At 42.6% G+C, this 72,089-nt stretch overlaps 1 protein-coding gene across 1 annotated transcript; it reads left to right on the forward strand.

Moving 5' to 3' along the window:
• Positions 1–11,652: 11,652 nt before the first annotated feature.
• LOC129250816 (piggyBac transposable element-derived protein 2-like) lies at positions 11,653–16,298 on the forward strand. The gene is made up of 4 exons (XM_054890401.1): positions 11,653–11,717; positions 13,542–13,951; positions 14,010–14,360; positions 16,288–16,298. The coding sequence occupies exons 1-4, from the start codon at positions 11,653–11,655 to the stop codon at positions 16,296–16,298; spliced, it is 837 nt and encodes a 278-aa protein (XP_054746376.1).
• Positions 16,299–72,089: the final 55,791 nt, after the last annotated feature.

The raw sequence follows: 72,089 nt of genomic DNA on the forward strand, positions 1-72,089 counted from the left end.
TGTTTTCTTTCAATGGTTGTAATCTTATTCATCCGATAGACGATGTGTGGTAATGATTGAGGGTAAATGTTCGGAACCTTTCATTGCATCTTCAGGGGTGCCACAAGGCAATGTTTTAGGGACTCTATTTTTCGTTCTTGTATTAATAATATTACTACCTGCTTTTCATTTGCCAACTTTCTTCTGGTCGTTAAAATTCTCAAATCCTATCCCTTCCTATAATTCCCGTTTGATTTTAACTACAGTAGAAGCCCGATAAGTACAATAGGAAAATTTCAGCAATGATTGCACTTAGCGAAAAATTGCACTTTTGCGAATTTCTCCTGTGGATCGAGGAATACCTTCTTCTTCTTCTTAATTGGCGCGATAACCGCTTACGCGATTTTGGCCGAGTTTAACAAAGCACGCCAGTCGTTTCTTTCTCGTGCTAACCGGCGCCAGTTGGACACACCAAGTGAAGCCAAGTCCTTCTCCACCTGATCTTTCCAACGCAAAGGAGGCCGCCCTCTTCCTCTGCTACCACCAGCTGGTACCGCATCGAATACTTTCAAAGCCGGAGCGTTTGTATCCATTCGGACGACATGACCCAGCCAACGTAGCCGCTGGATCTTTATTCGCTGCGCTATGTCTATGTCGTCGTAAAGCTCATACAGCTCATCGTTCCATCGTCTGCGATATTCGCCGTTGCCAACGTGCAAAGGTCCAAAAATCTTACGCAGAATCTTTCTCTCGAACACTCCAAGCGTCGCTTCATCGGATGTTGTCATCGTCCAAGCTTCTGCGCCATACGTTAGGACGGGCATGATGAGAGCCTTGTAGAGTGTTAGTTTTGTTCGTCGAGAGAGGACTTTACTACTCAATTGCCTACTTAGTCCAAAGTAGCACTTGTTGGCAAGAGAGATTCTACGTTGGATTTCAAGGCTGACATTGTTATCGGTGTTAATGCTGGTTCCTAAATAGACGAAGTCCTTTACAACCTCGAAATTATAACTGTCTACAGTGACGTGGGTTCCGATACGCGAGTGCGCCGACTGTTTGTTTGAAGACAGGAGGTACTTCGTTTTGTCCTCGTTCACCACCAGACCCATTCGCTTTGCCTCTTTATCCAGTTTGGAGAAGGCAGAACTAACAGCGCGGTCGTTAAGGCCAATGATGTCAATATCATCGGCATACGCCAACAATTGTACGCTCTTATAAAATATTGTGCCTGAGCGATTAAGTTCTGCGGCTCGTACGATGCTCTCCAACATCAGGTTAAAGAAGTCACACGACAGCGAGTCACCCTGTCTGAAACCTCGTTTGGTATCAAACGGCTCGGAGAGGTCCTTCCCAATTCTGACGGCGCTGCTGGTGTTGAGCAACGTCATCTTACATAGCCGTATTAGCTTTGCGGGGATACCAAATTCAGACATCGCGGCATACAGGTAACTTCTTTCCGTACTGTCGAATGCAGCTTTGAAGTCGACGAAAAGATGATGTGTGTCGATTCTCCTTTCATGGGTCTTTTCCAAGATTTGGCGTATTGAGAATATTTGGTCGATGGTGGACTTTCCAGGTCTGAAGCCACACTGATAAGGTCCAATCAGTTGGTTGATGGTGGGCTTCAGCCTTTCACACAATACGCTCGCTAGAACCTTATAGGCGATATTTAGAAGACTAATCCTGCGGTAATTGGCACAAATTGCAGGATCACCCTTCTTATGGATTGGGCAGAGCACACTTAAATTCCAATCGGCAGGCATGCTTTCATCCGACCATATTATGCATAGGAGCTGATGCATGCACCTTACCAGCTCCTCGCCGCCATGTTTGAATAGCTCAGCCGGCAGTCCGTCGGCGCCCGCGGCTTTGTTGTTCTTTAGCCGCGTTATCGCTATTCTCACCTCGTCATAATCGGGTAGCGGAACGACAATTCCGTCGTCAACGATTGGGGTATCGGGATCTTCACTTTCTCTGTGACATGCGCAGCTGTCACCGTTTAACAGGTTCGAGAAGTGTTCCCTCCATAATTTAAGATTGCTCTGTACGTCAGTCACCAGTTCGCCGTCTTTGTTCTTACAGGAAAACGCCCCGGTCTTGAAACCTTCTGTAAGCCGCCGAACTTTCTGGTAGAATTTTCGGGCGTTGTTCCTGTTGGCCAGCATCTCAAGCTCCTCGCACTCACGTATTTCGGCCTCTCGTTTCTTCTTTCGGATAATACGTCTCTCTTCCTTTTTCAGCTCTCTGTAGCGATCCCACATGGCTCGCGTTGGGCCCGATCGCAGCGTGGCTCTATAAGCGGCATCTTTTCTTTCTGCGGCAGCATGACATTCCTCGTCGTACCAATTGTTTTTTCGGGCTCGCCGGAATCCGATTTCTTCTTCGGCGGCGGTACGTAGGGAACGAGAAATGTTGCTCCATTGCTCGCGCATGCCGGTGTGTTGGGCAGTGCTCTCTGAGAGCAGGAGTGAGAGTCGAGTGGCGAATCTTCTGGCTGTCTGTTGTGATTGCAGCTTTTCGATGTCGAACATTCTTTGCGTAGGTAGATGCACCTTTTTTGCTGCACAGAGGCGTGTGCGCAGTTTGGCTGCAACAAGGTAGTGATCCGAGTCGATGTTGGGTCCTCGGATCGTACGTACATCTAATACACTAGAAGCGTGTCTTCCATCTATCACAACATGATCGATCTGGTTTCGCGTTTTTCGATCAGGAGACAGCCAGGTAGCTTGGTGTATCTTTTTATGCTGGAATCTGGTGCTGCAGACTACCATGTTTCGGGCCCCGGCGAAGTCGATCAGCCTCTGTCCGTTACCGGATGTTTCGTTGTGCAGGCTGAATTTTCCGACTGTGGGACCAAAAATTCCCTCCTTGCCCACCCTGGCGTTGAAGTCGCCAAGCACGACTTTTATGTCATGGCGGGGGCAGCGCTCATAGGAACGTTCCAGGCGCTCATAGAAGGAATCTTTGGTCGCATCGTCCTTCTCTTCCGTCGGGGCGTGGGCGCAAATTAGCGATATGTTGAAAAAACGGGCTTTGATGCGGATTGTTGCGAGACGCTCGTCCACCGGAGTGAACGACAGTACTTGGCGACGAAGTCTCTCTCCCACAACAAATCCGACACCGAATTTGCACTCCTTTACATGGCAGCTGTAGTAGACGTCGCAAGGTCCTATGGTTTTCTTACCTTGCCCCGTCCATCGCATCTCTTGGATGGCAGTGATGTCAGCCTTTACTCTCACGAGGACATCAACCAGCCGGGCAGAGGCACCTTCCCCATTAAGGGACCGGACATTCCAGGTGCATGCCCTCAAATCATAATCCTTAGATCGTTTGCAGGGGTCGTCATCAGTATAGGGAGGTCTCATCCGAGGCTTTTTTACACTTTTCATTGGGGGGGATTTTTAAGTGGCGGGTCCCAAGCCCAACGCACAACCAGCTATCCTGGAATATTTCGCCTTCTCACGTTAGCTCACTCCCAAACGGATGTTCGGAAGCTACCCAGAGGATACGTGGGCTAATCCCGGCCGTTGTGAGCTGCTTGAACCATATGCAGAAGAATCGTCCTGGCCATTCCCAAGTGAATGGCGATCAGTAACTTTCCCCACTTGCGTGGACTTCTACACATGGAACCATCCAGGAATACCTAAGGAAAAATATTTTAACTCTATTCAATGCAATTAATGAGCTCAAAAGGTCGATATTCAAGAAAAATGAACACATATTTTATTTATTGAAATTAATACAAAGAGATCAATGCGTAAGGACATATGAGTGTGTGCTCCAAAATTCAATTATTTTTTTGGAAAAACTTTGTTATTTTCGATTGCGTTTTCTCGTAACACTTTTCAAGTGCTTTTGATCGGATATCATGCAAACAAGCGATCTGATTGAATGACAGTACGTCGTTCTGTTCACCCCATTTCAAAATTGTATTGACACAGCCAAAAATCGATTCATGCTGGACTTTTTCGGTTGTTTCTTCTTGAGTAGTATCTTCGGGTTCATTGGCTTCACTATCACTTTCATCTATTCCTAATTCCAAAACCCAATTGCGGATTTCATCTGTGTCTGCTTCACCCACATAGTTTTCGACCATCTCATTTAACCGTTGTAATCCTCCAACAAGAAGGGGGTCGTCAATTTCGATATCCAATAGCATATCGTCTGGATTAGATTCAATAATCGCGTCAACTGTTGGGCTTGTACCCAATACGCTTTTCCAGCATTTAGCGATCGTTTCAGGGAGCAATTTTCCCCATGCTTGGCTCAACATGATCACGGCGGTTTTCAAATCAATTTTCTTCAATAGTTCATGTAATGAAGAATCTTTTTCACTAATTATGGTTTCCATTAGCAATGTTTTGTATTGAATTTTTGTCAAGTTAATAACACCTTGATCCATTGGCTGTAAAATCGCTGTGCAATTGGCCGGAAAATACATCACTTCGATCTCACCACAAACTAATTCTTCTTCGGGCGGATGAGATGGGGCTTGATCCAGCAAGAGTAATGCTTTGGGTGGAACATCATTTTCTTTGGCGAATTTTTTCACTTCTTCGACAAAATTATCAAAGAACCACTTTTTGAAAATATCCCGCGTCATCCAAGCAGTCTTGTTGGTATCCGGTATCCGAAAATTTTTAAAACAACGCGGATTCATAGATTTGCCGATCGTTAATGGTTTTATTTTGTGGCTGCCATCACCATTTGCACACAAAAGCACACTGATTCGATCTTTTGAAACTTTGTTGCCTGGGGCACTCTTTTCATCTTTCGAAACGTAGGTTTTATTTGGCAAAAGTTTCCAAAAGAGCCCCGTTTCATCAGCATTATATATTTGTGATGTTACATATCCTTTTTCAGCGATTTTCGCCGTCAATTTTTCCTTAAATGGCTCCATGGCTTCTGGATCACAAGATAATGATTCACCAGTCACAGTCAAATAGCGAAGTCCGAAGCGTTTCTTGAATCGCGAAAACCATCCATCACTTGCATTGAATTGTTCTCCATCCTTTTTTATTTCATCAAATATTTGATGCTTTGCTTTTCAATATCAAGCTAGAAACAGGAGCATTTCGTCGCCGCTGATTCATGAAAAACTGGTACAAACGCTTCTCGAGCTCTGGATGATTGCCAAACCGCAAAGTTTTCCGTTTATTTCCAAGTGAAAATGAATCGTATGCATTTTCTTTTAATGAACGGGATTTTTTTTTTATTCGGCAAATCGTTGCGCAATCAACTTTGTATTCGAATGCAAGATCTCGTTGTTTAACGCCTTTTTCAATTTTTTGGAGAATCTCATCTCTTTCTTTCAACGTAAGAAAATGTAGATTCTTTTTCACTTTTCCCATGATTTTATTTGATGAAAGCAAAAAGAAATGATTCAAATTCCGAACGATTGTTTTACTCTCAAGAACCGGCTTGAAACTAACGCGTGTTGAATGTCACAAACGATTCGATGCCATATTTTATGATATCAGCGCTACAATTTTACAGTTATTTGAAAAAATCAAAAATCACAAAGCGTGAGAACACTGTTTTTGGTCGCAATAATTCCGAGAACCATAACTGAGCATAGCTATAAAGCTGTGTCTTCGCGCGTGATGAACGCAAATACATTGCCGTATTAAGTAAAAAATTTCTTCGAACAAGAATTCTTTTGCGCCCGAAAATTGCAATTTGTTATTGCTCTTTTCGAGTTTTCTATGGACTCAAAATCGAATTGTACTTTCCGCGAAATTGCAGTTATCGGTATTGCACTTATCGGGCTTCTACTGTAACTTCAAGTCTCTAGAGAGCAGAAGGTCCATACTCTCACTGTCTTTTGTTTTCAGTGTAGTTAAAGAAAAATTGATTGTTCATCCCTATTATGTATCATTCACTCTCATATTCCTACCAAATCTCTCGCATCACTTACCCATTTCGTCTTAAATTTCTTAACACGAATTACACGCGTAATTCTCCTATTCTCCGCGCTTTCTTAAATGAGATCTCAAGTTCTATTCCGCTTAACTTTTCGGTTTCTAAGAATGAATTTTATAAATTTCTAAACTCTTTTTTTTAATATATTTAATAATTATCTGCAATAATTTAAACTCATATTAAATCTACAGTCTGTGTCAGAAGAGAATAACCGGTTTTTTTCTTGTAACTTCAAGATATATTTCGCTCTGCTTTTTGCTGCATTATAGTCCCACTCAAGGCCTACAACGCCAGGTTATTGTCTGAGTAGTATTAGAGTGAGAAGTACACGAAGCGTGTTGAGGCGGTATTTTTATGCACGCATTGGAAAGGGCCAAAATTGTCTTACGCCGCGGCTGCAAAAGTAATTAATAAATCAAAAAAGTTTGTTGTGATGTGGAATCAACGGTATATATATACATATATAATTAGCGCGTACACCCTTTTTGGGTGTTTGGCCAAGCTGCTCCTCCTACTTGTTGCGTGCGTCTTGATGTTGTTCCACAAATGGAGGGGCCTACTGTTTTAAGCCGACTCCGAACGACAGTATTTATATGAGGAGCTTTTTCAAGGCAGAAATACACTCGAAGGTTTGCCATTGCCTGCCGAGGGGCGACCGCTATCAGAAAAATGTTTTTCTTAATTTTGGTGTTTCACCGAGGCTCGAACCTACGTTCACTCTGTGAATTCCGATTGGTAGTCACGACCCAACCCATTCGGCTACGGCGACCGCGGAATCAGCGGTATAAGGTGTACAAAAATATTGATGACTTTTCCGAGCGCGGCTTGAAGCGAGTGACGACAAAAAAGCAAGATAAAGCAAGAAAATGGGGTCACAGTATGGGACTGGCCTTCCCAGTCCCCAGATGCCAACCCCATTGAAAATGTGTAGGGAACTATGAGAACGCATCTTGCCGGAAGCCCAGTCCATGATTTAAAGCAACTCGTGCGTCAAGTTCGCAAAATCTAGTCCTGTTTTTCGACGAACTACACACAAAAGCTGGTTCAAAGCATGAAGAAGATGCCAGGCGACTCGTAGTTTTGTACCTACTTTCATGTAAAAAAAATTTTAAATACAATATATATCTTTTATACTTCATGAATAATTACGTTTCCTTTTTCTGACACAGAGTATAAGTCGTCTGTAAACAGTAATTATGATTAAACTTGAAATAAACGAAATAAACTTATATATTATACCTACAAGTGTATTTGGACATTCCCGTGTCTTATTAGAAAGACGTACTATTCGTATTAATTTATTGTAAAATTAGATTAGGTATATACGATGCAAGCTACAAAATTCTTGATATTACATGATCGAGTGGCTCCAACGTGATGCTAGAATTTGAAACAGCTGCCAGCTGATAACGTTCTGATCTGAATATATTGGCGAATTTGTTGGTGATACAAGTTATCCCAATTCATCAATATGTTAGAAATCCAGCAACACCTGACAAAGGTAAAAAAGGTATTAAGAATGTTCAATGTTTTTCATTTGAGATAAAATATAAAACACTTTACAACACGAAACCCGATTGAACGCTTAAATAGGCAATTGAAATCTAAATTCCGTTCAATGTGGGTGGGCCATGTAAAATTTGCTTTTTGAATCGGCTATAACAAAACACTAATCAATATTTTTTCAAACTTTTTTTTTTATTTTGAAGATTGAACATTGTCATTTATGAATGAAAAATAATATTGATCAAATAACTACCACGACTGGCTTTACAGTAGGCCATTCGATCAACCCAATTTTTAAGCACATTTTCGATTGTTTGGGCTCCAATTTCATGAATGGCAACTTCGATTTCGTGTGTTAAAGCATCAATCGTCTCTGGATGGTTCGCATAGCATTTGTCCTTAACGGCTCCCCACAAAAAATAGTCAAACGGGCTTAAATCACAGCTACGAGGCGGCCAATTGATATCGGAATTTCGGCTGGTTATTCGGTTTTCAAAAACGGTAGCCAAAAGTTCGAGTGTAACTTTGGAAGTGTGACAAGTTGCACCGTCCTGTTGAAACCAAATGTCGTCCATGTCATCCTCTTCCATTTTTGGAAACAATGTCACGGTAACGCTCCCCATTTACTGTAACCGCGGAAGAAGAAGAAGACTCACCACTTTGGAAATAGGTTTTCAATATTTCCCAGTTTTGTTCAAGCGTGTAGCGTCCCATTTCGTAAATGTCAAACCTTTAATTAAATTATGCATACATTTGACATGTCATTTGTGTTACCATTCTCAAAAAAATAGGTGGTTCAAAAAGCAAACGCTATATGGCCCACCCGTTATGAGATTACGCGTTGACTTAGACACTGCTAAGCATGTTATTATAATTATCATAGTTTCATGTGGAAGGAAATTTGATGTCAAAAAGCCTTTACGTGAGCTAGGGAGTAATAAAAAGTGCATTCAAAGAGGTTTGACGGATATTTTCTTTACCGATGGGTCCAAAAATTAAAAAGGTTCTGAAGCCGAATGGTACTTAAACGAGAGTAATAAGTATGATTACGCTATGGGAGGAACGGTAACTGTTTTCGAAAAAGTTTGCCATTCTGAAAGTATGGTGGAGCGGGAAACAGATTTGCGCCTTCAGTGACAGTCAAGCTGCGCTAAAGGCTCTGGAGAACGCAAAGCAAACCTCATAGATTATTCAAGAATGTAAAAAGAAGTTTAATTCTGTTGCAATACAGAATAAGCTCATACTTAGATGGGTTCCAGGACACTGCGGGTCTCAAGAGAATGAGATTGCCGATGAATTGGCCAACTGTAGATCAGCGGTTCTCCGACAGGGGCCAGAGTGAATAATCCGCATCATTTCTGCAGGAATCAAGAAGTGGATCAGCGGCTATGTATATAATTTACATATAGAGCGATGGTCCGGTCTGGAATGCTGTAGAACTGCAAAGTATTTGGTGACAAGCCCGAACAGAAAACTGATGGACTTTCTTCTAAAACTTGGTAGAACAGACGTTCGGTTGATGGTCGGTATTATTACAGTATTATTCGCCATTCCATTTATAGATGATCTCTGTCCAGCGTCTTTTGCTTCCATGATCTTTCGCAGGTCAGCATCATTCAATTGTTTTCTTCTTATCGCACTTGGCTTCCATCCTCGGGTTGCAGCTGCTTAAGTCTGATATTAATCATCCCTTCAGGCCTTTTGGCTTTGGAACAGTGCTTACATTCTGTAACACAAGTTCGCCGAGATAGTGCATCAGCATTTCCATCTTGTTCTCCTTTTCAATGCTCCGATGTCGATTTGGAGCCTTGCAATTTGTTCTTCCCGATGTTTGAACTGGAGTAATAATCTGAATGCATGTTCTGTTCTGAACTGGAATCATTGACCGTACAAGTGTTTGTAGAAATATTTTACGCGCTCAACCCCAGCTAATAACAGTTCTCGTCGGGTCTTCTCTGGATTTCCGAAGACTTTGCTAAAGTAGGCGATTACTTTTTCTTACCCACTGATGATCGGTGACAGTACTCCACCTAATCCGTATGCGCTAGCATTTGTATCCATAACGACCTTTTGTTCCGCGACCGGAGACGCTAACATAAGTGCAGTACAAAGAGCTCTCTCAACTGGAACAAAACGACGATAATACGTGCACAGCTTTAAGAAACTTCGCACTTCCTGCACGTTTCTTGGTCGTCGCTAATCTTTTATTGCTTTTATAATCTCCACGATGTCCAAGATATGTGGCTGCTGTTTTCAACAAGGCACACTTCTTCAATCGTATTACCGCGGAGGCGATGCGCTGAAGGACTTATTCCAAATTTTTCAGATGGTCGCTAAAATGTTTACGCATAATGAAGATGTCATCGTCCTTCTTCTTAATTGGCGCGATAACGCATACGCGATTTTGGACGAGTTAAATCAAGCGTGCCAGTCGTTTCTTTCTCGTGCTAACCGGTGCCAGTTGGACACACCAAGCCAAGTCCTTTTCCACCTGATCTTTTCAACGCAGAGGAGCCCTCCCTCTTCGTCTGCTACCACCAGCTGGTACCGTATCGAATACTTTCTGAGCCGAAACGTTTAGGACGGGCATGCCGAGAGAATTGTAGAGAGTGAATTTTGTTTGTCGAAAGAGGATTTTACTGCTCATTTGCCTACTTAGTCCAAAGTAGCACTTGTTACCAAGAAAGATTCTACGTTGGATTCCTAGGCTGACATTGTTATAGGTGTTAATGCTATATTAGTTGCTAAATATACGAAATCTGTTACAACCTCGAAATTATAACTGTCAACAGTGATGTGGGTGCCGATACGCAAGTGCGCCTACTGTTTGTTTGAAGACAGGAGATACTTCCTTTTGTCCTCGCTCACCGCCAGACCCATTCGCTTTGCCTCTTTATCCAGTTTTGAGAAAGCAGAACTAACAGCGCGATTGGTAAGGCCGATGATGCCAATATCATCGGCACTCACCAACAACTGTACGCTCTTATACAAAATTGTGCCTGAGCCATTTAGTTCTGCAGCTCGCATGATCCTCTCCAACATCAGGTTAAAGAAGTTACACGACAGCGAGTCACCCTGCCTGAAACCTCGTTTGGTATCAAACTGCTTGGAGAGGTCCTTCCCAATTCTGACAGCGCTGCTGGCATTGAGTAACGTCATCTTGCAAAGCCGTATTAGTTTTGGGGGGATACCAAATTCAGACATCGCGGTATACAGGTAACTCATCTTCTTGCTGTTGAATGCAGATTTGAAATCGACAAAAAGGTGGTGTGTATCGATTCTCCTTTCAAGATTAGGCGTATTATGAATATTTGGTCGATGGTAGATTTTCCAGGTCTAAAGCCATACTAATAAGGTCCAATCAGTTGGTCGATGATGGGCTTCAGCCTTTCACACAATACGCTCACTAGAACCATATATCTGTTATTTAGAAGACTAACCCCGCGGTAATTGACACAGATGTTCAGGATCGCCCTTCTTATGGATTGGGCAGAGCACATTCAAATTCCAATCGGCAAGCATGCTTTTATCGGACCATATTTTGCATAGAAGCTGATGCATACACCTTACCCCAATTTTGAATAGCTCAGCCCCGCTCCCATGTTTGAATAGCTCAGCCGGCAGTCCGTCGACTCCCGCGACTTTGTTGTTCTTTAGCCGCGTTATCGCTATTCTCACCTCGTCATGGTCGGGTAGCGGAACGTCAATTCTGTCGTTAACGATTGGGCTATCGGCATCTTCTTTAAAATTACACTTTTTGTTCTGGCCCAGATTGGGAAGGTATACAGCATTATAAAGTCAATCACTGTGGAAAGAATTTTTCTCCTGACGCCCTGTGGTCCTCCTATGTGCAGTAGGATACCCATAAGCGCGTTGTTAACCTTTGTCGCCTTCACACAGACAGCACCAAGATGTACTCGGTGGCAGGTTGGCTTTTTAATGGACTTGATGATATATATTGTGATTGGGAGATGATTGCTATGCGCGTGTATTTTGTCTGTCCATTTCCTTTTGAGATTCCCATTTTTCCTGCGAACGCGAGATCAGTCACTGACTGTCCGTTGTGGTTCTTGAAAATCTGAACTGCGTGCTCCTCCAATAGCACCAGATCCAGGGAAGCGAAGAACTTTTCGAATAACCGACCTCTCGAATTTATTTTTGTGTTTTGCTCGGGTATTTTCCCCCGAAATTTATTTCCATTGAGGATAGGATGCAAACTGTTCCTGTGACCACCGGTTTGGCACAATGCCATGCACCACGCGTCGTATATCCGCTGCATTAAGTCAACGTATCGACCATGTGCGCTTAGGGTATGTAGTGCTTTCAAAATAGTATCCGACGATGCAGCATTAGTAGTAGCCGGAATGTATCCAATCGATACCATATGTTAGCAGAAGAGGCAGCAAAGCTTTTCGAGAGCAAAATCGAACGTTCTGCAGCAAGAGAAAGCAGCATGCAAGTTTGACAACGAATATGAAACAATTCAACCAACGGCCGTTGAACATACCTCTGCATCCCGGGCCTGAAATTTTGGCTTGAGTAAGGTAGATTTGTATTTTATACAGTTCTTAACTGGGCACGGATGCTTTAAGTCCCACATGCATCAGTTCAAACACGAATCTGACCCTATAGGGAAGAGACGCTATTGAAAATCTGCAACCCGTGTTTTTCGAATGCACGCGTTTTGGCAGCACAATACGACCGCTACGGTGCAAGTTCGCAGAAAACTGCACTTTCGAGTCACTTGTTCAGAGCATACTGGAAAGTATAATAGTAAAAATAGGAGATTGCCAACGACGTAATAGCTGACACAATAAAGATTCTGAGGACATTAGAAAGGCTCAGGCATAGCAGCGGCGGCAACGCATCCAACCAATTCTAAGGTGGCCAAGTGACAGTACTCTTTTAGCATTATCTGCTGGTAAGAAAACGTAGATAGAACGCATAACACTGTATGTAGCTTGTGTGCTTTTTATGCAGCATATTTCTGGCCTTTTAATCTTTGCGTGCGTAGATCAACCGTTGCCATATTTGCTAAAACCTCTTCGATAGTCACTTGATACTTCACTGTATTGGCGTCTTTGTTACGAATGAGCTCTATCAGCAAACCACTGTTTTGCGTAGATCACATACTTCTAACATCTTCATTATATTATAGAGGCAGGATGTTCTCGATTCCTGTCGCTTATCATCGGTGATTGCTTATTTAAATTCATTTATTCGCAACTAACCTACTACTATAGGCCGTCCGGATCACCGCAGCCTGCCGACCTTTCCGGTAGCTTATAGACCATCTATGCTGTCCGACCCTGTGGGAGCGTGGACCTGCACCTTGCATATACAGCCACCCATTCTGACTCAGGCGCTGACCCAACAGCCTAGTAAGCGGAAAGAAAGTAAGAAAGCGCTGATGGGATTTCGAAACTACGTGCTCGAAATACACACGTGGTTGTAATACACCTCCAAGCAGATGTTTGTCTATTTTGGCCCGCGAGTAGTACTTGCTTGCTATAGTGGTTCACTTCATTACTTCTCGTTTACTCGCTCACACGTTTAACTTACGATTGAGTACTCTATGCGCATGCTTATATACATTTGCTTAACCCATTTTCTACCGCCGCTGCGTTTTCGCAACAGCAACTTTGAACCTTTGTGGCTACAGTAAAAAAAAAGATATCTCTAAAATGTTATATTCTATATTGTAATTTGGACTTTTGACTTTATAATTATGCTCTAAGATTTTTTGTGTGCAAATTTGTTCCAAATCAGGACAAGTGTAGAAAAAAGTGTGCAAAATAATAACTTTTTCATAAAACTGTTTTAGAACTAAAAATAGTTTTTTTTACGTTTTCTACTAGTTTCTTAAAAAAAAGATATGAAATAATAACATTATCATACCAGCTGCTAATGCAGCTGAAGTTTTCTTGCAAAAATAAACTCTTAAAAACAGGTGTTGCGAAAACGCAACGCTGGTTGAAACGGCTTATATGACTTCAACGTTTTGATGACATTATTTTTGGCGGGAAAATTGATGTTTATGTCATTTTCATATGGCAATTTGTACCATAAGTGCTATTATTTTTATTTGTGCAAGTAGAAATACATTTAGAAGTATTTCGTTGAACTTCGAGCAGTGAGGATGAAGGCGAAGTAGTTTCAGCTAAACGAATGAAAATTGTTAAGCCTATTTCGAAAAAAATAACTTCTGTCGCATATATTCCACCAGCAGATGTTGATGCTGTAAGTGGCAAAGAACTTATTGACGATAATGAGATGATAACAGAGGTACCAGCTATGACGGATGTTTGTGGAGAGTTGGAAGTCGAACATGAATCAGATGTGGAAGATTTTGCGTCGCCGCCGTCATGCTTAGTTGGAATACCTGATGATGGACCATCCTGTTCTGCAAAAACAACTAGGTACACAGCAGAAAAAGATTTCGGTACATCAAACTGGAAAAAAATCAAACGAATTGATTTTAAATTTGGACCCCCTGACGAATCAGGTGTGGAATCTTTAAAAAGCAATATTGTTGATTCTATGAGTGAGTCTGAATATTTTATTCCTATGACAATTTTTGGCTCATAAAATTTTTCTTTCAGGTGGCAAAACACCATTTCAATTGTTTCTGCAGTTCTTCGACGAAGAAATAATGGAAATGCTGGTCGTGATTACAAATATGTATGCTCACCAAAATAATATCGTAGTGGATATTAGCAAACAACAGATATATCGTTTCATCGGAATTTTGATACTAAGTGGTTATCATAAAGTACCTCACGTTGAACATTATTGGAGTACACAGCAAACACTTGGTATACCTTTAGTAAAGCAAGCTTTATCACGTAATAACTTCCAGTTGATCAAAAGAATATATCATCTAATGGACAATTATGGCATTGATGCCACAGACAGATTTGCTAAAGTTCGTCCACTTATTGATGCACTGAATCGTAAGTACATGCAGTTTGAAGTTTTTAAAACGTTTCTGTCAATTGATGAACAAATGATACCATATTTTGGTCGACATTTGTGCAAAATGTTTATTCGTAACAAACCAATTCGATTTGGTTTCAAGTGTTGGGCTCTTTGTTCAGACAGCGGTTATTTATATGCAGTAGCACCATATGGAGGATCGAGTGTACCTTATGACAAGAATGTAGGCTTAGGCGCTTCTGTTGTTCTATCATTGTTAGAAAACGTTCGAAATGCAGATAACCATGCCATATATTTTGATAATTGTTTTTCGTCATTTTATTTGTTTTGTTTGTTGAGTGAAAAACGTTTCAGAGCAACAGGAACTGTAAGATCAAATCGTCTTAGACGTGCAGAGAAATTGCTAAGCACTGGAAAAAAACTGAAAAAACACCAATACGACTACTGCTCCGAGATAAATAATAAATTATTTGTTGCTCGTTGGCAAGATAATGCAGAAGTAACAGTCATTTCTAATTTCAAGTCTGTCGACCCACTAGCTGTCTCACAACGTTGGTGCAAAGCCGAGAAGAAAAAAGAATCTGTTGAACAACCTGGACTTATTCATGACTACAATCAACACATGGGAGGGGTAGACCTACATGATAATACCGTAGCTAACTATCGCGTTGGTATTCGTGGAAAAAAATGGCGGTGGCCGTTATGGACTAATTCAGTCAATAGTACCACTGTTAACGCATGGAAAATTCATTGCCTGATTTGTAAGGCAGAAAGAACTCGCCATATGTCTCAAATTTCTTTTAAAACTGAAATTGCAGAATCTTTACTTTTATATTGTGAAGAAGTTTCTGATGACATAAGTGATTCATCAGACATCGAAGAAGCAGAGAGACCAGTCCATTTACCTCGCATAAATGTTTGTGATCATGTCGTATGGAAACCTCCAGGCAACAAACGTAAAAGATGTGCTATGTGTCACTCACAAATTGTTTATGACTGTATAAAATGTAATTTGAGATTACATCCAAAATGTTTTGATGAATACCATACAGATTTAGGAAATAAGAAAAAATAATGTTTTTTTAAATATTGCAAAACTATTGCATTGTAAACTTAACAAAATACAACGATATTAATACAGAGAATTCAAATAAATACCCAACTAAAACTCTGCGTAAGTTATATTATTTCTATGAATAAGATCACAGCGTTTTCGCAACAGTCTGTCCTGGTGCATCCGGAAGACCTATCGGTCTGAAAATTTGTAAAGGTGCTCAGGAGTCCTTTAATACCAACCATACAAAATTTCACGCAATTATCTACACGGAATCTATTACCGGTAAAAGATGGGTTAATACGTATCGAAATTTCTAGATCTGGCAGCACGTATCTTCTCTCGAAATCTGCCTCGCCACAGCGAAGGGGATACCATAGGAGTAGCCTTCTCAAAACAGTTACTTAATTTTTCGCGATTTTGACAAGTCTGGCGTCATTTCCCTTTCTAATACAAAACAAAAGAACGAAACAAAGAAGTAGGAGTAATTACATGTTTGTGAAAATTCAGAGAATGGCTTGGTAGTACTGTTATATCGTCCCCTTAGTATTAAAATAGCCTATAAATTTTTTGATGTTTTGAGAAATTGAATTTCAAACTTTTTGTCGAAAGTAGCTCTCACTCAAATCTCGTTATGTCTGTAAATATTTATTAGTTTCGACGTTTTGTTTAAGACTGTATAAAAATGAATCTATTTTGTTAACTGACCAGGTGTAAACTACAAATACATCAGATAGGCTATTTTATTTTTTAATGTTTTCTATTAAGTTTCTATATATTACGTTATTTTTTTTTGTATGGTATACACTATTTTATTCAAGAAATACACCAGAATAATAAGTTAATTTAATATGAATTTTTATTGCTATAAAATTATGTTTAAATTACAGTAAGATCGTAAATTATTAGCATGGCCTTTATTTATTGTCGTCTTCGTCCTCTTCTTCGAATCTGTCTGGTTCATCTAAGCAATCGCGATTATTCCCTCCTTGTAAATTCAAAAAAAATGTCTGTGAGCCGGGAGGAATTACATTTTTTTTGCATAAATCTTTGAGATCCTTCAATTTTGTGTCAGAAATTGTTAGTTCTTTTTTATATTGTGCGTTAAAGTAAAATTTATGACTCCTTTCTTTTTCATTCTCGACCCATCTATATCAATCACTTTGAAGTCTTCGTTCCATTGTTCCTTGTATAACAACTGTCTCTTTTCACTTTTTATTACTTGGAGAACCTTAATTATAGGTCAATTTACCGATTCATTGTTGACATTTTTCTTCAAGTTATGGTTCAATTTTGAGCGCCGTTTTGAGATCAATAATATCACTGTAGTTAAGGCTTTCTACAGCGTACGGACTTTTTCGTCTTGCCAGTCTAAGTATAGTTGGCCATTCTTCTGGTGAATATACACAAATATTTCTCTTAGCTCGTTCTATAGCCGAATGCATGGAATCTGCTTCCATTTGTGTGTGTCCACTTTGAAGATATGTAATCGTTATTGAATTAAAATGCAATGAATGATTCATATGAAGCAATAATGTGACAATTAATCAGTTTCTATTCTGTCCTCCACAGCAGTCTGAATACAGAATAACATCCGTTACTGATACGGATAAATTGTTCAGCATTTTTAATAAACTGGTTCCAATTTCCTCTGACCCACGATGACCATGGTTTTCATCCCACAGGAAACAATATCCAGCTCCACTAGCTAAATCCTAAAATGTGTTGTTGTATGTGGCGAACTTTCGACTGTAATACAAGGTGCTTACATTGCTACATGGTGTCAATAGCACTGATTGTAAGTCAAAAGTAAATACTTGTATATTGCTGTTATTTTTAGATAACTCCTTGTCAGCATCTTTGTGGAGTCTAGCCTGGGCTTTATTTGCTAAGTGTTCATCATATGATTTCTGTATTGAAGCCTTGTCCTCTGTATTTTTGAACATTTCGCATGTTGAGCATATGTCTTTTTTTGGATGATGGAATGAATAATTGTAATTATTACAAAATATGTGGCGATACATATGTTCCTTAACTGAAAGGTCTGGGTGGCATTCTTTAAATAATTTATGCATTTTTGTAATTGTTAGGTCTGAGCTCAGATAAAGGCGTTGGGACTTTGCTCGAGTATAGTGGCTTTCTATTGCTGGAAATGACTCTATGTGCTCTTTAATAAGAGTTGCTATCTGCGCGTCTACTTTTCTTTGCATTCCGTGTTTACCCCTCATGTCAACAAATTCTCTTTGATTCTTTTTTTTGGCTAATACAGATATCGCGCAGTCTGACACGTGTAAAGTATTTAAAAAGAACTTTTTACAGACCTGTTTGTCATTTAGAAAGAATTTTAGAGTGTTCGACCGCCGTGATTCTCTTGTTAATGTCCTCTTGCACTTTTCCACTTTTATGTTATTACTAAGGAATAGACGTTACTTGCAGTAATCGCCCAAACTCCAATAGTCTGCATTGATTTTCTTACGATCTTCTTCAGAGAACTGTTCTGGGCATTTGTTATGACAGCTGCAATCAGCGGGCTTCGGTAAACGTTCCTTAATTACTTTACCACTCTTTGTAACATAAGCCTATCCTTGACTCCTGTCACTCTTTCTTTTGTTCTGCATCCAAAGCTGGCTCTAACGCTATTGAATACAACAAATCTATAATTGTAGGAGACATCTTCTTAAATTATTTTTTAATTAACTCACCTTTCTTTTTCGTGTTACTGTCAATTCTACATTTTCATCATTGCTTTCTTCCGCGATTTCGCAGAGCACTTCGTGTTGCTTTACCGAAGATTTTTCAATTTTCCCCTCGAGATTATCCTCCTCTTCATCCGTTTCTGGAATATAATAATCTGACGATTCTGCTGAAAACTCTTTCCATCCTCTTCGTCATTTTCCGATATATTTGAATCCACTGGTTCCACAGATAATCCAACAGAGTTTGGAGCAAGTTTCACACATAGGGCTCCTGTTGATTCCGTCGCAAATTATGTTGACAACTAATATACCTAAGTATTCTTTCCTACAATTTAAGATAGCAAATACTCACCAGAGCTTGACAAATCCATGATTAAATGAATGATTGGGAACGAATGAACGACTAAATAATTATGAACGGGCGAATTTCAACAGCGAATTGAAATCCAAAATTGCACAAATTATTTTTATTGCATTTACATATATGATAAAACAACGTAAGCATTGCATAGGCTACTTTTGTTTTTTGTAATTTTAAAACACAAGTTAATTGTTCTGAGTATATAACGGCCTATAAGATTCATACAAATGAACAAATTGAAAATATTTGTTGAACAACAACGTATATCATTATACGTCATTTTAGGTGTTTGTGTTATGACAAAATTGATTTTTTTCCTAAAAATTAAAATAAAGTATGTGAATGTACATTACTATTCTATTGAATAAACAGAAAATTTAGTTTATGTAAAAATAGCGTATGTGCGTTTACATGATTTTTGAGGAAAATAATTTAATACATATTTATACTATATTTTTTTGACTGACGTTTTGGCCCACTTTGTGGAACTAGAATTTGACAAAATTTTGACCACATATAAAATCGACGATGGAGAATCCAAAAATTCAATAAAAAAATAATAGCCTATGAGCACATAGGCTATTGTTATACTAAGGGGACGATATGCGAGATTTAAACGAAACAAACTAATTGTAAAAGCACAAATTAGTATTAAGCCTCCAAATGCAGTTTGTTTGCATATAATTTCTTGTGTTTGATTGTTTGCATTGCTTTCCCTTACTCTTCCTCTTCATAAAAATGTAATTCTCCTTCCTTAAAATGTCCAAGCTGGTTGGTATAACTATAATAAATTTAAAAACATATACATAATATAACAAAAATATTTAACATAAAATTATACAATGAATAAAAAAATAAGGCCCTTACCGCTTGACCACTCTAGGGTAAACATTCAACGAGAACACCTTGTCAGGGTTTTTTCATTAGGTATAAATAGATAAATAGGTCAAAATTTCACGTATTGAGTAGTAGACTATTGGCCAGTAGTTTCATATACAGCTGATGATAGGCCAATTATACCAATTTCGTTGGAACTTTCCAACTATCTTTCACAAGTGCTCCTAAAAAGTGCAGTTGAAACTTTCGACCATTCTATCTGATTGGGGGTGTAAGGGTGTTGTACGCGTTTTCTTAATTCCCAGTAAGCAACGCATTTCTTAAAACACTGCGGATTCGAAGATCCTAACTTGATCTGAATGTAATTCAATAGGTAGTCCAAACCAAATCACCCAATTCTGCACAGAAACGTCAGCAATGGTTTTGGCCCCTTGGTTTGGTAGAGAAGACTGACTGAAGAAGTCTATAACAACGAACACACATTTGTTGCCAGAATCACTTGTTAAAAACGTGCCCGCAACATCTATGGCCACTCGCTCAAACGGTGAACTAGCGTTGTATTGCTGTAATCTTCCACGACTTCTCTCCTGTGTTCCTTTTGCTGCCATACACTCCGCGCAATTTCTACTGATTCTCTGCGTTTTAGTAATACCCAGATGACCTCCACTTGGCCCAATGTGGAATTCCTCTAACTTTCCCTAACACGATGCCGAACTCCATCAATTAACTTAAGACTAGTCCACTGAACCCAACACGCCTTATCCAGAGTTCTTTCTTTTGCCGTTTCTTTTTTAGATGGTCTCTCTCCACCGTCTTTCTCCTCCATGATCTTTCGCAGGTCAGCATCATTCAATTGTTTTCTTCTTATCGCACTTGGCTTCCATCCTCGGGTTGCAGCTGCATTAGTCTGATATCAACTATCCCTTCAGATCCGTCGACTTTAGAACAATGCTCACACTCTATAGCACAAGGTCGCCGAGATAGTGCATCAGCATTTCCATGTTACTCTCCTTTTCGATGTTCCGATGTCGAAGTCGTAATTTTGGAGTCTTGCAATTTGTCCTTACGGATGCTTGAACTGGAGTAATCATCTGAATGCTGCACGTTCTGTTCGTAACTGGAATCGTTGACCGTACAAGTATTTGTGGAAATATTTTATGCACTCAACCACAGCTAATAGTTCACGTCTGGTCACGAACAAATCCATCTCCGGCTTCCCGAGGACTCTGCTATCACTTTTTCTTGCCCCTTGATGATCTGTGACAATACTCCACCAATTCCATATGCTCTAGCACCTGTATCCACAACGAACTCTTCTCCCGCGACTTGATAAGAGATGATCGCTAAAATGTTTACTCATGATGAAGATGTCATCCAGATAGACAAAACACATCTAGTCCCCTAAGGACATGCTCCATCAACGCTCAAAGGTTGCTGGTGCGTCATAATGGCATTTGTGACATTTTCAGTTCCATTTGCAAAGACGGCGATGATATTTGTGAAGATATTTGCATCATCTTCGGTTCCCTGTATGATGACATTTGGGCTGATGCAGCCATAATCACCCCTAGTTCATCTGGTAGGTTCTGCCTTCTCTTCTATTTTTGTCGATGACTCCTAAGCTTTAGTCTATAACATACCTTCGTCTGTATCGCCAACATACCTTCGTTTTCATTAATTTGTTTAGTCGAAAAATAACAAATCACAATATTACCAAGCCATTCACTGGATTTTAACAGACATGTATGGATATTTCCTCCTCCTTTTGCTTGCACCGTTCATGTGTTTTGTATTGGAATGGAACTGAGTTCAGGCTTGATAAAATCGTGATATATGTATAAAGTAACTGTTTTTGCAAGGAGCCACCTATGTTACTCAATTCGCCATGATAATCGTTCAATAACACGATTAAATGATGCTAGTGCAGTCTTCACGTGTCTCTATGAGTTGATATGATTGGAATATTACTTGATTCTTGAGTTACGCTGTATATTTGCATAAGTTGAGACGACAGAAATAATTCAAAGATTGTTTCAGACTTGATCAACATGACGTATAGAAAAGTTTGCATAAAGTAGTTTAAATCACTTGTTTGTGGAGAGGGAGAGTAGGCGAGGGCAATGAAATCTGCCACACAGAAGAAATTATACACACACACACTTTCTTCCACCTACTTTCACAATTTAACACGCACACTTAATTTTCATAGTTTATTTAAATTAAATCAAATCACAATATTGCCAAGCCATTCACTGATTTGTACAACCTACAGTTTTCAAAATCCCGAAAAATAAAGGAGCAGTTTTTGGAAGGCGGCACCTACTATAGTCTATTCGAATTGATTATCCCTTAGGCAACTTTATTAGAAGTGATAGCATCTGCATATAAGTTAAATCATACGTGCGATTTGCTTTTGCTTTTTAAAATCCATCACACCGAAATCAGCATGCTTTCCTCCACACTTGCCATTTCGGTTCACCTCCAGGAACGCTACAAAAAGGTACTTTGTTAAATATTTAGTATAATGTCTATCGCTTTGAAAAAAATGGTAAAAGGGGGGGTAGAGGGGTGTAGTTCCATCTTAAAACTGAAAACCCGCCGGAGCCTTGTAGTTTTTAAGTAATTTAATGTTAAAATTCTTTAATTTAGAGAAAAGTTGGTGTTGCCATACATCTGATATAAAAACGAAATTTCTATGCAGAGATGTTCAGTGGAGTTGATTGGAGTTGATTGTAAAACTGCAGTATTTTTTGCTGTAATTTGAAATTGAGAAATATTTTTGAAAATAAAAACATACAACTTATCGAAATTTAAAAACAATAATATTAAGCGTATCACAAAATATAATAAATATTACAGTTTATAAGTGTATTGTACTGCTTCGATCAGTTTTACAAACGGGTACTCATGCCTTTTATACACAGATTTTCTCCACAAAAATTCGATTAGCATATCTGCATCGTAGTTGTCTTTATTAAAAAGGTCGTTACCTTTCAAAAAAATAGCCCTCATCAGTCCAACTCTGGCAACGCAGTCCACAGTATTTTTGCGTGGGTCTCCTTTCTACGTGGGAGGCCTTCGGCCGCGCTTCAAAAACATAACCCTCATCAGTCCAACTCTGGCTACGCAGTCCACAGTATTTTTGCGTGGAGCTCCTTTTCGTGTTAAAATCATTGAACCCAAAATTAAAACGTCATATGCGTGTGTGTTATAAGGAGGCATCATTAACACTAAACTGAAATACTTCATTTTTTTTTCATATTTTTGTTTTCATTTGCAGGCATCCGGCAACACCATACTGTTGTCATTCCAACTTCTTCCTATTCGCGTTTAAAATTTTAAAGTGATTGTATGGACAAATGCATTTGCATTTAATTGTAATGAAAATTATTAGAATATATGCATAAAAATACGTAAAAACACGCGTTGATAAGAGGTTTCCTTAACACCTCACAAACATTTCGACCAAATTTCGTTTATAAAGATATTATTGTTTGCCAAAAATTGCCCAATAGACATTATTGCGAATCCCAGCCGGTACTTTACCCCGCTCAACCTTTTTCCAGTCCAATATAAAATTTTCAATGTATTATTGCTTAAGATTTCACTTTAGATATTATTTAAATCATCAACTATACATTTTCAATACACATGAATGGCAAAGTAAACACACAGATTTAAACAAAACAAATAATTTTGACGGTATTCATATCTACGGCGAAGAAATCAGCTGGACGGATGACATCAACATTTAAACAAACAATTATGTACAGGAAACGACAACACTGGCAATGAGTCAACGTGTGAAAATTGGGTGCTGAATGCCGAATAAATAAAGAAACGCACGAATGCCAATTTCAATAATACAATTCGATAGAAGGAAGGGTATTAAGTTATTCGGTCTGATACATGTTTGTTCGGTGTAAAAACGAATTTGACTTATACGTATACCTTAAAACATTCAAAGAATTTTTATATCGTGGTAAAAACGTTTCAATGGTTTGTAAATGTTGTTTAAAGTAATCTTGCTAAATACACATATTTGGGGCTATACGTTTCACCGGTCGTAAATAGGAAATCTAAACATTAATTGACAGTGGAGAACATTAAGAACATAATTATAGTATAGTAAAACAAATATGCTTTAATACATCTTTAAAGAAGTGAAATTCCAAATTTGGCTATTTCAAGAAGTGCTTACAGACGCTTTGAAAATAAACAATATAAAACGTTAGCGGATAACTAAGATACGAAATTGGTTTATATCTACATTATATGCATATATAATATATATTAATGTATATATATATATATTAATGTATATATATATATATTAATGTATATATATATATATTAATACTGGATTTGCCACAACTTTCCATTACTACCACGACATATTCGGTGGCGGGCGGAGGGGATGGGGCGTTGCACCACCCACCACACCCAATAGAAACAGCAAGGTCACACCATTATAACGATGGGAGTCACAACCTCCTATGGTCCCTATAGAACCCAGAGGAAAAGTTTAAAAATTAGGTTTTTGACGACTGTATTTGCATCTTGTACTGAAATATCGTTGAAGAGAAATGTATCAAGCACTTATTAAACCAGCAAGCACTTGGGTTTTATAATTCATACTATTTATGAAAATTTTGTACAATATTAGCGTAAAATTTATAAGTGATCCTGGCGGAAAAATTATAAAAGTTTTTTTTGTTTTTGTAACATGTATATATGAACATTTTCGGGAAAATACCCATCCACTAACCCGTATGTTTTAAAAAAGGGATATAAGCGGGGGGTGGAGGGGGTATTCTACTTTCTAAAAGTGAAAACCTCACTTGTCGGCGACTTGTAGTTTTTAAGTTATTTGATTTTAAAAATTGTAAAATTGACCAAGAGTCCTCCTATTTTGTTTACTACGACCAGCCGAAGTGCTGCCAGACATCGTATAAATAAACAATTTTAGAAGATAATAAATGCATAAAAATACAAAATTTTACAAATTATTTCTATATTATATACGTCTATTCATATATATATATATATATATATGTATATAGGTATATTTATGGATATATGTGTATATTTATATACATATATATAATAATACTTGATTTTCAGTAAAGTATGTTTGATTGTATGCATTTTGAGTTTACAGATTTGTATTTGCTGGGTATATTTAGATTTCACTATGTTATGAATATATGATATATATATATACAAATATATATTTTAAAAAAAAGAAAAAATCGGTTTTTAATTCCAAATTTTCACTATATTATGAATACATGATATATTATATATGTATACATATATATATTTAAAAAAAAAGAAAAAAAAGCGCCTCAGGCGCTGTATATATATATATACATATATATATTTAAAAAAAAAAAAAAAAAAATAGCGCCGCGTAAATAAATAAAATAACCGGATACTAGACCGTCTATGCTGTCCACAGTATTTTTGCGTAAAACTTTCTTCTGCGTAGGCGGCCTTCGGCCGCACTTCAAAAAAATAACCCTCATCAGTCCAACTCCGGCTACGCAATCCACAGTATTTTTGCGTAGTACTCCTTTTCGCGTGGGCGGCCCTTGGCCGCGCTTCAAAAAAATAACCCTCATCAGTCCAACTCCGGCTACGCAATCCACAGTATTTTTACGTAGAACTCCTTTTCGCGTGGGCGGCCTTCGGCCGCGCTTAAAAAAAATAACCCTAATCAGTCCAACTCCGGCTACGCAATCCACAGTATTTTTGCGTAGAACTCCTTTTCGCGTTGGCCCGTCTCCGCTGCACATAGGAGTTTTACGTGAAACTGAACTGTATTTCGAAAATCATATCGATATTGTATTTATATATATTTATGAACTCAATATATACACCTTAGAGGTTGTAAACCCCCATTCCCTCATTATTCTAACAAAAAAGAGTGTGTGGAAATTATGTTCCTATGTTGCTTCGTTTTCAATCGCATTCTATTTTTTTTATTATTTTTTGGCTTCTGGCAACACTCCATTCAGCCATGCTTTTCAGTTATTGTAAATTTAGCTGGCGCGTCAAGTGTTTGCAAGTTATAAATGCAATTTAAATTGTTAATTTATGGTATATATCAATAAAGAGAGTTAAAAACGTGTGTGTATGTTAATGTAGTTTGAATATTTATTAAAATAAATGTGATAAGTGCACTTATTGTATCAAAATTTGGTAAAGGTAAAAGACAAATTTTATCAACAAATAACGTAAAAACTATTATTAACTGAATAGTGTTGGTGCTAGTTTTAGCAAAATAAGCACGAAATCAACATCTCCTGTGAATTTCATTGGAAAATTCGTAATATTTCTCTCAAAACAAGTGAGGGGGTAGTGCATGGAGTCGGAGCCGGATTAAACGATTTTTGGTGAAAATTTTGACTATCGATTAATTGTAACTTTATGAGGATGAAATAGCTTTAACAATTCTTTGACAATTTCTAAGCATTTCCTTTTGATTTGAGTAAACCCCCACATTCCGTTAAACTTAGCTCAAATAATTGTGCATACAGCAAATATATATCGCGACAATCACTCAATGCTTGCTGTTTTAAGCCTTTCGACCCCAACTTTTTTCCTGTGGAACGAAATTTTTTTTTTTTAATTTTAATCCTTTTGTATTTGTTTAAGAAGCAGTTGCCCAAAATTTTGAGTCGTCACGCCCCACGGTTTGAGCGCTACCGAAAATTGCTTGTGAGCAACTTTGGGCAATGGTGGTATACAAAATAAACAAATTTTTCCTTTCGAACAACTTTTAATGATTTTTATTTATTTTGAAAAATTAGGTATGATATGACAAAAAACAGTTTTTATTGTTATTACAGCAAAGGTGGACTTTGCATTTAAGGCATTTGGACATTGGGGTTCCTGTCTTACACAATCTGCAACGTCCCTTTTGACTAAAGACTACCCAATGTTCCATTTTATCGTAACGCTGTGAGACTGAAGGATTCGGTTGGAACCTGTACTTTTTGGACTGTTGGGAAGATACGCTGCTTGATGGGGAGCTTAGGGATACTATCGAGGTAGCTTTTTCAACATTCGATGGTCTGCCTTTCCTTTTTCCGAGCGAAGTAGTGGCAGTAAGCAACTCATGAGCAATTTCTAGTTGAAATTTTATTAGAGGAATATGCTTTTGTCTCGAGTTTATCAAGTTTAAATGCTTTCTATACAATAGCCATGCGTTTGTTACGGATGTTCCGAGGCACCAATAGAAGATTCGTATGTACCACTTATTTGAACGGTGGTTGACCTTGTAGAGCTCCATGAGCATGTCAGCCAAATCTACTCCTCCCATACCCTTATTGTAAGAAGCAACAATCGCAGGTCTTGCAACATCAATATAAGCTTTTTCCTTTGGATTCCAACGTTTGCATATACCAACAGGTTCATTGCTTTCACACGAAGATATAAGTTGAACTGGCTTATTGTCAAACCACTTGACGCATAAAATATTATTGTTGATTTCACATTTCATATCGAAAGATCCCCTTCCACGCTTTTTTAACTCAGCATCTGAAAGTAGTTGGCAATTGCTTATGCGGTTTTTACGTACAGTTCCTGTTGCAAATATGCCAATTTCTTTCAACGAGATCAGAAGGCTTACTGACGTAAACCAATTATCGAAATAAAGCTTAAAATGTTTGTCCTTAGGAAGACCTTTAGCCAAATATAAAACTATATCCGAAGATAGGCCCAATCCATAAGTAGGACAGGTACCTTCACCAACATACAACGTAAAGTCGTACACTAATCCTGAGGTTCCAGCACGCGTAAACATTTTCAGACCCCACTTATGAGGCTGGGTTGTATTGTTTAAATGACGATCGACCTGTAACAAAAATTTAAACTAAAATGTTCATTATGACGTTTATGAATGTATACCTTTGAACGCAATAATTTGTTCATCAATGCTTTGATGTTCTTCCTGGGGTAGCTTTCCAAAATTTTCTTTGAGACTGTCTAGTAAAGGACGTATTTTGTACAACTTGTCAGTTCAAATCGCCTTTTTTTGGATTGTTTAGTGTTATCGTTGAAATGTAAACATTGTTTTATTTTTTCAAACTTTCCGCGCGGCATTGAATCTGTTATAGCGGTAAGATTTAAATCTTTTGACCATGCCATTTTGAGTTGAGGCAATTTTAAAACACCCATGTACAACAAAATACCAATATAGCGTTTAATATCTTCAACAGTGCATTTGAGCTCAATGCCGTGTTCTTGCAGCGCATATAAATCTGTTTGTTGTGTGATCAAATCAAAAACTTGGCTATTAAAAAAAGTGCAGAAATATTCTACTGGCATCATCACATCGTCGACCTTCAAAGTATTTTCTTCCCAACTGGTCTCCAAAGGTGCAAATGGCCTTTTTTCCCACTTTAGTGTCTTGGGGTCAACTTTTTCAAAGCAATTATCAGCCACACAAGATTTTGGCTCACCTTCTTCTGCAATCATATTTTCGAGAAGGTCAATCTCTATAGTTTCCCCTCTTTGCACGATCCCTTCCAAATTCTTCTCTAGCACTGCAGAAATGTCATCCATCTCGTCATCACATTCGTCGTCAGAAGAGGCATCCCAATCAAAGTTAACAATCCTCTCAATGTCGTCATCTGACAATCCTTTCTCTTTCGGTCTCATAACTAAGTACAAAAATATTTATTACTTCAATGGCCCAAGGTTGCCCACAGGCAACATTGCAACTTTGAAAATTACTCACCTGGTTAATATTTTTAACTAATCAAATTTAAATTCAGTTTCAGAAAGCTAAATCCTTGCTAAAAAACATGGCATATAAACTTTTTAATTTTTTTCATTATTATAAAAGTTAATCACTCACTTTAAAAACTCTTTTGAATTTCACAACAATATTTTCTGCGCTGCACTTGCTGTTTATTCTACATAACTTCGCTAAATGATCTACAACTGATATTTTTTTTGCTCATATTTTGAGTAGATACATAAAAGTACCGTTATCATTTATAACGAGCAGACAAAAACAAAACGAACGCTTTCCGCAAGCTGTTAAACTGCCGAAGTTGCTCACAGGCAACATTGGGGTCGAAGGGGTTAAATAGCGTTAAATATTTTTGAGACATATGTACAGTTCCTAGAAACCATACTCGTTTTGTTAGTGCGTTTTTATTCTGTTGATCGTAAACACTTCGACATTTAGAGTCAGGGGCAATACTGCTGTTTCCGTGGCGCCGCAATCTGACGACGGTTCCTTATAGAACTCGACAAAAGAAAACGAAAAGAATAAGTAAAATTTTTTGATATTTCGCTTAGTTTTCGAGTAATTTAATGTTAAAGTTCACTAATTTAGCGCAAAGTTGGTGTTGCCGTACACCTGAAATAAAAACGAAGTTCGTATGCAGAGATGTTCAGTAGAAAATTCATTGTAAAACTGCAGTATTTTTTGCTCTAATTTTAAGGTGAGAAATAATTTTGAAAATAAAAACATACAACTCATTCAAACTTAAAAACAATGATATTAAGCGTATCTCAAAAAATAATAAAGTAATTAAAATTAAATTAATTAACACAGTATTTTTGCGTAGAACTTCTTTTCGCGTGGGGGGCCTTCGGCCGCGCTTCAAAAAAATAACCCTCATCAGTCCAACTCCGGCTACGCAATCCACAGTATTTTTGCGTAGAACACCTTTTCGCGTGGGCGGCCTTCGGCCGCGCTTCAAAAAAATAACCCTCATCAGTCCAACTCCGGCTACGCAATCCACAGTATTTTTGCGTAGAACACCTTTTTGCGTGGGCGGCCTTCGGCCGCGCTTCAAAAAAATAACCCTCATCAGTCCAACTCCGGCTACGCAATCCACAGTATTTTTGCGTAGAACACCTTTTCGCGTGGGCGGCCTTTGGCCGCGCTTCAAAAAAATAACCCTCATCAGTCCAACTCCGGCTACGCAATCCACAGTATTTTTGCGTAGAACACCTTTTTGCGTGGGCGGCCTTCGGCCGCGCTTCAAAAAAATAACCCTCATCAGTCCAACTCCGGCTCCGCAATCCACAGTATTTTTGTGTAGAACACCTTTTCGCGTGGGCGGCCTTCGGCCGCGCTTCAAAAAAATAACCCTCATCAGTCCAACTCCGGCTACGCGATCCACAGTATTTTTGCGTAGAACACCTTTTCGCGTGGGCGGCCTTCGGCCTTAATTTTTGTTCATATTTTGGTTCATATTTTTGTTTCATTCGCAGGCATCCGGCAACACCATACTGTCGTCATTCCAATCTTCTTCTTACTCGCGTTTAAAATTGGAAAGTCACTGCATGGACAAATGCATTTGCATTTTATTTTAATAGAAATAATTCGAATATAAGGATAAAAATAACTAAAAACACGCGTGTGAGTGTATATTTCGTGAATTTGATTGAAGTGTTAAAAAATATATAGTGTAATAGGCAAATTATAGTGAAATTGCAAAGGGCATTTTGAGACCTTTTTTATTAAATATCTCGAAAACTAAGCGAAATATCAAAAAATTTTACTTTATCATTTCGTTTTCTTTTGTCGAGTTCTATAAGAATCCGTCGTCAGATTGCGGCGCCACGGAAACTGCAGAATCCCCGAGTCAGGCACCAAAAATGCATTTAGGTGTACCGGTTGATATTAAAAAATTAATTCTAAAGTTAAAGCTAGAAGGCAAGAGCTACGGTGAGATATCAGCAACTGTTGACAGACCACGTGCTACCATTCAATGGAACGTTTATCATGGCAAAAGGGAGTGGACGAAAAACAATTTTTAATCAGTATACGGAGCGAATAATAGAACGAATGCTTAAAGCTGACCCGTAGCACCTAAAATTGCAGCGAACCTTGAAGAAACTGGGGGACCAGTTGTGAACCCACAAACTATAAGAAACTTCCTGAAATCTAACGGTTACAAAGGGTGCGTCTCATGTAGAAAGCTATTTATATCAACGAAGAATGCAAAAAAGTGATTGGAGTACGCGAGAACCTATGTTGATAAGCCAGATGACTTTTGGAACGATGTTATATTTATGAACGAGAGTAAATACAACATGTTTGGATCAGATGGAAGAAGATTTGTATAAAGGAAAGCGAATACTGCTCTCAGAAAGGAAAACCTCACTCCTACCGTCAAGCACGGTGGCGGAAATGTAATGGTTTGGCGCATAATGGCGGCTAGCGGTGATGGAATTGTAGAAAGCACTATGGATAGATTTAAATATTTATCTATTCTAAAGGACAATTTAAATCAGAGCGCTGAAAAACTTGGTTTCGGCTCGGATTTCAGGGTGGTACAAGACAATGACCCGAAGCATAGTTGGGAAGTTAGAAGAAGTTATAAATCTGTGCTCCCACACCCGCCCCAGTCTCCAGACTTAAATCCGATTGAGCATTTATTGGATATTTTGGAAAAAAAAAGATTAGAAAGCACACAATAAAACACAAAGAGCATTTGAAGCGCATCATCGAAGTTGAGTGGCAAAATATTTCGCCTGATTAAACCAAGAAGCTGGTATGTTCCATGAAAAGTCGACTGAAGGGTGTAATTGAAACAAATGGATACCATACGTCAAACCTCTACATTTTAAGTAAACTTTAAATCTCCTTTACTGTTTGTACAATTTTTTTATGTAAAATTTTGAAGATAATTTCTTTTGTGTTATTTTTGCTATGCATATCCTTAATTTATTTGTTACATTTTTTGTTATTGCTTTCACTATGAAATCAAAGATTGAAGAGAGTACAAATTTTCACCAAAAATCGTTGAATCCTAAAGGTATTATCACTTTCTTCCGAAAGTCAGTGCTGTATTTACAATTTTTTGATGCAGGGTACATTCGACTTTCGATTAAATCCTGGCGGAAAAATTATACAAGTTTTTTTTGTTTTTTGTAACATGCATATATGAACATTTTCACACAAAAAAGCACCGCAGCCGAAATTTTTGACTAAAAAATCGCACGATTTTGTACTCCAAATTTTCACTTTTTATGAAAATATTACTTTATCGCTATATTTTATTTAAAGTTTTCACTTTTTTTTGAAAAGAATGATGTATCGAAGGCCAAAGGTTAATTTAGCAATTTTAAAAACTACAAAAGTTCTATCGAACCTCATTGTTGGTTGACTAGGTTTCTTCATTTTCGCTTTATTCTTTTCTCATTATCGTTCCTTTGACAGTTCGTCCCGCGCATTTATTTTGCACGGTATTACAAACGTTTAGAAGAGCATTTGTAATGATAGAATTTTAATAAAATTCGTAGTATTATTGTGTAAAAATAGCTTTAAATCAAATCTTCAATTAATTAAGAGTGGTCATGAGTGAATATTGTTACTTTTCTGCTTATGCAAAAAAGAAGCATTTTTAACGTTAAATATTGCAATTAGTTCTTAATGGTATTTTATAAAAAGTTCTATATATCAAAATGTTGATACAGTGACTACATTTGTGTGTAATAGTTATTAAATTCGGTCCACGCACATAGAAATTATAAGCAAACTATGTCACTTTGTTTTCATTCGCCCTCAATTGGTTTTAACCCTTAGATTACGGAGTAGGGGACTTTTGGTCCCCCAAAATAAGTTTTTCTTTAATAACTTCGTAAATAATTTCTTACTCTTTTACCCCTTCAGATAGTCGAGTTTTATTTTAAGTCCTGTTAAAAAACATCGTTTTTTAATTTACCAACAGTGTTTGTAATAATAATATGCCAACTTATAATCTAAAAAAAAAAATTTTTTTGTGGGGGACTTAAGTGACCCTACTGGGTCCTTTATGCAAAAAAATATACTCCGTACTCTAGAATGTGGTAAGTGTCTAAACACTGCCCGGTCCAGTAGTTGTCTGTTCGTTGTGTCCTGGATCTCATTGGCGTACTTGAAGAGGTGCCTCCTAACATGCATGGGAGGCGGCTTAGCTCAAGCAGGTGTCTACATAAATGAAAGCTGCAGTAGAACCCTAGCAGAAACTGTTTGTTGTGCTTTTTTACAGATAGTATTTGTGCTTCGTTGTGAAGGTGTTGAAGAGGGGACATCAGTAGGCAACCTGTCTCTGGCCGAATAGCAGTGTGTTGCGTGTCACTACATCCAGACGACCAGACAGGCGCAGCCTAGTTTAGAACCGGCCGGCCAATTGCCTCAAATTTCGATAGCAACATTTCTTTGTCTTTGCCTTACCGGCTTAACACGTTGAATGGCATGGGGGTCACTGGTGACTGGCACCAAGATTTTTGTAGAGTCGGATTGCAAGAAACACATAATTTCACTAAAATTAGAAGTTATAAAATGTTCAATTTTATTTACGTTATTGCAATAGTATAATTGATTTAATGTAGTACAGAACATACAAAAGTTGGAGATTCATCGAAGTGAAAAAGCGAGGAAGATCTGTGAGCTAGACGTTCACTTTGGCGCACAGGCCATCAATGTCATTGCCCAACGCCATTATTTTTTATTTTTATTTTATTAAACGCCAATCGGCAATATACATACAAATAAAAATAAATAAAAACAGAGTACAGAATCAGAATTTATAGAGGGCTGGTAAGAAATACAATGATAAAGATTATGGGACAGAAGGTTCTTGAGAAAAATCAGGGTATTACTATAGGATGATATTTTTGGCATTTCGCCGAAAAGTATCGCAGGTTCCACCATAGAAATCGAGAACACCATGAAGTGAGTTGACGCTGATGGCTATTCTATTGCACGGGACGTGATAGACGTAGCTTTTGTAGGTAGCGACTGTTTTCAGAGTAAAGCCAGCCGTGGCAAGCTCGAAAGAGCTGCGTATTTCCGGAGCATCAATAATACCATTTACCACTTTATAGAAGAACGCTAGATCAGTTATGCGACGGCGAGCCCGCAGACTGTTGATGTTGTACCGAATGTAGATATCTTCTGTGGCTGAAACGGTTGATGATGAATGCCGGAAGGCTAAGGTCTTGCAGAGCTTACGCTGCACTCTTTCAATTCTAGTAATGCCTGCTTCAGTGTATGGAGACCAGATTATGGATCCGTACTCCAGTATTGGAAGAACTAGAGTTTTTAAAAGACAAATCAGGGAGTAGGGGTGCTTGAATTCCTTACTATTCCTAGTTATAAATCCGAGTATCTTAAAAGCTCTCTCAGTTATTCCATCTATGTGCTTGTGGAAAGTTAGTTTGGTGTCAATCGTGACACCGAGGTCTTTGATGTCATCCACCTCCCTTATTTTATCACGATTGAGTGTTTACACTGCAGGTAAGGGAGTACGCGATCTCGTGAATGGATGCTGGAATGTCACTGTCTCCTCGCTTCTTATCCTTGATATAATTCCACAAGGCTTTGGTGTCACCTTTCAGTGACCCTTCTACCTTAACAACATACACATTAAAACACTTGTTGCAGAGATTTTTGCACTCTTGTCTCAGATTACTGACGAGTGTGTAGTTTCGCCTGGCTTTCTGTTTTTTATACTGTGTGTGCGTTGCTTTTTTCAGGATGATTTTCTCTGTCAATTCCCTAGAAAACCAAGTCCGCCTTCTTGAAAGCATAGTTAGGGATACCGACCGGTGTTAAGCTAGGCTGGAAGTTGATCTGACAGGCTAGGGCCGGGTGATACTTATCCTCAGGAACCAGAGCAACAGTACCATACGGGATTGTGTCGGTGTTGCTGAAGCAAAGGTCGAGTAAGTTTCCCCTGTTCATTGAATACATGATTGCATTGCTTGCATCCGGATGTAGAATAGCTGTCGTATAACAATCTCGTGCATTCATTTCTGGGTGAGCTACTTACCATGTTGAAGTCACCAAGGACCAATAGACTGGCATTCTTGAAGCTATCGGAAAGAAAAGAGATAGCAGATAAGTGCGTGTGATAGGCTTCGTACGTGGTGGTATATGTACATACACAGCCTAAAATAAGGTTGCCATTGTTAATCTTAATTTTAATAAAGAGTTCCACAATATTGTTCTCCTTGATTTGGATCGATTCTACTTGAATGTGCCGTTTTGTAGCTATGACCACACCTTCACCACGCTCACAACCACTCGTTGCCTGGTTACGATCTCTGCGATAAATGTTGTAAGTGGGGACCAGTACTTCACCATCATGCATAGCGGGCTGGAGCCAGGTTTCGGTGATGCAGATGATATCGTAGTGACTAATTGACGTGGCTTTGAGAAGTTCGCAGAGTTTTGTGCGTAGACCGCGGACGTTCTGGTAGTAGACGGTGAGATTTGTCACTTTGCTCCTCGTCTCTGATCGAACGAAAATTCTTTGTTACTATTTTCAGTATGCCATTCACATATTTTATTGTCTTGCTCAAATCACTATTCTTCTCAAGAGAGACAAGCTCAGAGCGTAAGCTTTTCAGATATTCCTGCTGTGTTAGAGTGAGATCCGGTTTGAAAGATATCGTGATGTTACCATCAGCTGGCTTACTTTTGAGTAAGGTGATTGCATCCGTTGCAGTTGGGGTCACTACAAGTAGTGCACGGGAACGACCTGGTATGTGACGTCCCAGTCTACGAAGTTTTAGGCCAATTGAGTCACAAGATAACTCTGGTGGCAGGATAGATGACAGACTTGACCTATTATCCTCCAGCTACTCTTTTCCAGTTGCTTTAGGTGATTGAGGGACGTTGAACGCAATGACATTAGCCTCGCGGCGTTAACGTTCGCTCAGCTCTACGAAGACTGCTTCATTGGATGCCGGTGAGATTACATGGGAGTTAATATTATTCTCGACTAACGTTAACCCGTCATCAATTTTAGAGCATTTATTGGAGAGGTTAACATTTAGTTGGGACAGCTTACTAACCTCTGCTCTGATGTCTGCCAGATTGTTTGTACTTTCGGCTCCACCTTTTTTAATACGGTTTGCCAGATTCCTAAAATCAGCGGTTGAGAGATTGGTACATTTATGGTGAAACCAGAGACGACAACCTGTGCATTGAATACTAGGTGTTCCCTCGCGGACAATTGCAGAGCACTTGCCACAGTATGCCACTTCTACGTTTAACTTTTTTGGTCCCATAATTACAGGAACAGAGTGTAGAAAAATAGATACAGATATTAGTTACGACAGGTAGCAAGCAGAATCATAAAGGCACAGAATTGCAGAAAATACTGCACAATTTATCAATTATTTATAATAAAAAACACTGAGTAGCCTAAAACACGTGTTTACCTCTTGCATCCGTCAGCGTAAGAGACCAGGGAGACTCCCTCTGGTGGCTGGTGGACATAGAAGTTGAACAGCAAGGGTGGCAAGGACATCACCCTGCGGAAAACCTTGCTTTATCTTCCTTTGCTTGGATGTTTGGTCTATAAAAATAACTGAGGTGTGCCGACCGATCAGATAGGAGTTGTGTCGACTTGCTTATTTTCATCTCGATCGAGAAACCTGCCGACTTTGTTTCCGCGGATCACTGGTCATATATCAACTTTAACAAAGCTTATTGTACCAGATTCGCGGAATTTACCGAAGACATCTTCGCCGCTCTCCCCATTTCCACCGATGTGCGCGCCGGCGAACGCGCATTCCACAAGGTGATCACAGCCGCAGCGGCTCGCTTCATACCCGCTGAAACGATCCGGGACATACGTCCCAATTTCCCAGCTGAAGCAGTTGTTCTGGCGAACGAGCGTGATCTCCTATGCAAGGCCGATCCCGGTGATCCTCGGATAAAGGATCTCAATTCGGAGATCCGGCAACTGGTAACTCGTTATAAGCGGACCAAATGGGAAGGGCATCTGAAGTCCTGCAACCAGAAGTGTATGAGCACGCTCTGGTCCGCCGTAAGGGCCCTGTCGAACCCGACGAAGCACAACGACAACGTGGATATCACCTTGTTTGTTTGTTTGTTAACAGTAATAGAAGCCCCGCCAGTGTAGAGCATATCACCGGTCGTCTTCGTCTAGCTCATCTAAAGGTAGGCCCAGGAAACATGCTGTTTCGACGGGTTGGTTCCAGAGGGAGAGGGGTGTTAGATGAGCCGGACATATGTCGAGGTGGATTCTGGTAAGTAGGAGTTTAACAGTATCCAGAACGTAATTGTGCCAGTGTTACATGTGTCTCATGGGGAAGCTGGAGCTCTTCATCTGGTATAGGTGGTGGTTGGACTCGGATTACGGCATTCACAGGACGGGAGCTTAAGAAGGTGGTGATGGTCTCCCGGCGAATGTCGTTTATTGACTGTCTAAAGACTGTCTGCTCCAGTAAATTTCTGTCAGTTTTGTCCTGGATTTCATCGGCGTAATTTAAGAGATGTCTCCTGACGTGCCTAGGAGGCGGCTCAGGCTCAAGCTGGTGTCTGCAGGGGGGAAACCTGCGGTAACATCCTAGCAGGAACTGCTTGCTGATCAGTTGGTTATGCTCCATTACTGGGAGCATTTGTGCCTCGTTGTGAAGTTGTTCACTTTGGAACACAGGCCATCGATGTCATTGCCCAACGCCATTATCGTACAGTCGTCAGCGTATGAGACCAGAGAGACTCCCTCTGGTGGTTGGGGGAGCTTCGAGATGTAGAAGTTGAACAGCAAGGGAGAAAGGACACCATCCTGCGGTACACCTTGCTTAATCTTCCTCTGCTTTGATGTTTGATCTCGAAAAATCACTGACGAGTGACGACCACTCAGGTACATAGTTTGCGGACCACCTCTTCAGCCCTGGCGGGAGTGTCGACTGATAAATATCATCTAGTAGCGTGGAATGGCTGACTGTATCGAAAGCCTTCTTTAGGTCCAACGCTACTAGGACAGTTCTCCCGCTGTTTATCTGGGCGTTTATGGCAGTGAGCACAGTGGTGGTGCTATGCACTCGTCGGAAACCGTGCTGATGTGGGGCTGGGGCCAGGTGTTTCGTGAAGAGTGAGAGTAGGAGGGCTTCAAGTGTCTTCACTACTGGGGAAAGGAGAGTTATCGGACGATAAGATTCCCCTTGGTTGGCGGGATGATGAGAGTGGCCAAGGACAGATTGAAAGCCCTTGTGAGAAATCCCATTCCCAATGGTCCCAGGTGCTTCAGTATCAGCGCGTTTAGTCCGTCAGGGCCAATGGCTTTCGATGATTTCGATTTATTGATGGCCCCCTGAACCTCAGCACCGGAGAAAGCAAGTGGGGCACTGTCGTTCGTCAATTTGTGCAGCCTTCTAGTAGCACGACGCTTGGTTCTGTCGGTCGGAGGATGCAGTATAAAAAGTCGGCTAAAGTAGTTTGCGCATCTCTTCGGCTCCCACGAATTGCAACCGTTGAAGGTGATAGCCACCTTGTCGTTGCGCTTCATTGGTTTCAGCAGGGACCTAACGGTGGACCAGAGCTTACTCACCCCAGAGGTGAGGTTACAGGTCTTCAAGTGTTCAACCTATTTAGTCCACTTATGTTGATCTACCAGTTGCCGGATCTCCAAATTGAGATCCCTTATGCGGGGATCCCCGGAATCGACCTGACTTAGGTGGTCACGCGGCCTTCAACGGTCGTACTTCGTCGAATCCGAAGAGATGCGCGAGCTACTTTACACAGCCAGACGGCTTTACAAACTGACATACAACAGTGCGCCACATGTTTTCTAAAGCAATGAAGTTCAGGGGGCCATCTACCAAATGAAACCATCAAAAGCCATTGGCCCTGACGGACTAAACATGGTGATCCTGAAACATCTGGGTCCATCGGGAGTAGAATACCTCACCAAGGTCTTTAATATGTCTATGGTCAGTCTCATCATTCCTGATAGGTGGAAATTAGGGAGAATGGTCCCACTACTGAAGGCTGGGAAACTCGCCAACCATGGGGAGTCTTATCGTCCGATAGCTCTCCTTTCTCCAGTAGTGAAGACTCTTGAAGTCCTACTCCCACTCTTCACGAAACACGTGACCCCAGCCTCAAACCAGGATGGTTTCCGAAGAGTGCATAGCACCAATATGGCACTCACCCAGGTAAACCGCGGAATTAACCAAAACCTCCCCTGCGAGAGGACTGTTCTAGTAGCGTTGGATCTAAAAAAGGTTTTCGATACAGTCAGCCACGCCACGCTACTAGATGACATTTTACTGTCGACACTCCCGCAAGGGCTGAAGAGGTGGTCCGTGAACTACCTGAGTGGTCGTCACTAGTGGGTGTTATTTCGAGACCAAACATCCAAACAGAGGAAAATAAAGCAAGGAGTTCCGCAGGGTGGTGTCCTTTCTCCCTTGCTGTTCAACTTCTACATCTCGAAGCTCCTCCAACCACCAGAGGGAGTCTCCCTGGTTGTTGTTGTTGTTTTAACAGCATAGGAAGCCCTGTCAGTGTAGGCACATCATCGTTCGTCTTCGTCTAGTTCATCTAGGGGTAGGCCCAGGAAACATGCTGTTTCGACAGCTTGGGTCCAAAGGGAGAGGGGGGTTAGATGAGTCGGTCTAAGGGGGCATGTTAAGAGGTGGTTAGTGTCGTGCGGGGTACCTTCACATGCCGGACATGTGTTTGGTATGTCGGGGTCGATTCTGGATATGTAGGAGTTTAACCTGCTACAGTATCCAGAATGTAGTTGTGCCAGTGTTACACGAGTCTCACGGGGAAGCTGGAGCTCTTCATCTGCAATAGGTGGTGGTTGGACTCCGATTACGGCATTCACGGGACGGGAGTTCATGAAGGTGGTAACGGTCTCCCGGTGAATGTCGTTTATTGACTGTCTAAATACTGTCTGGTCCAGTAGGTTGCGGTCAGTTTTGTCCTGGATTTCGTCAGCGTAGTCTAGGAGATGTCTCCTGACGTGCCTGGGAGGCGGCTCAGGGGTGAAACCTGCGGTAGCATCCAAGCAGAAACTGCTTGCTGATCAGTTTGTTATGCTCCACTACTGGGAGCATTTGTGCCTCGTCATGTAGGTGTTGGGTGGGTGACATCAGGGGGCACCCGGTCGCTGTCCGAATGGCGGTATTCTGACAAGTCTGTAGCTTTGTCCACTGCGAATCACTAGTTCCAGGCGACCAGACAGGCGCAGCAAAGTTTAGAACCGGCCGGCCAATTGCCTTAAATGTCGGAAGCAACAGTTCTTTGTCTTTGCCCCAAGTGCTGCCGGCCAGCGATTTGAGGACCTTGTTGCGACTTTGGACTTTAGTGGCAATTGCGGTTGTGTGCGCAGAGAAGGAGAGCAGGCTGTCGAAGGTTACACCAAAAATTTTGGGGTTGTTTACCGTCGGAATTGGTGTATCATCGACTTTAACCTTAAGGGACAGCTTGACCTCCTTTGTCCAGGTGGTAAAGAGGGTCGCCGTGGACTTGGTGGGGGAGAGTTGGAGATTCCTCGCAGTGAAAAAGCGAGAAAGGTTGGTGAGGTAGTTGTTCACTTTGGAACACAGGCCATCGATGTCATTGCCCAACGCCATTATCGTACAGTCGTCAGCGTATGAGACCAGAGAGACTCCCTCTGGTGGTTGGGGGAGCTTCGAGATGTAGAAGTTGAACAGCAAGGGAGAAAGGACACCACCCTGCGGTACACTTTGCTTAATCTTTCTCTGCTTTGACGTTTGATCTCGAAATATCACTGACGATTGCCGACCGCTCAGGTAGTTCGCGGACCACCTCTTCAGCCCTGGCGGCAGTGTCGACTGATAAATATCATCTAGTAGCGTGGAATGGCTGACTGTATCGAAAGCCTTCTTCAGGCCCAACGCTACTAGGACAGTCCTCTCGCAGGGGCGGTTTTGGTTAAGCCCGCGATTTATCTGGGCGTTTATGGCGGTGAGTGCAGTGGTGGTGCTATGCACTCGTCGGAATCCGTGCTGATGTGGGGCTGGGGCCAGGTGTTTCGTGTAGAGTGGGAGTAGGAGGGCTTCAAGTGTCTTCACTACTGGGGAAAGGAGAGTTATCGGCCAATAAGACTCCCCTTGATTGGCGGGTTTCTCAGGTTTCAGTAGTGGGACCACTCTCCCTAATTTCCACTTGTCAGGGATGATGAGAGTGGCCATGGACAGATTGAAAACCCTGGTGAAGAATCCTACTCCCAGGGGTCCCAGATGCTTCAGTATCAGCGCGTTTAAACCGTCAGGGCCAATGGCTTTCGATGATTTCGACTTGTTGATGGCCCCCTGAACCTCATCACCGGAGAAAGTAAGTGGCGCACTGTCGTTCGTCAGTTTGTGCAGCGTTCTGATAGCACGACGTTTGGTTCTGGCACCCGGAGGATGCAGTATGAAAAGCCGGCTAAAATAGCTCGCGCATCTCTTCGGGTCCGACGAAGTGCCATCGTTGAAGGTGATATCCACCTTGTCGTTGTGCTTCGTCGGGTTTGACAGGGACCTAACGGTGGACCAGAGCTTACTCACCCCAGAGGTGAGGTTGCAGGTCTTCAAGTGCTCAACCCATTTAATCCGCTTATGCTGGTTTACCAGTTACCGGATCTCCAAATTGAGATCCCTTATGCAGGGGTCCCCGGGATCGGCCTGGCGTAGGTGGTCACGCTCGTTTGCTAAACTGGCTGCTTCGGCTGGGAAATGAGGACGGATGTCCTTATAGCTTCCAGCAGGGATGAAGCGAGCCGCAGCAGCTGTGAGCACCTTGCGGAATGCGCGTTCGCCTACGCGCACATCAGTGGGGATGGGAAGAGCGGCAAAGGTGTCCTCGGTGAATTCCGTGAAGCCGGCCGAATTAGCTTTTCTAAAGTTAAAGTAGGACCTGTGATTCGCGGAAACAAAGTCGGCAGGTCTCTCAGTCGCGACGATAATGGGCAAATGGTCTGATGCAAGCGATAGCATGGGTCGCCACGTTATGCTATTTATCAGACCCGCGCTAGCTATTGTTAGGTCAGGCGAGCTGCTGCAATTGCCCACTACCCTGGTGGGGGCGTCGTCGTTCACTGTGCTGAATGTCGAATCGTCTATCTGCTCTGCCAGTTGCTGTCCCCTACGATCATTTGGCAGGCTTGAATGCCAAAGATCGTGATGCGCATTGAAGTCAACTACAACCAATCGGTTTTCACCTCTGATGAGCGCACCTATATCAGGGTGATATCCTGCCGGGCAGCAGGTGACAGAGGGTATATATATGTTGAATATTTCGAGCTCGGAATCGCCTGACCGGACAGCTATGCCTTGACATTCTAAGGTACTGTCCCTGCGGTCGATTCCTTCATCGATAAGACGATACTGTGCAGTGTGGTGGACTATAAACGCTAGGCCACCACCGTTGTCTCGCTCGCGATCGTGTCTGTGCACGTTATAGCCATCCCTGGTGATCAGAGATGACCTAGCGTGCAGTTTTGTTTCTTGGACCGCAGCTATTTTAATACTGTGCCGGCTCATAAAGTCAACTATCTCGTCGACCTTACTCGTTAGTCCGTTACAGTTGAATTGGAGAAGCTTGAAGCTTCTCGGTGAGGTCTGTGTGATTCGGGGGGTGAGGGACGCGTGGGGTTGTCGACGTTGGACCTGCTGCGCAATCCACTGTGGTTGTTGCGGCCTGATGGTGGTGGGCGGCCGCGCCTCCGGGGGCGGTAGTGGGTGCAGAGCTCTACAGCAGGGGGCAACGTAGGCAGTTGTCCACTCACGGGTGGTGCGCAGGCCGGAACATCTCCGAAAATGGCACCAGCCATTGCAAGAATTGCATTGGACTGATACCAGATTCCGAAGTATTACGGCCTGAGACACGTAACAGACTGTGCGGGGGACCAGGAGCTTCTGGTTTGTCCCCGCACTGGGGTTGGAGCAGGAGGGAAGGGGAGTTGTGTTGCTCCGATAGGCTCCTCACCGTGGAGGTGTGAGTGGTGGTGGAGGTTGGTAGTGCCGGCCTATCAGGGGGTGTAGTAGCCGTGGAGGCATCAGTCGCCTCCTGGCGGGAGCAACACGTGGCCACATACCGTGTGGACCACTCCCTATGTGACTTAAAACCCGAGCAGGTCTTAAGGTGGCTCCACCCGTTGCACTTGTTGCACCTAACCGAGGTGGAGTTCGGGTGAAGCCGTTTATGGCAGACGCAGCAGTAGAATACTTCTGGCCCAGGGTTGGATTCGATTCCAGCCCTGAGGAGAAGCATTTGGAGCAGGATTGCTGCGAGAGTTTGCTCCTGTGACGTAAGGGGTGGGATGATGTGTGTTTCTCTAGACAGGGCTATTATACTGGGGCGGCAGCCCTTGGTCGGGAAAAACCCGAGTCATTCCGGTACGTAGAACCGGCTGCCATGGGAATGGTCTCTTACGCCGACGCTGCACGATAATGGCGTCGGGCAATGACATTGATGGCCTATGCTCCAACGTAAACGATTACCTCGCCTGCCTTTCTCGCTTCTTCACTGCACACTGTGACTTTTTATCGTTTTAGGATGCCAAAATTAAAAAAAAAAAGTTCTGCGAAAATGATTTTCTTTCGGTATGTTGTGTAAAAATGACCAAATTTTACGACAGTGTACTCAAAATTTATCAAAACAATAGTTTTAAGAAAGATAACCGTTTACAAACACAAGCCGGTGCGTCAATTGAATAATTTTTATTTATTATCCGAACATCGCTGTGAAGTTTGTCAAAAGATATAATACGAATAAGTATCAATTTCATAAAATTGAGTATTTGCTGATGAAATTTCAACAATTTTGTACTTCAGGGGTAAGTAAGAGGATTATAAAGTTTTTACTATCGATACAAATCCGCTCAGTAAGATATCACTAAAACAGCCATAGCTTAATATTATTTTTGATATTTTACTGAGAAAAACTTATATTGGTCCATCGAGTTCCGTCCATTCTTTAACAGCGAAACGACCTTTAGGATTCTGTGTTTTAGATACTGGAATACAATTTTGTTACAATTTGCTACCACAGCTTTAAAAGAAGTTTTCATGGCGATTCCTCGGAAAGAACTTTTTGAAATTTGGCTTACGAGCTCAAAAGAAACGCGTCGTGATGCGGTGTTAGAGAAAATTTTTGCGGTGATCGGAAGAGACGTGGATACTAAAAAGCTAGGAAAGCGTATAAAAAACAGTGTTGCCAATTTTCTTCAAAGTGGGAGGGGTCTTGCCGAGTTAAGGCCCGTGTTCTAGCCCGTAATTATAGTTGGTTTTCCAAGAGTGAAGACTTTGGAAAATACCGTCTTGATGTTGGGCCATCAACTTCATCCTCTATTAGATCCAATGTAGGTAGACCACATGTGGCGTTTTCCGATTCTTCTCTTCGCACAAAGAAAAGAAAAGCAAAGAGTCTTTTAGCAGTATTAAATAGCGAACAAGTGTTAATGGCGGCAGAAATGGGACTTTGTCGGAACGGAAAGTTGACGCAAACATGCTAAGATTCGGCATTTCACCATTTCACTCATGGCTACGGTGCATGGAGTGTATGTTGCACATTGCATATCGGTTGGAACTAAGGACATGGTGTGTAAGAGGCGCCGGAAATAAGGAAAAACTGAAACAGAGGAAGGAAAGCATTCAAAGCAGATTTAGAAACGAAACTGGGCTTTTAATTTATATGCCAAAAGAGAAATCTGGCAATACAAATGACGGAAACACAGCACGACGTTTTTTTAGTAATGCAGAAGTTACTTCAGACATTACAGGCATTAACTTATGTCTCTTAAAAAGGCTTTTCACCATATTGTCTTGTTTAGGGTGTGAATTTCAGATAAATGCTGAGGCCTTTGAGGTATACGTGAGAGACACACGCTATCTTTATTTGAGGGAATATGAATGGTACAATATGCCAGTCAGTCTGCATAAAATACTGTTTCATTCAAGACATATAATATCGTCATGCATGGTTCCTATTGGTTAGCTTTCCGAAGAAGCGCAAGAATCGAGAAATAAAGATGTCAGAAATTATCGCGAATGGTATACAATGAAAAGTTCACGAACTCAAACCAATGAGGATTTATTGCACAGGCTTCTAATATCATCCGATCCCTACATTTGCAGCTTACGTAAGCCATCGAAAACCAAGCGCGGGACTTTGCCTCAAGATGTAATTGCATTGCTGGCCCAGGAAGAAGTATTATGAATAATTGCTTTCGAATAAGTGTTTATGTTTTTTTATGTTTAATCTTTAGAAACTGTTTATTGGCTTACTATTAATAAAATAAAGATTAGTGTCATATTTATCATTGAAACAATTTGTGATTATCTCCTTCATTGAGCAGTATAATGTAATATAAAAAGGTACCCAGGGGCTGAATGAAATCTTTTAAATATTAGTCATAAGCCTCTAAGCTAAAGTTAAGAAATCTAAACAAATTGTATTTAAATTGGCACTGGAAAATGCTTTTAAAGTAGAAAATATGATTATGTGAAATTTTACCTTATATGTGGGCAAGGAGAAAAAGTGGGCGTATCACGCCCATTTTTATTCTCAAATCAGATTTAGGTATCTGCAACCATACTGCAAAATTTGAAATGAATTGCTCCATTGGTTTGGCTGTTATTAATTTTGGCATCCTAAAAGTGAAAAAAGTCACACTGTGCACTGCGAGGAACTTACAGCTTTCCCTCACTAAATCCACGGCGACCCCCTTCACCACCTTGACAGTGTACAGACAGACCATAAACGACATTCATCGGGAGACCAATACCACCTTCCTAAGCTCCCGACCCCCGAATGCCGTTATCGGAGTCCAACCACCACCAATCGCAGACGAAGAGCTCGATCTTGCTCCTAGCGGGCAACTTCTCGAAATAAAATGCCACTTCACTTTGGCAATTTACCATTCCTTGCAAATTTTGTGGGTACGAGAAAGGCTAAACATGATAGTAACCTTATCGAAACTCAGTTCCCAGGCCGAGAGGTCTACTCACATGTCGCATTCGAGAGGCAAGTGTGTTTTCGGAGATGAGTCGCTAAAACAACCGGAGTCGTTAGACCATATCTAGAGGATGTGCAAATGGATGCGCAGTTTGTAGTGATCAATGAGAAGGCCAGTAAATTTACACAGATTGTCCTTTTGGGAGGTCTATGAAAAGTTTGATCGGTTTTCTAAGCCGTTTTAAGTGTAGTGAAGGGGTCGGAAATCATCGCCAAACTCATGTAACGTGTTGTTTCGATGGGGTTGGTCAAGAGGAAGAGGATGTTACATAAGTGGGTTTAACGAGGCGCGTGATTAGGTGGTTAGTGTCGTGCAGGATACCTTCATGTTGAGTGTACCAGGGTCGAGTCTGGATAGATAGGTTTAAGCTACTACAATAACCGGAATGTAATTATGCCCAAGGCTCCCACGGAAACACACCAGCAAAAACTACTTGCTAAACATAATATTATGCTTCTTAACTGGAAGCCTAGACGATCCACTATGCGTTTCCACGACAGTCGCTTCTACGTTACCGAAACGACCCGGATTTATATCCGGCCAAGGACTGTCACTCGAACGCCATTCCCCGTATGTAAGTATGGGGAATGTTTATGATGTTTATACTGCTAGAACAACAACGACTCACTATGTAGCAGCCAGCAACCTTTATTTGTTTACTACCGGTGTCACTTATTTGCTACCGGCTAATGACTTGATGACCCTGTCGCGATTTTTATTTAATAATTAATTCTAATTATCAAGAGTTATTTACCACAGGTTCGGGTTTATCATCGACTTTTACTGTCAGTGATAGTTTGACTTTCTTCGCCTAAGTTGTAAATAGACATTTCTGTGCACCGACTGATGTAGGCCGGGGTTCTGGATCCGACGAAACACAATCACCGACAATTTTTGCTAATCTGTCATTGTACCACGGCGGGTTAGACAGTGACCTTAGAATGGAATGGAATGCAATTTGGATACCCGGAAATTGTTCCCCAGTGCTCAATCAATATTGGTTATTGCACTTAAGGCCTAGAGATTGGATTTAAAGGTAGAGAAGCACAACAAACTTCTCATGGGATTTCCGATTGAAAGTTTGTTATCTTACTTGAGAAAGTAAAGCATGTGATGCGACCATCTAAATGCCATTCCGCTCCAGTAGCATTTTCAGTCATGTTGAAAATCTGTGTTAAAAGTTCTTACCGACCCTCCCAACAGTGTGGATCTCTCCATTGCTTCCTTTTAGGAAAGATAACGACAAACCAGAGGGTATTGCTCTGACAATCTTTTAAACTACATCCTATTTTTGGAACTATCGTCGTCACGCCACAATCCATAAAAATGCATTAACACATCGTTTTCAATGTCTTCTCAATTCGCTAAGAAGATCCAACAAAAAATAAGAGCGGATCGTGATGCTGTACCCACTGCTCAGACTCCATATCTTCCCTAATGTCCCGCGACACTGTCCGGAAACTTTCAGTGCTCACATTACCTCACCTCAACGTTGGTTTTGTATGTCAGCTCGCACCATCGTTAACGACGGGACTGGCGTACCTCTACCCGACTATGACGAGGTGAGAATAGCGACAACGTGGCTAAAGAGCAACTAAATCGCGGGAGTCGACGGACTGCCGGCTGAGCTATTCAAACACGGTGGCGAGGAGCTAGTAAAGCTCATGCAGCAGCTCCTATGCAAAATGTGGTCGGTTGAAAGCAGACCTACCGATTGGAGTTGCATTCCCATGCCAGCCGGTTATACGTTACCGGAATGATTCGGGTTTATCTCGACCAAAGGCTGCCGTGCCAGTAAACTAGCCCTGTCTAGTGAACCGTTTATAATCCCCCTTCTAATGTCACTCGAGCAATTCCATGCAGCAATCTGGATCAAAATACTTTTCCTTAGGGCTCGTATTGAATCTGACCTTGGACCAGAGGTTTTCTATTGCTGCGTTTGTCATAAACGGCTCCACCCGAACTCAACCTCAGTTAGGTGCAATAAGTGCAACGGCTAGAGCCACCTTAAGACCAGTTCAGCCCCTTCGCCGCATAGGGAGTGGTCAACACGGTATGTGGCCACGTGTTGCTCCCGCCACCTGGCGTCCAATGCCTCAACGGCTACCAAATCCCCTGATAGGCAGGCTTGTCTGAATAGACATGAGCTTTAAAATAGCTCTACAAAAAATAATCTAAAGGCCTTATATCGCACGATCTGGGTGGCCAATTGACAGGTCCCGAACGTGAAATAAAATGTTCACCGAACTCGCCTCTCAACAAGTCCATTGTTACGCCTGCTGTGCGGCATGTGGCACCGTCTTGCTGAAACCACATGTTATGCAAGTCAAGCTCTTGCATTTTGGGCAAAAAAAAGTTGGATATCATTTCACGGTAGCTCTCACCATTCACAGTTACGTTACGATTCGCAGCATCTTTGAAGAAGTACGGTCCAATGATACCTCCAGCCCATAAACCACATCAAACTGTGACCTTTTCTAGATACATTGGTAGCTCTTGCAATTCTTCTGGCTGTTCTTCACTCCAAAATCGACAATTCTGCTTATTTACGTACCCATTGATCCAAAAATGAGCTTCGTCGCTGAACACAATTTTTCGATAAAAAAGTGGATCTTAAACTTTCTCAACAGAACACGCATTTTTATAATAAAATTCAATGATTTGTAAGCGTTGTTCGTTTGTAAGACGATTCATGGTTAAAGTATAGACCAAACTGAAGATGTTTGACAGTGAAAAAAAAAGCACGAAACGTGCGTCAGCTGTGTAAACCAACTGCTTAAAAAGATATTAGCTAAAAAATCACCCGTTAGTTATTCGTTAATAGTAATCTTTACATGCGCGTCATAATTATCCTTAAGGTTTTCAGTCAAGAAGTTCCATATATCACGAATAGGCGCATCTTTATCGCTTCTTCGGCGAAATTCACGTGTTCGGCTGTTATCAAAATGAATATATCTTGTCAAAATTTTGAATCGCCGATGGGACATTGCTGCTTGGAAAATGGTCAATGCATCCAACGCCACAAAACGTTCGCTTTCTGCATATTATTGTGTGTTGCACCCATGGACAAAAGAATATCAACAAATGCATCAAGATCAGTGATAGTCGGATCCACCCAATATCTTTGTTTTGTGTCTGGGTGCGCTAATAAATGAAACACTGGGTGTAAAAAATTTCTTGAATACCTCAATAGGAACGGAATATTTGATGCCTTGGCCCGAAGCGAAGTCGCATAATATTGTTTCTTCCACTTTTTCCCTTTCTGCCGTGCAAAAACTTGGCGATCAGTTTTTTCACTCAGTTCCGGCGCAGCCGTCGACTCATTCAGTAAATCTTCCGTAATTTCTTCATCGTTGTCAATTATTTCATTTGGCTCTATTATTTCTTCCTACTCAATATTGGATGCATCTTCCTCAGACAAATAATCACCATCTCGATCATTCTCACCACCACCAAATGGATCCACTTCATCCTCGTTATCTTCATCTGTACTTCACCGACGAATATCACTTTCCAAAGCCGAAGTAAGTCGAAAGATAATAATCAACATTCCAGCCAGAACTGAGGTGCCCTACCGAAGGTGTAACTTTTTAAACCGGAGTGAGCGACAGTACTTGGCGATATGCGGTTCACTAGACAGGGCTAGTATGCTGGAGCGGCAGCCCTTAATCGGGAAAAACCCGAGTCATTCCGGTAACGTAGAACCGGCTGCCATGGGAATTCACATTCAGCACGACGACGCCCCCACCAGCGTAGTGGGCAATTGCAGAAGCTCGCCTGACCTAGCAATAGCTAGTGCGGGTCTGATAAATAGCATAACGTGGCGACCCATGCTATCGCTTGCATCAGACCATTTGCCCATTATCGTCTCGATTGAGAGACCTGCCGACTTTGTTTCCGCGAATCACCGGTCCTACTTTAACTTTAGAAAAGCTAATTCGGCCGGCTTCACGGAATTCACCGAGGACACCTTCGCCGCTCTTCCCATCCCCACTGTTGTGCGCGTAGGCGAACGCGCATTCCGCAAGGTGCTCACAGCTGCTACGGCTCGCTTCATCCCTGCTGGAAGCTATAAGGACATCCGTCCTCATTTCCCAGCCGAAGCAGCCAGTTTAGCAAACGAGCGTGACCACCTACGCCAGGCCGATCCCGGGGACCCCTGCATAAGGGATCTCAATTTGGAGATCCGGTAACTGGTAAACCAGCATAAGCGGATTAAATGGGTTGAGCCCTTGAAGACCTGCAACCTCACCTCTGGGGTGAGTAAGCTCTGGTCCACCGTTAGGTCCCTGTCAAACCCGACGAAGCACAACGACAAGGTGGATATCACCTTCAACGGTTGCACTTCGTCGGACCCGAAGAGATGCGCGAGCTATTTTAGCCGGCTTTTCATACTGCATCCACCAGACGACAGAACCAAACGTCGTGCTATCAGAAGGCTGCACAAATTGACGAACGACAGTGCGCCACTTACTTTCTCCGGTGATGAGGTTCAGGGGCCCATCAACAAATCGAAATCATCGAAAGCCATTGGCCCTGACGGTTTAAACGCGCTGATACTGAAGCACCTAGGACCCCTGAGAGTATGATTCCTCACAAGGGTCTTCAATTTTTCCCTGGCCACTCTCATCATCCCTGACAAGTGGAAATTAGGGGAAATTAGAGTGGTCCCACTACTGACACCTGAGAAACCCGCCAACCAAGGGGAGTCTTATCGGCCGATAACTCTCCTTTCCCCAGTAGTGAAGACACTTGAAGCCCTCCTACTCCCACTCTACACGAAACACCTGGCCCCAGCTCCACATCAGCACGGATTCCGACGAGTGCACTCCACCACTGCACTCACCGCCATAAACGCCCAGATAAATCGCGGGCTTAACCAAAACCGCCTCTGCGAGAGGACTGTCCTAGTAGCGTTGGACCTGAAGAAGGCTTTCGATACAGCGGGTCGAAGCTCCCCCAACCACCAGCGGGAGTTTCCCTGATCTCATACCCTGACGACTGCACGATAATGGCGTCGGGCAATGACATTGATGGCCTGTGTTCCAAAGTGAACAACTACCTCACCGACCTTTCTCGCTTTTTCACTGCGAGGAATCTCCAACTTTCCCCCACCAAGTCCACGGCGACCCTCTTTGCCACCTGGACAAAGAAGGTCACGTGTCCCTTAAGGTAAAAGTCACGACACACCAATACCGACGGAAAATAACCCCAAAATTTTGGGTGTAACCTTCGACAGCCTGCTCTCCTTCTCTGCGCACACAACCGCAGTTGCCACTAAAGTCCAAAATAGCAACAAAGTCCTCAAATCGCTGGCCGGCAGGACTTGGGGCAAAGGCAAAGAACTGTTGCTTTCGACATTAGGCAATTGGCCGGCCGGTTCTAAACTATGCTGCGCCTGACTGTTCGCCTGGAACTAGTGATTCGCAGTGGACAAAGCTACAAACATGTCAAAATACCGCCATTCGGACAGCGACCGGGTGCCTCCTGATGTCTCCCATTCAACATCTACATAACGAAGCACATATACTCCCAGTAATGGAGTACAACAAACTGCTCAGCAAGCAGTTCCTGCTGGGATGTTACCACAGGTTTCACCCCTGCAGACACCTGCTTGAGCCTGATCCGCCTCCCAGGCACGTCAGGAGACACTTCCTCGACTACTTGGACGTGATCCAGGACAACACTGACTGCAACCTACTGGACCTGACAGTATTTAGACAGTCAATAAACGACATCCACCGGGAGACCATTACCACCTTCATGAACTCCCGTCCTGTGAATGCCGTAATCGGAGTCCAACCACCACATATTGCAGACGAAGAGCCCCATCTTCCCCGTGAGACACGTGTAACAATGGCACAACTACGTTCTGGATACTGTAGCAGGTTAAACTCCTACATATCCAGAATCGACCCCGATATACCAACCACATGTCCGGCATGTGAAGGTAGCCCGCACGACACTAACCACCTCTTAACATGCCCCCTCAAACCGACTCATCTAACCCCCCTCTCCCTCTGGACCCAACCTGTCGAAACAGCATGTTTCCTGGGCCTACCTCTAGATGAGCTAGACGAAGACGACCGATGATATGCCCACACAGACAGGGCTACCTATGCTGCTAAAACAACAACAACAACAACAGTACTTGGCGAAGAAGTCTCTCTCCCACAACAAATACCGACACCGAATTTGCGCTCCTTTACATGGCAGCTGCAGTAGACGTCGCAAGGTCCTATGTTTTTCTTGCCGTGCCCCGTTCGTCGCATCCTTGAATGATAGGGATGTCAGCCTGTGTTCTTACGAGAGGATCAACCAGTCGGCCAGAGATCGGACATCCCACGTGCATGTCCTCAAATCATAGTCCTTAGTTCGTTTCCGGAATACGTCATCAGAATAGGACCTTCTCATCCGAGGATTTGTTTTATTTTTGATAGGGGAAGGTTTTTTACATGACGGGTTCCAATCGCAGTGCACAACCACCTCTGGATGCTTTGCCTTATCACGTTAGCTCGCTGTCAAAGGGATGTTCGGGAAGTACCCATAGGATACTTGGGCGAATCGTCCTGACCGCTCCCAAGTGAATGGCAATCAGGTACTTTCCCCACTTGCGTGGTTTTGTACACACGAACAACAAGTGCAACGTCACTTTACACAGCCATATTAGTTTTGCGGGAATACCAAATTCAGACATCGCGGCATATAAGCAACTCATTTTCTTGCTGTTGAATGCAAATTTGAAATCAACAAAAAGATGTTTCGTGTCGATCAAGGGTCTTTTCCAAGACTTGCCGTATTGTGAATATCTGGTCGAAAGTAGATTTTCCAGGTCTAAAACCGTACTGATAAGGTCCAATCAGTTGGTTGCTGGTGGGCTTCAGCCTTTCACGCAATACGCTCGCTAGAACCTTTTACGCGATATTAAGAAGAGTAATGCCGCGGTAACTGGAACAGATTTCAGGACCTTCGCTTCTTGTGGATTGGGCAGCGCATGCTTAAATTCCAATCGCCAAGCATGCTTTTCTCCGACCATATGCACCTTACCAGCTACTCGCCCCCATGTTTGAATAGCTCAGCCGGCAGTCCGTCGGCTCCCGCGACCTTGTTGTTCTTTAGCCGCGTTATCGCTATTCTTAACTCGTCATGGTCGGGTAGCGGAACGACAGTTCCGTCGTCAACAATTGGGGTATCGGGATCCTCATATTTTCTGTGACCTGCACAGCTGTCACTGTTTAACAGGTTCGAGTAGTGTTCCCTCTGGATGTTAGTCACCAGTTCGCCGTCTTTATTCTTACAGGAAAACGCCCGGTCTTAAAACCTTCTGTAAGCCGCCGAACTTTCTGGTAGAACGTATTTCGGCCCCTCGTTTCTTCTTTCGGATAATACGTCTCTCTTCCTTTCTAAGCTCTCTGTGGCGATCCCACATGGCTCGCGTTGCGCCCGATCGCAGCGTGGCTCTATAGGCGCCATCCTTTCTTTCTGCGGCAGCATGACATTCCTCGTCGTACCAACTGCTTTTTCGGGCTCAACGGAATCCGATTTCTTCTTTGGCGGCGGTACGTAAAAAATGAGAAATGTTGCTCCATTGCTCGTGCATGCCGGTTGGTGGGGCAGTGCTATCAGAGAGCAGGAGTGAGAGTCCAGTGGCGAATCTTCTGGCTGTCTGTTGCGATTGCAGCTTTTCGATGTCGAACATTCTTTGCGTAGGTAGATGTACGTACAGCTACTCGCCCCCATGTTTGAATAGCTCAGCCGGCAGTCCGTTGGCTCCCGCGACCTTGTTGTTCTTTAGCCGCGTTATCGCTATTCTTAACTCGTCATGGTCGGGTAGCGGAACGACAGTTCCGTCGTCAACGATTAGGGTATCGGGATCTTCATATTCTCTGTGACCTGGGCAGCGGTCACTGTTTAACAGGTTCGACAAGTGTTCCCTCTACATGTCAGTCACCAGTTCGCCGTCTTTGTTCTTACAGGAAAACGCCCGGTCTTAAAATCTTCTGTGAGCCGCCGAACTTTCTGGTAGAATTTTCGGGCGTTGTTCCTGTTGGCCAGCATATCAAACTCCTCGCACTCACCGTATTTCGGCCTCTCGTTTTTTCTTTCGGATAATACGTCTCTCTTCCTTTTTTAGCAATCTGTGGCGATCCCACATGGCTCGCGTTGCGCCCGATCGCAGAGTGGCTCTATAGGCGCCATCCTTTCTTTCTGCGGCAGCATGACATTCCTCGTCGTACCAACTGTTTTTTCGGGCTCGCCGGAATCCGATTTCTTCTTTGGCGGCGGTACGTAAAAAATGAGAAATGTTGCTCCATTGCTCGTGCATGCCAGTTTGTTGGGCAGTGTTATCAGACAGCAGGAGTGAGAGTCGACTGGCGAATCTTCTGGCTGTCTGTTGCGACTGCAGCTTTTCGATGTCGAACATTCTTTGTGTAGGTAGATGTACGTTTTTTCTGCACAGAGGCGTGTGCGCAGTTTAGCTGCAACAAGGTAATGTTCCGAGTAGTTGTTGGGTTCTCGGATCGTACGCACATCTAATACACTAGAAGCGTGTCTTCCATCTATCACAATATGATGGGTCTTGTTTCGTGTTTTTCGATCAGGGGACAGCTATGTTTCGGGCCGCGTCGAAGGCGATCAGCCTCTGTCCGTTACCGGATGTTTCGTTGTGCAGGCTGAATTTTCCGACTGTGGGACCAAAAATTCCCTGCTTGCCCACCCTGGCGTTGTTCCCTCCATAATACAAGAATGCTCTGGATATCAGTCACCAGATCGCTGTCTTTGTTCTTAGAGGAAATCGCCTCGGTCTTAAAACCTTCTGTGAGCCGCCAAATTTTCTGGTCGAATTTTCTGCGTTGCACCCGGTCGCAGGGTGCCCAATAGGCAGCATAATATTTTTCCGCGGAAGCATGACATTCCTCGCCATAGCAACTGTTTTTTCGGCTCGTCGAAATCCAGTTTCTTCTTCGGCGGCGGTACATAGAGAATCAGAGATGTTGTTCCATTTCTCGTGCATGCCGGTTTGTTGGGTAGTACTCTCTGAGAACAGGAGTGAGAGTCGATTAGCGAATATTCTGGTTGTTATTTGCGATTGCAGTTTTTCGATGTTTTTTCGATGTCGAACATTCTTTCTGTAGTTAGATGTACGGTTTTTGCTGCACAGAGGTGTATTGCGAGACGCTCGTCCGCCGGAGCGAGCGACAGTACTTGGCGAAGAAGTCTCTCTCCCACAACAGATCCGACACCGAATTTGCGCTCCTTTACATGGCAGCTGCAGTAGACGATGTCGATTCTTGGTTTAGTTAGATGTACGGTTTTTGCTGCACAGAGGTGTATTGCGAGACCCTCGTCCACCGGAGCGAGCGACAGTACTTGGCGAGGAAGTCTCTCTTCCACAACGTATCCGACACCGAATTTGCGCTCCTTTACATGGCAGCTGCAGTAGACGTCGCAAGGTCCTATGTTTTTCTTGCCGTGCCCCGTTCGTCGCATCTCTTGAATGGCAGGGATGTCAGCCTGTGTTCTTACGAGAGCATCAACCAGTCGGCCAGATGCACCTTCCCCAATAAGAGATCGGACATTCCACGTACATGTCCTCATATAGGCAGTTCTCATCCGAGGATTTGTTTTATTTTTGATTGGGGAAGGATTTTTACATGGCGGGTTCCAATCCCAGTGCACAACCACCATTGGATGCTTTGCCTTCTCACGTTAGCTCGCTGTCAAAGGATGTTCGGGAAGTACCCATAGGATACTTGGGCGAATAGTCCTGACCGCTCCCAAGTGAATGGCAATCAGGTACTTTCCCCACTTGCGTGGACTTGTAGACACTAAACCTGCTGTTGGTAAATCATTCGATATTAAAGCGAAGATTTTAAGTCGCAACTGGTCTTCGGTTAGTGATCCGTTTATAAGGTTGCAGATGCGATATTCTTGTAAATATGTTATCGACAGCCTTTTTACTAATTCCGAATTCACGAATGGAATGTTGATTATTTGCATCAAAAATATTATTTGGGTCAAAAAACTATCGAAAGTTGCCTATGACGCTATTGCTGGGCTATTGTCGTAGGTGTATTCAAAGGATTCTAGTGTTTCCTTAGATAGTTTTGAACAACAAAGGTATATTAGGATCGGGATTATTTTGTCTCTCCCGAGATTTGTTAAATTTGTTAACCGCTCTTAAGCCTGTCTCTTGGATTATTCGAGGTAAATTAAAATGGGTATTTTGTTAAGCAATCACCTGCATTCGTTAATTTTCTTACTGGTCAACTAAATTTTTCTATGCTTGTATGAAACCATAGAAGCGGAAGAGCCTTCCCACGTTGCTTGTTCTTGTGTTGTGTATATAAAGGATTGTGAACATGTCTCTAAAAGTAGGTCACGTGACATAGGTTAGCCTAGGTTGAAGCGGTTGTCCTGTGGGATACACTCAGGCTTATAGCCCATTGTGATGTCGCGTGGCGAGAATGTCCCTATCTCTCCTAAAACAAGTGTGTACTTTTCAGAAATTTTAGAATATCTTTGATTTCTGCAGAACTGAGATCTTCCAACTTTAAAAAAATGTTTACCTAGAATAGTAGACCTACGTCTAGATAGACCAGGCTTACTCCTCTTCCTCCTCATCTAGACAACTTCTACAGAAGTCATGTGTTTGCACACTCATCCTTTAGGGATGTCTGCCTATTAGGCAGTGCCCCATTGTGACTGAAATCAGTGTGCTAAGACTATGCTTATTTTGGCTTAGAAGAGATTCTGTGCGTTGAGCATTGAGAGTCGGCCATAGTTGTCGGGAGATTCTGCAGGTGGTTTTATTACTCCATCTTTCGTTCGCTGCTTTTACGATTTCTTCAAGGATAAGTGGCTTGCAAGTTTTTAAGAGTATCCCTATGTCATTGTCTATGCAATAATGTGATTTGTTTTGTTTGTTTGTTAACAGTATTAGCCAGTGTTGGGCATATTACCGGTCGTCTTCGTCTAGCTCATCTAGAGGTAGGCCCAGGAAAGATGCTATTTCATCGGGATGGGTCTAGAGGGAGAGGGGTGTTAGATGAATCAGTTTTAGGGGGCATGTGAAAAGGTGGTTAGTGTCTGCGGGGTGCCTTCATATGACGAATATATGTTTGGTATGTCGGGGCCGATTCTGGATAAGTAGGAGTTTAACCTCCTACAGTATCCAGAACGTAATTGTGCCATTGTTACACGTGTCTCATGTGGAAGCTGAAGCTCTTCATCTGCTATAGGTGGCGGTTGGACTCCGATTTCGGCATTCACAGGTCGGGCGCTTAAGAAGGTGGGGACGGTCTCCCGGTGAATGTCGTTTATTGACTGTCTAAACACTGTCAGGTCCAGTAGATTTCGGTCAGTTTTGTCCTGGATTTGGTCAGAGTAGTTTAAGAGATGTTTCCTGAAGTGCCTGGGAGTCGGCTCAGGCTCAAGCAGGTGTCTGCATGGGTGAAACTTGCGGTAATATCCAAGCGGGAACTGCTTGCTGAGCAGTTTGTTATGCTCCATTACTGGGAGCATTTGTGCCTCGTTGTGAATGTGTTGAACTGGGGACATCAGGAGGCAACCGGTCGCTGTCCGAATGACACTATTTTGGCATGTCTGTAGCTTTATCCACTGCGTGTTACGAGTTCCAGGCGACCAGACAGGCGCAGCATAGTTCAGAACCGGCCGACCAATTGCCTTAAATGTCGGTAGCAACAGTTCTTTGTTTTTGCCCCAAGTGCTGCCGGCAAGTGATTGGAGTACCTTGTTGCGATTTTGGACTTTGGCGGTTGTGTGCGCTTAGAAGGAGAGCAATCTGTCGAAGGTTATACCCAAAATTTTTGGATTGTTTACCGTCGGAATTGGTGTGTCGTCGACTTTCACCTTAAGGGACAGCTTGACCTCCTTTGTCCAGGTGGTAAAGAGGGTCGCCGTGAATTTAGTGGGGGAAAGTTGGAGATTCCACGCACTGAAAAAGCGAGAAAGGTCGGTGAGGTAGTTGTTCACTTTGGAACACAGGTCATCAATGTCATTGCCCAACGCCATTATCGTACTGTCGTCAGCGTATGAGACTAGAGACTCCCGCTGGTGGTTGGGGGAGCTTGGAGATGTAGAAGTTGAACAGCAAGGGAGAAAGGACACCACCCTGCGATACACCATGGTTTATCTTCCTCTGCACCACGGTCAATTTGGTGCCGAGTCTCAATAGTTCGTCGGCTCTACAGTTACCCTCAATGCCGCGGTTGCCAGGAACCCATGTTATCTTTAGGAGAAATGACTCAGCCATCTCCTTAAGAGATGTGCGACATTTCATGGCTACCTTGAAGGTTGTCGATTGTGTTGTGAGGGATTTCTTCGCCGCTTGGCTTTCAGGGAAAATGTAGATATCATTTCCGGATATAGCATCCACACTGTATCAGTATCGCGGCTTTCATTATTGCCTTCAATTGAGCCTGAAATAAACTACAGTAGTCGGGCTTTGAACCATGTGTGTATACATAAATGGACTCGATCTGTCTTACATCGTCCCGTTCCCACTCTTCCCTTGAACTTAGGAGAGTCCTAAACACTGTAATGACAAATGTAGGCGGCAGTGAATAGTCAACCAGTCCGGGAAGTCCCAAAGTGCCAGCCAAGATTTTAACGTGACCATAATCCGTGTTTGACCACTTAGAGTGTTCAGCATTATTGCCGCACTGCGTGCGTTATATATTACCAGCAGATATACCGTAAGGAAGTTTAATTTTGCATATATTGCTTTCGATGGTGTGGTTGACATCGCACCGGTTATAAGAACAGATGCTAGTATTTGAAGCTGGTCAAGTCTTTTGATGTTCACACCCTCCTTAAGGGCATTCCACCATATTACAATACCATAGTAGAGAATTGGCCTAACATCTGCTGTGTAGAGCCAATGTAGCATTTTGGGTTCCAATCCCCATTTCTCCCCAATTAGCCTTCCGCTGGAGTACAACGAAGTCATAGCTTTTCGTGGGCTATCTGCGACTGTGAGCCCCAAATTTAGCTTCGTATCCAGCTTCCTATTCCATTTGTGGAGCAGCATCAAGACGCACACCACATATAGGAGGAGGAGCTCGGCCAAAGACCCATAATGGGTGTATGCGCCAATTATAGATATACAGTAGATTCTGTTTTTATGCGGTATATACGTTCCGCAAGAAACAGCATAAAAAAGCTACCAGTTCTATAGTAAAACTATAGATACGTTTCAAAAGTGCTAAGAACCGCATAAATCTGAAATAATGTAATAAAATCGCATAAAAAAGGGTACTAGTCCCATATTATAACTATAGATACGTTCCATAGACCGCGTGAATCTGAAATAATTAAATAAAATCGCATAAACAAAAAATTGTATGTTTGAAAATTATATCTTTATTTAAGAAACGTTAGAATCAATCCGCATTCGTTTAGGATTTGGCGTAAAATCACTTCCGTCACTTGAGGAAATGTACACGTCTGATCTGGATGGTGATGCAGGCGGTTCCATACTTGTAGGGTTAGCATTTTTGATGTAATCTGTGATGAGTTTTTGCTTAGCTGGTTTAGAATCTTGTTTATATGTACAATTCCCGATAGGCCGACATGCACTTTTTTTTTTTTTTTAAACCGTACTATTTCAAAACCGCATAAACAGAATCTACTGTATATAAATATTTTTTTTGTTTGTTTTTTTTTTTTTTGTGTGGGAGGGGAGGATAAAAATGTCAGAAACATTCAAATGATGCCGTCGCGCCAATGATATGTGGGGCACGCTTCCACTAAAACAGACCTCACCTCTTCGGCTGACTTCCACCCCGGGACCGCATTTGCACTACTTCGAGGGTGGAGCCGTGATTGTGGATAACCACAAAAGAAACCTGCGTCCAGGTTCTCTACCTATGACGTATGGACGTTACCCGTCGGTGATTGTCTCCATTACTCCATTAAGAAGTAAATGGAACTTCGAAAGTGTGCAGTAATGTCGTGTGCATTACCGTCTTGTCTGCGTATGATATGGTCGTGAGTCATTAACTCAAGCGTCCGGAATTGTTCTCGGTATGTCTGAGTCGACCTCCTGTGGAACATGAAATGTTAGCTTTAGCACTTGTCGGGAAGTTCAGTCTGATCACACGCGGCACAGGGCGCTAATATTATTTTGCTCTAGCTGCCGGTACTGAAACAGCTCTATTGTTCGCCTTTCTTCGTCTTGCTTGTGTAGCGTACGCAATACTTGCTTGGAAAACTTGCATACAGCATCCCAGCAGTGTTTTGAAATGCACATATTGCCAGTTAAATTAGTCTCACTTGGCTGTCTCCCAAGGATATTGGCTAACTCCTCGCGTTCTCTTGCGAATCTTGGACAGTAGAGGAGTACGTGTCGTGCGTCTTCAACATTGGGCATGTAGGGCAGAGCTGTGAAGCGGAAAGACCAAACCTATGCAAATAATACTGCAAGCACCCATGTCCGCTCAGCATCTGGGAGAGGAAGTAATCCACATCTCCGTGTCTTCGCCGTAACCACGTGTTAAGGTTAGGGATAAGTTCGTGCGTCCAGCGGCCTTTAGAAGAATGATCCCATCTTAGCTGCCAAGTTTTCGTCCTTGTGGGTTTTGCACCTTGCCTTAGATAGAGAGGGTTTAGTTCACTTGCTCGGATATCCAGTGGAATTTTTCTTGCAATCACGCAAATTGCATCATCAGATACTGTACGGTATGCAAAGCACTCACTCTATAAACCTGCATGATCCCTCGTAGTTGTATTTCTCGGGCCGGACCAAATCGGGGCGGCATATAACAGGATGGAGTCTTCACAGTAGATAGAAGTCTCCTTCTTGTACCTTGTTCTCCCCCAATGTTCTTCAGCAACCGTGTCAGAGCATTTGCAACTACGGCGCCTTTCGTACTGACTTTCACCGCGTGCTCTCTGAAGGTCATGCGCGAGTCAATCATAACCCCTAAGTACTGTATAGCCAGCTTGGACTGGATGTTGTAACCTCCGACATTTACCGTCAAATTCTCCCTCTTCCTCTTTTAGGTCAACAAGACTGCTTCAGTTTTTTGCGCTGCTAGCTGGAGCTTGGCATTGTATAACCAGCGCTCAATCCTCACTATCGCATCGTTGCAAGTGAGTTCCACATCAATGACCTGTTTCCCCGTTACAACCAGCGCAGTATCGTCTGCGTATCCTACCAGTGTGGCATTCATGGGCAGCTCCATTTTGAGGTCGCCATCGTTCATTGCGTTCCACAAAGTAGGGTCGAGAACCGAGCCTTGTGGTACTCCGCCTGTCGCTGTGTATTTCTGAGGTCCATCGTCTGTGTCGTATTCAAGAATCCTGCCATCGAAATATCATGAAAGCTTCGGATAATCCTAAGCAGGTACGAAGGCGTTCCAAGACCACTCAGTGCTGAAAGAATTAGCGTCCAATTTGCTGAGTTGAAGGCGTTCTTTATGTCCAACGTTATGACAGCGCAATAGTTCATAGAGCCGGATGCCCCACCTGTCCTGTTAATAGCCTCGCTTGCTATTTCGACCACCAGTCGAATGGCGTCGAGAGTGCATCTTGCTCGCCTGAAGCCAAATTGTCGCTCCGCAAGTCCTGTTAGCCTTCTAGGTATTTCTGCAACCGCCCACAGATGATTATTTCTAGTACCTTCCCCACTGTATCTAACAGACATAAGGATCGGTATGCTGATGGATCATTTGGTACTTTGCCCGGTTTTAGCAGCAGCACTAAACGCTGTCGCTTCCATCTCCTGGGAAATATACCAGACTTGATACACTCAGTGTAAAGTTCAACAAAAATTTCTGGGCTCGCTTGGACTGCTGCTTTGAAATCAATATTGGGGACACCATCTGGACCTGGAGCTTTTGCGTCGCTGATTCTCTTAAGAGCGGCCAATACCTCTTCTTTTGAGATCGTATACTCTTCTGACTGCGTGGGGGAGGGATGGAAATCCGTTACCTTTACAGGGCTCTGGGGTGGAAATAGGTAAGAGACCACCTTTCCCAGCAAGCCAGGGCATGTGGGTTGGGAGGTTTTTGGTCCTCTCACTTTCTTTATAACTGCCCTATATGCTTTACCCCAAGGGTCAGTATTTGCGGAGTTTCTTAATTCAATAAAGAATGCGTGTCGGGCTTCTTTATGAAGGGCCTGCTGAGCAGGATAAGACGGCCGGCGACGCGCTCTTTGAGCTCTTCTACGAGTTTTGTTGCAACGTTTTCGAAGCTTCGCCACTTCGTCTGTGCACCAATAACAGGCTCCCAGTTCCTCTGCGTCTTGGCATCGCTGCATCTCAGGCTTCTTCCAATCGCTTTGCTACTTGGATTGCTTGCTGTTCTGCAGGTTCAGCAGCAAAGTACGCCCCGCTCCAGATCGCTAGGAAAGATTCTGCGTCGAAAGCATTCACCTTCCTAGACACTCTTTGCACTTTTCTTGTCGGCTTGAGCGTGCGAGTTGTGTACAGGTCAATTATGATTGCATGGTGATCACTGTGGGTGTATACGCGTGAAATATGCCACTGCACGCGAGTTGCCGTTCATCTATCGGAGAAGGCAAGGTCTATGACTGAACGTCTAGTACCTGTATCGAACGTATGGCATCCTGGGGTGTTTAAAAGCGTCAGATCCAGACTAGCAAACGTTTCTTCCAGTATTCTTCCTCTGGGGTTGGTCCGTAGGCTTCCCCACGTGGTCGACCACGCGTTACCTGCAATGATGAGAGGTCTTTTGTGTCGGAAGTCTGTTGCTATCTGCGTCAACATATCCGAGAATTCACCTAAGGTAATTCTCGGTGGTGCATAGCAGCTAACAATGAAATGGCCGTGTACTTGCGCCCATGTATATCCCTTCTGTGGACCAATGGCTTGCGTTGCAGCGCTTTATTTCCCGGTATCCAGATCGCAGGCCCGTATATTGCAGCAGCTAACCAGCTATAGGTGTCAATAGCAGAACATGGTTCGGAGATTAGAGCCATGTCGGCTTTAAGCTCCCTCATATTCTCCCATAATATAACTTGAGCAGTTCTGCAATTGTAGAGGTTAATTCGTACCATCCACATCCGTGCTTTTTATTAACTGCCTCCTGGAATCTAGAACATTTTGTGCTCCCTTCGTTATGTGCACCACAGCAAAGAGCACATCTTTCTAGGTTCTAGCATGTTGCACCTCTGTGGCCAACCTCTACGCATCTTCTGCAAAGATTTGATCTTTCGATTCCTTTACATTTTGTAACTATTGTACATGTCCATGCTCCCAATATTTGTAGCATTTAATCGGAGATGTTGCTTCCGATAGCGAGCGTCGGACCCATCCTACACGGGGATGTTACAGGATTAGATCCATCTTGGCGTCTTCTGCAGGGAGCGATATGTATGCTGTCTGCGTACCTCCATACTCCATTTTTGCTAATCTTACTGCAGAGTCTTCTGGCCTCCTGATTTTAGCTTGTATCTCTAGAGCATCTATCAGCTCTTCCTTGCTGGTAATATCCGTTACCAGGCCTTGACAATGAGAAGTCATCATGTGGGTCTTCACCTGCACCGATGCGTCTTCCTTAAGTACGTCCTGTATTTCTGCTTGTAGTATACAGGTACTAGTGCTTGTTGTTCTGCTGAGTTCAAGCAAAAGCTCTCCTTTTTGGGTACGCCTCAATGTAGGGACCTCTTCAATCAGCGACTTTGTGGCATCATTGGCTTTGACCGCCCGTAGGATATCAGCATATGGCATCTGTTCTGATCCAATGTGCAAAACTTCTGCAACTCAATAATTTCTCTTCCCAGAGACATTAAGCACAATTGGGGCTGCTGGGTCACCGTCTGCGGTTGGAAAAGAGCTGCACCTCCTACTGGTTGTGCCGTGGTTGTGGATGCACCATGTTTTGTTGCGTGTCCAATTCAGGTCTGTCGTCCATAGCCGACACAGTCCCAAAAAAGCTGTCACTGGGAGTACTCCTTGGCGTTATGTGGCGTTCTTTAGTGGAAACAGCAATCGTCTTCGGTGTCTCCACGATGTTAACCTCCATCTCTGGATTGATTTTTGTTACACGTACTGGGGATCTCGCTGTTTTTGTGTCTTTTTGAAATGGTGACGGTATTTCGATGTCTTTAGTTAGGTACTCCGTTGTTTCCTTTAGAGGATTACTCTTGTTTGTTGGTCTTAAATTATTCATAGTTGTTGGACGATTCCGCTATCCCAGTTCGTTCGTATAGTCGCCTTTATGACCCCCTGGTTATCTTTGTAAAGCAGGGAGGCCGACGCGAGGGTTGACACATGACCTTATGAGTGCATGTGTTCAGAGCCGGATCAGCGTTAATAGGGAACAAGCTCAACCTTACCTGTACCACGAACTTAACGGCGACGAACTGAGAACGTACCTCAGGCCTGCAACGGTTTTACCGGGACAGGGGCGATTGTAGCAATATCTTTACCGCAATTTCTGTGGGGTTTCAATCCACATACTAATGAGACAGTAACTACAGTTACCAGCTCACATAATCAATTCAAATTGTTTTCCAGTGACATAATACCAGGATCTTACTGGGCTCAGAATCCAGTATCCGTTGTGGTAGCATGAAGTCGTCAAATGCCTGTTTTGACTACTTTAGTCAACCTTCCGGGGTGTTTCAGCCGCTCATTCTGAGTCAGACGCTGACCCAGCAGCCGCTTACTATAAGACACTCGCTGATGGGATTTCACAACTACATAAGTGCTTACACTCAGCATTTTCTTGGTTGAAACACACCTCCAAGCAGGTAGTTCAACGACAATAGTGTTCCCATCGCCACCAAGCCGTTGCTATATCTGTTTTGCTCAGCCCATTGGTGTTGAGTTGATGCTCAAGATCAATAAGCCGAGATCTGGATTTTAATCGTTTCTTACAACAGGCATACCTTACCGCGGGCAAATTCTAACCCCTTAACCCGCTGGTTGGTTATATATATATGCAGTACAAGTCCTCGATATTTTGCCTTTCTGTTACTCTAAGTGGTTTGCCCCCTCCAAATTTGCACTTATCGTTCGCCCAGTTACCATTCGTTCTATAAAGGAGACTAGTCCATTGTTCACTCCCATTCCCCTTAGCGAAGTGGTAATTGATTCCGGATATATATTATTGAAGGCACCCTCGATGTCCAGAAAGTCAGCGAGGGTATCATCTGGCATAATCTCCGTAAAAGATGTCCATTTCGCATGGGGGTAGATAACCTGTGGGTGCAAATTCCATCATAAGGATCTATGAAGGTGTCTCCTTAATTGCTTGGGTAGGGTTGGGGTTTTTAGAATGTCAACACCTTTATTTATTGAAGCTAAATAGTTTCGATACATCTAATATAATTTTTTATATCTATCTTTTATTTTGTTTCAGTCCATGGTCTCGTCGGCACTATTAGGGGCTCTGCGAAAAGCATCATATGCTTTCTTTAATTTATGTTAAAGAGAGTTAAAGAGTTCAACTCTTTGATTTCCAAAGTTTAAAGTAACTCTTCTTCGGGTAGAGTCAAAAGTTATTATTTTGAAGTCCTCCATTTTATTTAAAAAGGCGAGGTTTACCACCGAATATGTTGAAATGAGTGAATTCGTTTATTATTCAGAGTGTAAGGTTCAAGGGAACTCTTTTAGGCCCGAGAATTTTAAATTTATGGAAAATTTACCAATTTTATTGGCCGAGTTACGAATTATTTAAACAATTAAATAATGCACGATGTTATGTGAAGTATGTCTCATTGGAAGCTACAACTTTACTCCATCTTTCAGGCTGCATGCGGATTCCTCTGAAGAAAAATTCAAATTATTTTTACGTGCTCCAATCAAAGAGGCAGTTTGCGATGCTCGCGTAAGAAGTGAACCGCTCTCCAATAAGGCCTGAGTGCATTGATCGGAACATTTGGTAACCCGAAGGTGCAAAGTCTGGGAAATACGCCGGGTGGGGCAAGATTTAGCAACGTGTGGCCTGGCATTGTCATCCCGCAAAATCAGCTTGTCATGTCTGCCGTCTAATTCCGGCCGCTTTTCTTTGTTCTTGTGGAGACCTGGCTAAATACAAGTTTCTACAGCAATGAATTCTTCGATCCAAACTTATTTAACGTTTCCCGCAAAGACAGGGATGCTGCAAAAACAGGATGCTTCCGTGGGGGTGGCGTTCTTACTGCTATCAAGTGTCACTTAAACGCATTTTTGTGTCCTCTCTTGAACGGTGAACTCTGTTGGATCAGATCTGCGTCTACATATTTATAAATATATATAATTGGCGTACACCCTCTTTGGGTGTTTGGCCGAGCTCCTCGTCCTATTTTTTGGCGTGCATCTTGATGTTGTTCGACAAATAGAGGGACCTACAATTTCAAGCTTTAGCTTTTTCATGGCAGAGGTTTGCCATTGCAAGCCGAGGGGCGACCGCTATTAGAAAAAAACGTTTTCTTCATTTTGGTGTTTCACCGAGATTCGAACCTACGTTCTCTCTGAATTCCGAATGGGAGTCACGCAACAACCCATTCGGCTACGGCAGCCGCCGTCTGCATAACTTGTTCCCATTCACAAGGCTCTTTATATCACGACTTTTACTTTGGCTCCCTGTGACTTTCTTGTTCCCGAAACTGAAGAAGCCAATGAGAGGACGACGCTACGCTACGATTGACGAGATAAATACGCCATCGAAGGAGGAGCTGAACAAGATAAAAAATTATTTTTCGAAGTGCTTCGAAGATTGGAAAAACCGTTGGCACAAGTGGTGATTACTCTGAAGGGGACAAAATAGATATTAATGAATAAATAAATAATTTTAGAAAAAAAAAACACAAAATTCGCGATAGTTTTTGAACACACTCATATATATTTTATATATTAATATTTCATACATATACAGCTGTGTTCAAAAATATAGTAGTGCAGCACCTCAAAATATTCATATACATTTTTCTATATGTTAAACATTAAAACTAAACTGGCTTTTATATATTTCTAAGAATACCATTAGATAAGATTAGATTAGATTTGTGGAAGGTTTGGCAAGTCCAAGCACTCAGTCGGAAGACCATTGTACTATAGCCGGATAGACTTCAGTAGAAAGCATAGAGATAGGAAAGATAAAAAGGTAGATGGTAAAAACGGATAAATTAGTTTAGGTCACTCTTCCACAAATCTCTTGGATTCATTGATGAATTTTAAGAGATCCGGAAGAGGAAGAGTACGAACTTTGTCCATACTCAGTGTATCGCAACTCAATTTCCTAAGTCTGTTCTGGAAAATGCAGGACAGCTACAGAGAAAATGCTCTGTAGAGTCGACATTCTTAAGACAGGATAGGCATATCGGGCTGTCTACGACCCCCATGGTAGCCATGTGCTGGCCACAGACGGGAGAAAAGTCGCTGTTTTCCTGTTTGGTTCTTTTACAAGGCTTTTGGCTACTCTGCACGAGTTTAACTCAGATCAACGACCTCTGTGGGTAGACTTTATGAAGTTGTCAATCCATAGTTGAATCGATGCTGAGTTGACACCTAGAAAGGTTTCAGGGCCTAGTGGCATACTTGCAGAGCCTTCATTTGCCAATTTATCAGCTAACTCGTTCCCTGTAATACCACAATGTCCAAGCAGCCGAATAAGACTAACTTTGTCCTGTTTCGCAACACTGTTCAGTTTTGTCTTACATTCACCGACTAACTCCGAAGAGCAGCGGGGGTAGAAAGGGCTTTCAGTGCAGCTTGACTGTCACTACAAATTCCAATACGCCACATTCGAGATGGCATAGATTTCCGTAAGAAATACCGTGGCCATCTGTCCTGTGGCATAGGAGTACTTAGTGTCTTCGTCTAAGTATGATACCATCCAGATCCGCTTCCATCACTGGCTTAGGATCCTTTGGTGTAGAAAGTGTGCTGATATCCCGTTAATAGGTTCTCTGGACTTAACCATTGATCGCTATCTGGGATCAAAACATCATACTTCCTACCGAAGCTAACGACAGGCACCCGATTGTCCACTGGCATGGAGAACAGTGTGCACCGCTCCGACAACTGCTGGTATATCTGACAGTGGCCAGTGCTTACTTCATTTCCCCAGACTCCGTTTAACTTGAGCCTGTACGCCGCAATGAAGGCGGCCTTTCGAATTTGAAGATCTAGAGGTTGCAAGTTCTGAATGGCATTAAGGGCCAGATGTCGTACTCATACACCTGTGATACCCAAGCACACACTTCTCTGTAGCCTGTTTAGGGATTTTACTCTGGAATTAACCATTGTGGCTTTCCACCATACTACAGAGGCGTATGTAATAATGGGTCGAGTCAGGGTGATGTACAGCTAGTGTACTATCTCCGGTCATAGACCCCATGTCTTCCCAAGGGACTCTTACACTGCCAGAAGACTTTCAGTGTTCGAGAGACCTTCTGCTCGACGTGCTTCTTCCAAGTAAGTTTACTATCTAGGATTACTCCTAAACATTTAACCTCAGAAGACAGTTGCAGTGTTACCCCTTTCAATGTGGGTAGTAACAGTAATGATTTGATAAGCATGTTGTCTGACATTGAGAGGATTTCGATTTAGAACCCTCGTCCTAATGTGCTACTTCAAAATACGTTCCAGACCCTTAAGCATAAACGATGTCAGACTTATAGGTCTGAAACTTTTTGTTAAAGCGTAGGTTTCCTTCCCTGGCTTTGGGACAAATACAACTTTCACCTAACGCCACAATTGTGGAACATAAGCGTGCACGAGACATGCCGTAAATATTCTTTTCAAAGCCTTCATTAGTTGTTCTGCGCTCCGCTTGAGCATGATTGGGTAAATGCCATCGAATCCTGGGGACTTGAAGTTTTCGAATGACGAGAAGGCGAACTTAATCGTTTCCTCGTAAACTATCTTGGATGCAATAAACCAATCACGTCTGCTGGTAATTATATTGACATGGTCAGATTGATCGATAGAGCTTTGACCAACAACATTCCTGGAGCTAGGAAAATGTGTTGAAAAGAGAACATTGTACACTTCTGATTTTGAGTCCGTATAAGTACCATCTGGTTTGAGCAGTGAGTCTAGCCTAGCCGTTCGGTCTCTTTGGAGGGCTTTGCATAACCTCGCTGAACTCTTCCGTTCCTTCAGTTCACTGCAGAAGGTTCTATAAGAGTCCAATTTAGATGATCTAATTTTCTTTTTATAGTCCTTCCTCAGTTTTCGGTAGGCAGTCTAATCTCCTTCCAACTGAGTTTAAAGAGCGTTGTTAAAAAGTTTCCGGGAATTTTTCCAGAGTTTCGAGAGTTCGGCGTTCCACCAAGGGACTGTCTTATCCTCTCTTCTCCTACGTTCTGGGCACACCTTATTATAACACTCGATCCAAGTTCGCCCCAATGAGTTTGTGGCTTCTTCAATCGCAGTTATTGTTCGGAGTTTGGGAACATCAAGGATTTCCTCTTTAGTGAGATCCTCATATCGTGTCTAATCCGCTTTTCGAGGATTCCGGCCTGCTGGGGTCGAGATTGTCTCGGCCGCAAGCCTGAACTCTATAAAACGATGATCCGACAGGGAATCTATCGAGTACATCCCATGTAGTGATATGATCTTATATTTTATCGTTAGATAATGTCATTTCAAGCACTTCCTGCCTTCTGGTGGTCACAAGAGTCGGACTGGTGCCAACGTTCTGTATGACCAAGCGAGATGACAGAATTAAGTCCATGAGTTTATGCCCCCTGAAGTTATATTTTGTTCTACCCCAGAGTGTATTCTGTGAATTTGCGTCACATCCCACAATTAGACCTAATCCCATGGATTCAGCATATATTACAACTTCCATAAACTCCCTCGTAGGGGGAGGAAGAACGGAGTCGCAAAGAAAATAGGTCGAGATGACAATTGTCTCCACTTCTTTCCCCTCTAATCGATACTTTATTTTGACTGCAGCTAAGTCTTGACAGCAGAATTGTCTTAACAAAGTGCAATCAACCGCTTTCGGCATAATAATACACGTACGCGGACGGACCTCACCCTCTTTATAAAGGATAGACCCCCACTTTATATATCCTCTTGACACCCACGATTCTTGAATTAATATTATGTGAGGATTTGGGTGCAGTTTCGCTTGACTGCGGCATAAAAGAGCCGTAGCCGATATGCTATGCTACAAGTTAATTTGCGTAAATGAAATATTTGATGTCATAAGGACAGCCATAATTCCAACCTTACACTTTTCTTATATCTGAGTCGAGGACGGTAACTAGTATCCGTCCCAGATTCAAATATAGGTGCATTCCATACCTCGACCGTATGACTTTCAACGATTCTGGATCCATACCAAGAACCAAGTGGGAACTGTTTCCATATTTAGGATCCGTCCCCGCTTTGGTATAGTGGTATGATCTCCAGTGCTTCGTATCAAGTCCCTCGTTCAAGGCATCGAGCCTAGAGATGATCGCATGCGGCTCTCTTGGAGGCCCAGGGATCAGCATGATTACCCTCACCAGTTTTTGAATTTTGTTCGTTTGCCGAATGACAAACTTACATCCTTCAAACGCTGGCATAGCAGCCACAGTTTTGGTCAGCCATTAGAGGGATTGAGTGTTTGAGCATTGCACCTTCAAGATATCTTGCTCAACTCTCATTCGCTCGAATCTAGATACATCTTTCGACTTCCCTATCGCCTCCCAGACTTGACTGTCGACAAAACCCAATTGTTTTTGGGACAATTGGATATGCCCATCGCCAAAGATCCCCACCATCATGCCGCTGACTGCTGGCGCAGCATAGTTACCTCCAACGGTGAATCAGTAGGCGGACCCAGTTTTGCGCTCGCTACTGCGCCCTTAGCCCCCGCGGCACTCGTTCCACTTGGCGCTACTACCTGGTACTTGATTGCTGTAGGAGGCTTCTCCTGCAGTCACTACAACCTGTTGTCAAAGGTTGCTTCCTTCGGATTCCGGTTTATTACCCTTCCTCCTTTTCTTCTTCCTCGTACCAACTGATGCGCTCACCATCGCTTCATCTGTCAAGGTGGCCAGATCAGATGGCCATCATCAGATCTGTTCCTCTTGCCAGATTCAGCTACAGGAGTGGACGTAGACAGATGAGCCGCAACTCCCGCTCGAGTGGCAGTTGGCATAGCTACGTTAGCCGTAGTCGTACCTACTGTTTCTCCTGCCTTCTTCCGCGTTCCTCTGCCTTTTCCGGTTCTTCTGTCTGTTAGACAGATTTTCTCCTGATGCTGGTATCTGTTCCGTGGCCATTAGTGCGCTGGTACTTTCTGAGCGTGAACTCGGATTAACCACAGCCCCAACAGTCGCCGAAACTGGTGCCAGGACAGGAACCAATTTGGTTTTCTCAGCCGTGGTGACATGCCCCAAATTGCCACCCGAATCAGACGCTTACTTTATAGCAGTTAGTGCAGTGGTACTTTTCGGATTTGCATCCAAATTAACCACATTACTTTCGTCCGCAGAGGAAAGCGTCAGAGCACTGAGACGTAAATGAGTTAGCGCAGCCTCCCCAAGATCAGCTAAAGGGTTTGCAGGGGTCACCTGCATCTCCATTGCTTTCGCTGGTTCCACAGGCTCTATATAGAGCTATGTATAGAACCTGACGAGGATGCACCGTCTAATAGGTGTCCATCCTCAACCAGTAGCTTGCTTCCTCCAGGGCCCTGATTTTCAGCGCTGGTCGTCTTGGTGGTGAATGAGTTTTGGGCCTGCACATCCGATGCCCAAGCCGCTGGAGAACAAGCGGGAGGATTGCCACAAGTGTGGGTACCCCGTGCAGACTAGTCCTGGTATGAATTCATCTCCGTTTGTGGCCCTATTAATACTATTCAAGGGAGCCACTGTTGAAGAGGAACCCGTTATCGACAGTTCAAGTCTACTTCCGTAGTGCTCTGTTTTAACTCAGTAATCACCCTTTGCCATCGGACAGCAGCGGATCTTACTGAGTTAAGTAGCAGGGTTATCTCGTGCAGGATGTGATTCTTCATCACGCACCAACGGTCTAGGCTTAGTAGGGGCTATGGGGTTGGAATAACCCTCTGTGTTGCGCATATCTACGCCCTGTGCCGTCCTTTTAATAGTCATAGTCAGTCCCAAGAAAGACTCATACAGTGAGAACAAATCTTAACCCCGTTAGTCTTCCGTTGGTTTGTCTAAAGGAAAAACAAAACTGAATAACTTCATTAAAAAATGATTTTGTGAGTTCTTCATACTGAATATGTACAGTCTAATATTTAGTTGTATAGCCTTTATTTTTAATAACCGGTTCGTATCGGCGGCGCTGGGAATCGATAAGGTCCTGACAACGCTTCAATGCGATTTGAGACCATTCTTCCTGAACCACAGCTTTCTTTGTAGCATTTCCAGTTGCTACAACCCGCTTAACATCTCCCCATAAGTTTTTGATCGGATTAATATCTGGGGACTGAGGTGGCCATAGCATAAGATCTTTTCGGATGCATACCAATCTTTCCCAAGCTAGCTCGTTTGATTCGGATCGTTGTCCTATTGCAATGTCCATTTTATAGGCATTTCCCAACTGACATATGGTAGCATTGTATTTTTTAATATGTCCCATTGCAAGCCCATATCATTATACTTAGGTCACCATGCTTAACTGTCTTCTTTGTGTATCTAGGATTATACTATATTCGGTGTTTGGTGGACGTCGTACATACTACCTAGAGCCTGTTTCACCAAATAAAACGATTTTGCTTTCGTCTGTCCACAATGTGTCTCGCCACTTTTCTGCGGGCCAGACCAGATGAGCATTTGCAAATCTGAGTCGTCCTTTCACATGCTTCCTAGTCAAAAGGGGTACTTTTCTAGGAGTTCTGGCATTTAGATTTTGCTCAATTAGACGACGACGGACTGTAACGTCACTGAGCGAGAGCTTCATATCATTTTTGATAACTTTAGATGATGCTGACGGCCTTATTTTGCTAAGTGCACAATGCGTTTATTTGTTTGTTTTTTTGTTAACAGTAATAGAAGCCCCGCCAGTGTAGGACATATCACCGGTCATCTTCGCTTAGCTCATCTAAAGGTAGGCCCAGGAAACTTGCTGTTTCGACGGGTTGGGTCCACAGGGAGAGGGGTGT

This window comes from Anastrepha obliqua, chromosome 6, assembly GCF_027943255.1.
Source record: "Anastrepha obliqua isolate idAnaObli1 chromosome 6, idAnaObli1_1.0, whole genome shotgun sequence".
Taxonomy (NCBI): domain Eukaryota; kingdom Metazoa; phylum Arthropoda; class Insecta; order Diptera; family Tephritidae; genus Anastrepha; species Anastrepha obliqua.

Coding starts and splice junctions, on each gene's coding strand:
- LOC129250816 (XM_054890401.1), top strand. CDS start 11,653: ATGCCATGCACCACGCGTCGTATATCCGCTGCATTAAGTCAACGTATC. Junction 11,718..13,541: donor ATCGACCATGTGCGCTTAGG/GTATGTAGTGCT, acceptor AACTTCGAGCAG/TGAGGATGAAGGCGAAGTAG. Junction 13,952..14,009: donor CAATATTGTTGATTCTATGA/GTGAGTCTGAAT, acceptor TTTTTCTTTCAG/GTGGCAAAACACCATTTCAA.